General features: G+C 43.8%; 3 protein-coding genes across 4 annotated transcripts; 2 read left to right on the top strand and 1 right to left on the bottom strand.

Moving 5' to 3' along the window:
• Positions 1-5510: 5510 nt before the first annotated feature.
• On the top strand, positions 5511-13520 carry dld (deltaD). The gene is made up of 12 exons (XM_069522405.1): positions 5511-5992; positions 6138-6440; positions 7219-7279; positions 8038-8295; positions 9645-9705; positions 9848-9978; positions 10088-10257; positions 10370-10586; positions 10710-10883; positions 11000-11729; positions 11917-12340; positions 12457-13520. Exons 1-12 carry the CDS (start codon positions 5939-5941, stop codon positions 12460-12462), a joined length of 2589 nt encoding a protein of 862 aa, XP_069378506.1. The 5' UTR covers positions 5511-5938; the 3' UTR covers positions 12463-13520.
• A 15251-nt stretch (positions 13521-28771) lies between these two features.
• mis12 (MIS12 kinetochore complex component) lies at positions 28772-31941 on the bottom strand. Its single transcript, XM_020080332.2, has 2 exons — positions 31473-31941; positions 28772-30510 (listed from the first exon to the last, which is right to left on the bottom strand). The coding sequence occupies exons 1-2, from the start codon at positions 31869-31871 to the stop codon at positions 30241-30243; spliced, it is 669 nt and encodes a 222-aa protein (XP_019935891.2). The 5' UTR covers positions 31872-31941; the 3' UTR covers positions 28772-30240.
• Positions 31942-33214: 1273 nt separating this feature from the next.
• Positions 33215-42051, top strand: ppm1g (protein phosphatase, Mg2+/Mn2+ dependent, 1G). Of its 2 annotated transcripts, none has more exons than XM_020080157.2 (14): positions 33215-33377; positions 33676-33812; positions 35119-35188; positions 35477-35562; positions 35864-35993; positions 36200-36308; positions 36881-37083; positions 37296-37474; positions 37560-37691; positions 38205-38307; positions 38812-38943; positions 39142-39271; positions 39667-39766; positions 39993-42051. In XM_020080157.2, the coding sequence occupies exons 1-14, from the start codon at positions 33230-33232 to the stop codon at positions 40179-40181; spliced, it is 1848 nt and encodes a 615-aa protein (XP_019935716.2). In that variant the 5' UTR covers positions 33215-33229; the 3' UTR covers positions 40182-42051. The 2 variants fall into 2 exon arrangements, with proteins under 2 accessions (XP_019935716.2, XP_019935717.2); XM_020080158.2 differs by having other exon boundaries at positions 37299-37474.
• The last annotated feature ends 29492 nt before the right edge of the window (positions 42052-71543 follow it).

Genomic DNA, 71543 nt, shown 5'->3' on the forward strand with positions numbered 1-71543 from the left:
GTGCAAATCTCCTTCTTGCTTATTGTTTCTAAAAATATAATTTACATAGAGTGAATGGGGAATTGGGAAGTGCTGATCTAATTGTTAAATTGGCATTAAGGCAATATTTTTTATAAAGCACTTTGCAACCTTGTTTATATAAGTGCTGGCCAATGGAGTTTGAGTTTTATTATTATTACGCAGTCAGAAATAGGATACCTGAGGACAGGGCTGGACTGGGAGAACAAAACGGCCCGGGCATTTTTTGGCTCAGACCGGCCCGCATAATTAGCGGAGCACATCTGCCATTAAATTGACGCAACTTATGTCTTCTAAATGTACAAACGTTCTGGCCTAGTGAAAAAGGTGCACAATTTAACTAAAAAAACTCTCTTTCAGGTACCAAAAAAACACCAGGAAATGTGCAGTGACTTCACACTCAATTGTTTATTTAAAATGAATCCATAAATTTGCCATGATAGCTGGCAGAAAACCTGGACGTTGAGAGAAGACAGCCCCTGGCAGCTGCCGATGAACTGGCCTTATCTGCTCTCTTCAGTCCAATCAGCTCCTTGGACAGAGAGAGGGGGGGGGGGCACATACCCACTCTGATGTTAGGCACATACAACATCAGATTTTTAATGCTTTTATGTCGTGGTAATGTGGATATGTTTATATGTTTACTCACTTGGTGCATAGCCTTGTCTGTCTACACCGACTACAGTCCATCAAACACTCATGAAACCCACAGATAGACACACACACACACACACACACACACACACACACACACACACACACACACACACACACAGAGATAGAGAAGATCTGGTTTTTAAAAAATCTGGTTTGCAACAAGTTAATTATGTTCTGGTGAGGTGTAAATGTTTACTCACTTGGTGAATAGCTGACTTCACCGGAACCAACGCTCACAAACCCCGTCAATCCAGTAAGAACTATGTACATGTGAAGCCCTAGAGGGACAGGATTTCATAAAGAGGAAGACACAGAGAAGTGAGACTTGAATACATTACATGTGTGTGTGTGTGTGTGTGTGTGTGTGTGTGTGCTTGTGTGCGTTTGTGTTTGAATCAGATTGATTTCTTCTCACTTACCCAGAAACCAAACGTCTGTCCATCTCCAAAAACAATCCTCACAATCCAATCTCACAATCCTGAAATGGAACCCTAAAACCAGTAAATAACAGAAAAGGATGTAATGCATGTTAAAGGGGGGGAAAGGGAAAAAGTTTTAATTTCAAGCCAAACAATTACATTCATTTCCATAACTATAATACTTACTTTGTGAAAGCAAGTCGTCGCCACAACCTGAGACAGAGGCTTCCTAAAAGGAAAAAGAAGACAATCAACAATGAAAGTGTTATGCCTTTATTCCTTACTATCAAGTTTAGGTAATTTTGAAGAGAAACAAAACTAAACTAATATTAAAAATATTGTCTTACTTTAGTAGAGTAGGAGCTTCCGAAGCAGTTGACTTTTTTCGGCCACTCTGTCTATGACACTGTCTGTGTCCAATCCCATGAGGATGTCCTTTTCTGTGGACATCAGCATGAAGGCCTCCAATTTACCAGCAGATAAGCTGCTCCTCAGCCTGCTCTTGATGAATTTCAAAGTTGAAAATGATCTTTCACAGGCTACCTGTGTCACTGAGAGTGTCAGCAGATATTTGTAGGACAGAGCAAGAAGAGGGTATGCGTCTGTGAGCAGGTTGAATCTGAGGAGAATCTGGTAGCAACACAGGGGGCAGTTTTTACATGAGGCACAGGCTTTGCTGACAATTTTCATCTCCTCTGGGTCTCCACCAGGTCCTTCCTCCACAGTACGGGATGTGTACTCATCTAGTGGTGGACGTTTCAGCATGTCCCACTGGCTTGCCAAGCTTTCAAGTTCAGATTGTAAATTTGATATGGTTGCCGAATTGTTAAATTTGATGAGACATCTGCTTAGGTCTTTCAGTGCAGACTCAGGAAGACCACTGGTTTTGATATCTGGGAAGTTTTGGGGGTCCAGAATTGAGAGGTCCGCATACAGATTGCCGTTATCGAGGAATCGTCTTTGCATGGCCTCAATAACCGTGTCCATAATTTGGTTATGGACTTTAACCTCATACGTCTTGCTTGGGTCATTGGAAGTTTCATCCTGGGCCATCTCTCCTGGCATGGACTTCTTCTTCTTTTGCCTCCTCTGCGGTAGTGAAACCTCCACCTCCATGCCCATCTCCTCATCCTGCTCCTCCAGCTTGTCATTTGCCCACTTCACAAAACTCTCTGTTGCATCCTTGACTGTCTGGAAATCTCTTCCCATCTCCTTAAGGGCCTCTTGTGTGGACATCACCATCCTGTGGGCAGAGAGGATGTCCATCCCGCCTGTTTGGAGGTATTTGGATAGTGGGGTGGTCTTCTCAAATATCCGCAAGAATAATTGCGCGGTCAGGATGGTCTCGTGTCTGAGAAGGCCATCTTTGTATCCCCTTGCTTTGGATCTTACATTTGACTTCACTGTCGTCTGGTCTTGAATGGCTGAAAGGGTGCACAGAACATCAATGTAGAGACAGTCCTGCGGTTTCCCAAATGAGCCAAACGCTTTCTTTAAGGCATCATGCTTTGCCCACCAGCGTGTCTCTCCAATGGGTGCTATGCGCTTGTGCCTGCTGCTGTGGCTTTCCTTCTCCCATACGTTCATTCTCTGATGAGATTCTCGGATGAACACAGCGATGTCATTCAGGAGATGAAAAAGAGATCCACTCTCTATCACAATTTCAGTGGTGTCAGAAAGAACGAGATTGAGCACATGAGAGTAGCACCACACATGGACATGGTGAGGAGATTGTGATGACAAGAGTGAAGAGAAGCCTCTGTATCTTCCCTGCATGTTGGCAGCTCCATCTGTGGCATTTCCGATGCAGAGGCTTTTGTCTAAGTTCAGACCATCAAGCACATCACTCAACAACTGAACAAAGGCCTCTCCTGTGGATGAACTGCACCTTACCACAGCAACAAGCCTCTCGTGTACAGTATCAGTGACGTACCGAAGCACAACTGAGCACTGGTCTTGTGCTGTGATATCCTGTGTTGTGTCCAGTTGTATGGTAAACATGCCGGCTTTTTGAATTTCCGTGCCGATGTTTTTTTTGATCATCTTAAGGATTGTGTCAATCACTGAGTTGACAGTCGATTTAGACAGCAGAGTGACAAGGGAACCCCTGCCTCTTGAGCCTGATGCAGATTCATGGAGCTTTTTGCTTTTATGAATTATGTCACTGAGATGTTCTTTCAATGCCACATCATATTTCCCCAGCAAAAGTATCATCTCCAAAAAGTTGCCATGATCAAGGCTGCTGTCCTCTAGAGTATAAGCAGCCTCATTGTCTTCGTGCCTGTAGCTTAGCCCCCTCTTTCCAATCACTCTGACCACTTCCACCACACGGTCTAACACCTGCCGTCTTTTCTTGATCTGCTCTCTATGAGCAGTTAGCTGTCTTCCTCTAAGCAGGCTGTTTATGTCAGATTTTGAGCAGTTTAGAAAATAAGCTTCAGCACAAGCTCGATGTGCCATGCTTTTTTCATGCTCTTCTGCTCTCTGGTGAGCATGTCTACAGTCAGACATTCCAGTAATGAATACACTGTTATCAGAGGGCTTGCTAAAGGCCAAGCATACAAAACAAAATAAAGCAGGACGTTGATCACAGTATGTCAGCCACTTCCTGCTTGTACCTTCTTTGTTTGTGAAGACCTTTCCTATTGGGTTTGGAGCATGTTGCTTTGGATGGTGGTTCAAAAAAGTTTGCAGTGTAGCACGGTCTGGACGGCAAAAGTAGTCAACATCTGCCTCAACAGTCTTGCTTGACTAGAAAAGAACAGAGGGATCAATTATTAATTACAAATAATACTTAAACTAAATATCCAAATGTATATTTATTTGTAGTAACATTAATGCTTAAATGTTATATTTTATTTGGAAATATCCAAATAAGTTATGCTGTATTCATCTCCATTAAGTCATTTTAATATCTTTAAATTACCCATATTAAGAACACTGTAGGATATCTCTAAAATATGCCAAGTTTTAAAAATGCAATTTTATAGACGTGTGTATCGTGGGGCTATGCTGTGTGCTTGCTTATCCGTCAGGCATGATAGTGTGCAGCATGACTATTCATCTAGCATTTTCATTAGCATATTAGCATAGCCGTTTGTCACAACTATTACGCATCATTTTCATATCGCTGCGGCTGGCTAAATTCAAATCCATCATCTAAACGTATTATCCTTATGTTAATAGCTGCTTACCTGGTGCACCGGCAGCGGCTCACTCAGTCCATGACCCTCGGGTTCGGACTCATCATCTCTTCCTCCCTGTTCATGGCTAGTACTAGCGTCACCCTCTTCCACCATCTGTGCCGCCTCCATTGGTGGATCGCTACAGCTAGCCCCCTCGCCCTGTCCAATGGTGCTGGTGGTGCTTGATTCACCTGAGGTGGAGGGGGCTCCCGAAACACCTCCACTGAACATGTCCGTTATTTTAGAACATTTTCCGGCGTCTGCGGCTAGATTTTTGAGCCTTTTGGCCCTGAGCTTTTCAGCTCCACCTTTGAGTTTACGCTTTGGTTTGTCCATTGCCGTCTTCCACTCACGCAAACTCGCGGCCGAGGGCCGTCAACATGACATCGTGGGCCGCCGGTCAGTTTTTTTTTTTTTTTTTTTTTTTTTTTTTGAAAAAAAAAAAAAAAAAAAAAAAACTGACCGGGGGCGGCCGTCGGCCCTCGAGGGAAGTCGGCCCACCGGGAAAATGCCCGGTATGCCAGATTGCCAGTCCAGCCCTGCCTGAGGAAGACAGCAGCTGTTTGGTGAGCGCGCACGTGGAGACGTATAGGACATGTATAGCCAATCATTAAAGATAAGATAATAAGAACAGATCGACTTGTTTGGGGGGTGTGAACATGCGAGGACCACTGCAGGGGTAACACCATAGGAATGCAGCGGAGCAGATGGTCGTTGTAACGCGGTTGGGACGGCTGGCTGGCTGGAGCAGGTCAGGGCATAGAGGCTCTACCATAACCCCAGATATGAGGAGTCATACCCTGGCACCCCGGCTGCCCCCCTATACATGTATAAATCACTTGATGGTGTGATGTGCAGGATTTCGTGCAGAGGTTGAAGAATTTATCGGAATGTAAATGCAAGTGTGGAGGAGGGAGGGGGGGGCGTCAGGGGAAGCGAGGGGTTGTTGCACATTTAACAGCTCAGTAGCCATTTGGTCTGTCCCCTTTGAGAGAAAGAGAGAGGAGTGGGGGCGGGTTTTAGAGTGTGTGTGTGTGTGTGTGTGTGTGTGTGTGTGTGTGTCCCCCCCCCCCCCCCCGCTCTTTCTTTGTGATTGCCCCGGGGCGGACTTGTGGTGGCGGTGGTGGTGGGATGGAGGGAGGGAAGAAGAGGAGCAGAGAGGCTCATTTGCATCTTATTACCCATCGCCTGCTGGCCCCGGTATAAAACCCTGTGCAGGGGCAGGAGAGCCATCAGACAAACACACTGTTAAACCGAGAGACACAGAGAAACTCGTTTTCTGCGTTTCAGGATCAGCATATCATTATGAAGCAAGTGGGAAAATAAACAAGGCCATCACCACATCGAGAGCTGCCTCTGGGTTGACTGGAATTAACTCTCTTATATTTCCAACGGAGATTTCATTCAACAAGAGGATCCTTCTTCTCCTTTTCTTTTGCTGAGGATTACTTTTTTACACTGTAAAACTTGTTCTGGCTCGTTGTGGGAACAGACGCGCAACAGGACAAACTTTCTCCTCATCCTCCCTCCCGTGCGTAAAGGCTTCACCTTGACTGTGAGTGCGCGGAGGAGCTTCTGAAAACTTTCTCCATGTGTGTTTGAGTTTGGCTGCTCGGACCCTTTGGAGCATTCACCGCTTGTTGGAGGGCTGTCAACACAATGGGACGCCTGTCTCTGCTCCTGGTTGTCACTCTGTCCCTGCTCACCTGCCAGGTAGGTCCAGAGGATGAATTATAAAACTCTATGTTATCTCTGCATTGATTTTCACATTTTAAATGCGTATATTTCCACACTCTGAACTCACCTGTGTGAAACGCACCGGGCTGACATGTGTGTTTGTGTGTGTGTTGCCACTTAGGTCTCATGTTCCGGAGTGTTTGAGCTGAAGCTGCAGGAGTTCCTCAACAAGAAAGGAATAACGGGGAACGCAAACTGCTGCGCCGGAGGCTCCGCGCATCCGCAGGGACACCAGCAGTGCGAGTGCAAGACTTTCTTTCGGATCTGTCTGAAGCACTACCAGGCCAACGTTTCCCCCGAGCCTCCCTGCACCTACGGCGGGGCTGTGACTCCCGTGCTCGGCTCCAACTCTTTCCAGGTGCCGGAAACCAATGCGGACAGCTTCACCAACCCGGTGCGCTTTCCCTTCGGCTTCACATGGCCGGTGAGTGTTTCAATGACAATAGACGAGGGGTGGCTTATAATTTATCACCCCATATTAATCTAACCTCCACAGCACTTCTTGATAATAAGTATTTTATAACTTTTTTTTGGCATTACTTTAAAGAAACCATCATCCCCTGGAAGATTCCATAATAACTCTATGTGCATTTAATTTAAACTAAACAGTAATATTTCTGTCATACAGGAAGACTGTATTATCATGAGTTCTGTCACATTTTGCAGTAGTAATGAAAAGCATGGGCAGACAGACAGTGGATTTATTATGGTCTTATTCCAGTGGGACACATTAGCTTTGAAGAGTGCAAAACGCAACAGATGCTCCCAAACTCAACACTTGTGAGGGTCTTTGTCAGCAGTGTGTGAGAGGGGCTATTGTAGTGTTCCTGTGCTCTTTGGTGGGAGGGGGGGAGTGTGTGTGTGGTGGGGGGAGTGGTGGGAGTGTTTTCACCAAACGCTCCCTCTCCTCCGACCACGCATGCAGGCGTGGTGGTAAATTTAACATCCTCTGAGTTGGCACATCATTGGCAGCGCAGCGTGAAATTCCGCCTCGTTTGGTTTTACGGCGGCGAGCGAGTGTGATAGTGGCAGGGTGTTAAAAGGGGAGCAGGTAGTGGCCCTTATTAGGCCCCTAATCAACACGGGAATTAGGCTGTGAAGTTTATTGGGAGGCCTCCTCTAATGGCCCTCTGCTGTGGGAGGGAGGGAGGCTTCCAGGCCAAGCAGCTGTTGACTCTCTCTGTGTCTCTGTCTCTCCTCAGGGGACGTTTTCACTGATCATTGAAGCCCTGCACACTGACTCCCTGGACGACCTGGCAACAGGTGGGTGGCAGCCAGAGAAGGCAGCACTGTAACTCAAAGACAGTGCCAGAAGGCTAATAGTGGCCTGGTTTCTCTCAGTAGCACGTTTTTTCACTTACTGCTCACTCATTGGTGATAAGTAGGACACACTAAATCTGACAAATGATGTAGTCTTGTTTTATTATTAGGCCTATTATGCTTATTAAACAATTATATGCTTACAATTTCTACATTTAAAAACAGGTGATAATATTTCAACATATTAAAGTATAATCTACATGATAATTCTGACAGAACATCTGTGAGATGCTTAAAAAAAGGAAAGCAAATATCTGCTTAGTGCACAATACCTGCTTATGTTGCAAATAATCATATTATGAGTCTGAGGGTCATGATGATAAGTAAATTATATCAAACACAGTCTCTATGTTTTAAAGCACCAGGTTTCTCTAACATCGCACTTGCAGGGAAAAGGCCACCCATAGTTTTTGCAGGTGTTTGTTGTGATTTGTTCCAGTGGTGAGATATTTGCTGCTGTTATCTTTTATCTACTGTGCTTATCACTGAACTAATGATGACTAACTAGCAGCACAGGACAGTGGGAGTATGGGTGGTGAAGGTGGAAATGTAAAATCCCTGTGGACACCTAAGTTTTAATAAGAGTGTACAGTTCACAAATGTAAGCATTATTTAGCAAATTAAAACAAGAAATATAACTCATAACTCATCTAACTGTATAAGATATGATCAATAACAAGCTGCATGCTTCTCTTCTGCAGACAACCCAGAGCATCTGATCAGCAGGATCACCACCCAGCGTCACCTCACCGTGGGAGAGGAGTGGTTCAAGGACATGCAGACAACTGGCGGGACGGAGCTACGTTACTCCTATCGCTTCCTGTGTGACGAGCACTACTACGGCGATGGCTGTTCTGTCTTCTGTCGGCCCCGAGACGATGCTTTTGGCCACTTCACCTGTGGCGAGCGTGGGGAGATCATATGCAACTCTGGCTGGAAGGGACAGTACTGCACTGAACGTAAGTGGGTTAAATTTTTTAAATCCAGCAGTAATATCTTTCAGGGGGTTTGTGCAACATGTTAAGGGGAAACAGCTGTGGTGTTGCTCAAGGTGATGTTGGAATTCACTAACAGATGCCAAGGGACAGATGAGCTTCAGGAGCAGCACAGTGATTGGTACTCAATGTTGTTTAAAAGAATCTCTGATCCCAAAATACCTCAGTGCATGAGGAATAATAACCGATTAAACTAAGACTGGACAATGAGGTTAGAAAAAAAATGTTCACCATCAAAACTGTACGGAGGCCTAAATCAACATTGATGAGGCAAAAACTTTGAGTGTTTTTTTAAATTCTACAAAGTTTCTAAAGCTACTTTTCAAAGTTAATTTCCCCCAACAGTCCCTTGCCAATCGTTATTGTTTAGGGACTTTTTCCACCTCCTAATGCGGGGCCCGTGTGCAACAGGCGTCAGTTAGTTATCCCATAGCACCAGAGGCCTCCATTCTAATGAGCCGCACTGGCTCCTCAGTAATTCACACGCCGCGTGCCTTCCATTAGACCACTGCGGCCTCCTTTGCCCCAAACCTCCTCCCCGATTGGCCAAGTGGGGGTCCTGCATTGTTGCGGCCTGGGCTGTTGATTGGCCAAGCGCGGTTGTGTATTGTTGTGGAGGGGGCAGCTGCTCGGTGAGAGGAGACAATGGAGCAGCTGTCTGGTGGTTAGCTCCACACAGACCAGCTGGCTCTGGGTGGGAGGAGGAGTGTGAGGAGAGACGGGAGGAGCAGAGGAGGGGAAGGAGAGCAAGAAGAGAGGAGGAGAAGAGAGGGGATAGGTGAATGGAAGAGGAAGAGAGAAGGATCAGAAGGAGGAGGGATGGGTGGGTGGGGTATTATGGGGGTGGCAAGGGTGAGAAAAGGGACTTCTGACCCACAGTCAAGGGGAGAAAGGAGGCTTTGTGTGCAATGCTTTTGTGTCGGAGAGCAACCATGTTAAAGAAGAGGGCTTGTTGGCTGGTTCCCCACTTTGGTGACCAAAGCTCTCGAAGCCCCCCGAGGGATGTTATAGTTGTGAGGCAATGTTTTCTACAAGTTTTTAAAATTTAAGAAACCAAAGTGTTTCAGCAGTGACCCGATGACCCAGTTTACCCACAAGATTTTATCGTGTCCAGATACAAAGTGACATGAACCACAAAACATGTTTTCATAAGACTCTGTTGCAGCCTAGAAGTAGATATATGAGCATGTAAACACACTGGATCAAACAGATCAGAAGGTTCGAGCAACCACCAGACAGGCACCAGTTTGAAAACGCAGATGGAGGGCATGTTTCCCATAATTCACTTGTCATCTTTTCTTTCCTCTCTGCAGCAATCTGTCTTCCTGGCTGTGATGAAGAACATGGCTTCTGTGAAAAACCAGGAGAGTGCAAGTAAGTGCAGAAACCATGGATGTTAATTTTTTTCAGAGTTGCTCAACTGGATCATAAATAAATTAAAAGTAGCATTGTACATGATCATCATTATCCTTTTTTCTGTTATGAGAAATACTAAGTGAATGTTGTGTGTTAACAGGTGTCGTGTGGGCTTCAGCGGACGTTACTGTGATGACTGTATCCGTTACCCAGGCTGCCTCCATGGCACCTGCCAACAGCCCTGGCAATGTAACTGCCAGGAGGGATGGGGTGGGCTCTTCTGCAACCAGGGTGAGTTCACTGAGAGATTTACCACTTTGTTAGAATCCCTCCATTTTTGTTACTTTTTCAAATTTACAATGTGTTGTTCATTAATGTTGTTTATTGTTGATGGTTCCAGATCTGAACTACTGTACGCACCATAAGCCTTGCCTTAATGGAGCCACCTGTACCAACACTGGCCAGGGAAGCTACACTTGCTCCTGTCTACCTGGATTTACGGGCGCCAGCTGTGAGATCCAGGTCAATGAATGTTCTGGAAACCCCTGTCGCAACGGAGGCAGCTGCACTGTGAGTATCATGAGAGGAAGAGTGTGAGAGAAGTGATGTGATGATGAAATAAACAATCATATTCAGACAACAAGCCTAAATGTAACCACTGTTTACATTCTTCCCAATGTAGGACAATGACAATGGCTACAAGTGCACATGTCCACCTGGTTTCTATGGCAACAACTGCGAGTTGAGTGCCAGTACCTGTGCAGATGGGCCTTGCTTCAATGATGGACATTGTGTCGACAACCCTGAGGGGGGCTACTTCTGCAAGTGCCCGTTGGGATACGCCGGCTTCAACTGCGAGAAGAAAATCGACCACTGCTCCTCCAACCCCTGTTTAAATGGTACTTTGACTTCTATGTTTTTACATTAATTATAATTAACCTACAATAAATCCTGCACCAGGAAGTAAAATGTCCAAAATGACTAACCTTCAGTCTTTGTCTCAATCTCTGTCCCCTCTGCAGGTGCAGAATGTGTAGATCTGGTGAACTCCTACCTCTGTCAGTGTCCTGATGGATTTTCTGGTCCTAACTGTGAGGACAGCGGCAGCATCTCTGGACACTGTCTATCTTTCCCCTGTCAGAACGGTGGGACGTGTCAAGAGGGAGTGAATGGCTACACCTGTACCTGCCCTCCAGGTATGGCAGCTCCAAACAGAACTCTCTTGATGGATTATGTTGATGGGCTTTTTCTTTTTTTATACAGTTTTTGATTAGTTTTGTTCTAGACTGATAATCTCTGATTTCGTCCGCAGGCTATACTGGCAAAAACTGCAGCTCCCCCATCTCCCGCTGCTCTCACAACCCCTGCCACAATGGAGCAACCTGCCACGAGCGCGGCGGCCGTTATGTGTGTGCTTGTGTGCCCGGCTATGGTGGTCACAACTGCCAGTTCCTCTTACCAGAGGTTCCCAAAGGTCAGCCGGTGGTGGACGGACCGGATCGGCGATATTCTTCACCGGAAAATGGAAATGTTGAAGAGGAGGAGGATGACGATAGCGGTTTCCCTTGGACGGCTGTGTGTGCTGGTGTCTTCCTCGTTCTCGTGATCCTGATTGGCTGCTCAGTGATGGTTGTTTACATTCGCGTCAAACTGCAAGAGCGGCAAAGTCACCACAGTGACAGTGTCCACAGTGACAGCCACGAGACCATGAACAACCTGACGACCACCAACAATTGTCTCCGAACTGACAAGGAAGTGGGTGCTATGATGGCGACGTCCATTAAAAACACCAACAAGAAGGTGGATTACCACTCAGACCTTGCTGGGTCTCTGGGTGGTCTGAGTGGAATCAGCGGACTCAATGGATCAGAGAAGAACGGCTTTAAGACTCGTTATCCCAGTGTGGAGTACAACCTGGTGCATGAGCTCCGGCCAGAGGAGCTGCTGCTGTGTAAAGAAGAGGAGCATGATGAGCTAGAGGACAAAAGTGAAATGCTGGATGAGTTTGACACAGAAGAAAGATACAGAAAGAGACAAAAAAGGTACGTAGCTGTCAAAATATACACTTATATAGGTACACTGCTTTGAATCGTGCATTCCTCAAACTAAGCTTGTTAAAAATGCAAGTATTAAAATGTACATCTTCCATTCAATGGCTTTAGCATTTGTTGTTTGGAGGGAGGCATCTCTGAATCTGTTTGTAAACTGTTATTGTTCCCTTTCCCACAGTGATGCATCAGAAAAGAAATATGAAGAAGAGTCAACAAGTTGCAGCGAAGCAAAGTATCAGTCCTCCAGTGATCTGAACTATCACGCAGCAAGTGATCTTAAATACCAGTCAACCAGTGACGTCAAATACCAGTCAACCAGTGATGTCAAGTACCAGTCAACCAGTGACGTCAAATACCAGTCAACCAGTGATGTCAAGTACCCATCAACCAGTGACGTCAAATACCAGTCAACCACTGACGTCAAGAACCCATCAACCAGTGACGTCATGTACCCATCAACCAGTGACGTCATGTACCCATCAACCAGTGATGCTGAATACCACTGTCCCAGTGACAGCAGGTACCAGTGTACCACTGACACCAAATACCAGTCTGTTTACGTCATGTCGGACCAGAAGGATGAATGTATCATCGCTACAGAGGTGAGGACACAGAAATCTATTTATCCTCCTGGCAAATGTATGAAATAAATGTAACCCCCCTCAACATGGTGTGCAAAAAGACACAAGACACTGATGTTTTCTTCTCTGTATTACAGGTATGATACCAGACCAGTTTCCTCTGGTTGTGGTTGGTCCACACACACCAGCCCTGAGCAGTAGAGCTCAGCTTGTCTCCAGGAGGTTCTACTCCTGCTGTTTGCTGCTGTTCCCTGGGATTTTTCCGGAGGACTTTTGAGCCACGGTGCTGCTGAGCCAGCAGAGTATTCATCAAGGCCTTAGTACTTTGTAGTGCTACGGGTGAATACAAGACAATTTTAAACCCTTGATGGATGCTGACGCAGTGCTATGGACAAAGAGCCGAAAGACAGTGCTAGCAGTTGTACAAACTTTGTACAGAAACAGTGCTGAACATGTAGTGATGCAGATTGAATGATTGCAGCTGGAGAACTGATGAAGAGCTTGGAGGATTTACTGCTCGTACCAGGATGAACTCCTCTCTGCTGGTCAACAGCGAAGTATTGATCTGGATGTTGACCAATAATATTGTAGTACTGTGGAGTACTGATTGAACAGTTTTGTACCTTTGGAGTACTCAGAACTTTTGAAGTACAGTTGTAGAACTGTTATGTGTTGTGGTTTTACAATGCAGTGTAAAAGCTGTCATGGATATTGAACAGTTCCTGTTCTGTGCAGTGCTGCAGAGTTGAGGGTGGAGTTGTAGCAACATTAGAAGTTTTCAAACTGCAGCTGCTAAGAATCCATTAATAAAAAAACTCAATTGGAACTTAAAAAAATTTAAAACAGCTGCACCAGCTTTACATCTTAACATAACTCTGCAGCACTGACAGAGACGATGTTGGCTGAGCTGGTTCTCAGCAGAAATGAGGGAACTGAAGATTCCAGTAGTGACTGCACATCGATCCAACATGGATCCTGTTGGGCCATACTGGCCTCTGACCCCTGAAGGTTTTAATACACAGGGCAATGTTTCGGGCAGAGTGACTGAGGAAACAATTTCAGTATTGGAGGACAAAAAAATGAATCAGGCAAAACAAACAAACAAAAATTCATTATGAATTTATTTGTTATTATGTTCTGCTACTAAAATTCCTGGATACGGTGAAAGTATTGTTTCACAACTCAAAATAAACTAATTTGTGATAACTGTCTTGACCTCTGATGATGCTGTCTTGTTTCCAAGTGAGCTATGATGGACTCGTCTTAACTGCCAAGACCTCATTGCACTATGGAGGTGTGTGTTTAAGAGTGTATGTGTACAGAGGCGGTGATGTCATTTGTGTGGTGTCAGAAGAGTACACTGCCCAATCCCGCTCCCCTCCCCTCCACTATTAGCCAATTGAAGGACACCATCACCCTGCCTGCCATTGGTTAGGATAATTTGTTTTTTTATTTTATTTGTTATCTAAAGAAAGACGTATTCTTTTAATTTAATGATGTAATTATTTGTGTTTCATTTTGTTGTGATGTTTTTTTGTTAAATCTCTTATAATTTAAGTTGGACTGTTTTTATTTGGCAGATAATGTATGTATGTAAGTTTGTATGTATGCATGTATGTGTTAGGCACTTGAGACCACTGTGACTGTGTTGTATTTAAGATAAAAGTCGTATGTACAGAGCCTGTCATTTTTATTACTGGAAAACAACGCAATATTTTTCCAAAATAAAAGAGGAATGAAATATAGAACATCTGCTGTTGACTTATTTGATATCATCATGTTTTTAATTAACATCTCATGCACATGAGAAGTAGAAAATTAAGTTGCTGCAATTTCCTTCTGTGCGGTGGCTTCATCTCACAGTAATGGCAGTTTCAGTAGCAAGGATTCCAACACAACAATGTGTAGTTTACAGGTTGTTAAGGAAGCGGGGGGAAGTGCAGGGAGAGTGCACTGATGACTGGGCGGAGGGAGAGTAAATTTGTGGGTTCCATCTCAGGCATCATTGTACCCAAGCTGATGACGGCCCCTAGGAGGCCCCTACAATGCAATGTGAGAGAGATATGCACCAAACTGAATAAGAAGAAATGAGGGAGAAGAAGATGAAGGAATGTGGGTAGAGATGAGGTAAGGGTTGACCGAGTATAGATCAGAGTGTGATGGTTGATCAAGTACATAGATTAGAGCGGGATGGGCTGATCGGGTATATTAGAGGTGGTTGAGGCATGACCCTGCTCCTGAACCAGTTAATTAACTTCATTTATATCTAGTGTGCACAACTATTGCTTTGGCTTTATTTAGGAATAACAGAGTGAGGTTTGCATCATCATGCATCATCTAAAAAGATGGCAAAGTAAAATAATCTTCATAGGGCCAGTTTTACATGTGCAGTTCCTCTAAAAGGCAATTTTACAAATTCAAAACGATTTGTTGTCGCTAAGTGATAGTGTTGGTATTTGCATATGTGCATGCATGTGTGTGAGTGTGTGTGTATGTGTGTGAGTGTGTGTGTAAGTTTGTCTGACACAGCAGAAGACTGTCTCCTTGTGGAACCACTAAATGAGACAAAGACACACCCCATAATCATAGACTGCTTAGCTAGCCTGCTCTGAGGCCAGACCCATCTCTTTGTGTGTGTGTGTTTGAGTGAGAGAAAGAGAGCGAGAGAGAGAGTTTCTGTATGTGTAAGGCTGCATACAAGTATATGACTGTGTCTTCTTTGATATGTTTTTTCTATTAACTTATTGTATCTTTCCCTCTCCCTCTCTCTCATTCTATCTTTGTGTGTGTGTGTGTGTGTGTGTGTGTGTGTGTGTGTGTGTGTGTGTGTGTATGAGTGTGTGTGTGTGTGTGTGTGTGTGTGATCTTGTTTTAAGCAGAGGGGTATTTATAGCTGGGGAGAGAAACCACCAGTCTGGATTTGGTCCCGGTTGCCCCTGCCTGACTACTCTGTATATGTGTGTGTGTGTGTGTGTGTGTGTGCATGTGTGTCATTTAGTGACCACTGGGAGTGTAAAAGTAGTCATCAAAGAAATTCATCTGGTTCACAATCTCTATAAACACACACAAGTTGGTGAGATTGGATGACGGATGATCAGAAATTAACAAGAATTACAGAGGAAAAAGCACATCAAGTGTCAAGTGGAGCACAGTAGCACACACATACACACACAAACAAATACACAGGTCATGCCACATGATCGAGGGGGAGGAAAAAGAAGTGAAGATGATAAATTCTTTAACATTTCTGGTGTGGATCTGGATCAATAAGAGTTTTTTTTTTCACTTGATATAACATTGTGAGTTGGGGCTTTGTTTATTTTGGAAACACTCACCAATTTTCCAACAAATAATTCATGAACAAATCCGGCATATTTATGGGACTGATATCTGTGAGTGTGTGGAGTTTGGTGCAGCTTGACTGAATTCAAGGAGGCCTTAAGCTCGGGCTGTGACGGTGGTATGTGCTCTATACTGAGTCTACAGGCACTCCAGTTCTTCTGCACACTGAGTCAGTGAAGTATCCTCCACATTACAACAGACTTCACAGAGCAACAGACCGTAGCTGTGACCTGATCGTTGGTTGTACTCACAGGAACGGTTGCCCTTTCAACGACTGCAACTGTGACTGCTCAGAAACTATTTGTTTGTATTACGCAAGCAGCGGGCAGTTGTTAGCGCATACCATGCTAAGCTTTTTAACTTAACTTTTTTTCAGGGCCACAATAGCTTTTCGCTGAGTTGGAAAATCACAGGAGACAGGCTTAAAGCTGGTCTTTTGTTGTTGTTAGGCTGTCCTCCAACCACTGAACAGTCGCTCACTCTCGCATCCTCCCTCTCTGCATCTCTCTGGTGTCAATAGTCAGACAAAGCCCTGGTCGCTGGCTGCCATATGCTGCCCTGTTGCACATAAGGAACAGCACTCTTTGAACTTCTGAGGGGGGGAATCAAACCTTCTTCATGGTAAAGTATACAGGGGAGTGTCCAAGATCAGCTTGACATTGCTGTTCCCTTTCATATGGAAGTATTCAACATTTTGTTTACTTTTCGAGTAACCACCATCCCCATTTACTAATAATACAGGTTCTGGAGGATTTCTATAGGGTAACACAAATAACAACAGATACAAACTAGAATGGCACCCAGCAGTTTGCATACCTCCACCAAACAAAATCTTGAACTGTTACGAAAAACATTCCTTCATCTGCCTCCTGATCTAGATCTGCACCCAGATTCTTCCCCGACACATATTGCATCCCTCCAGCAAGTTTCATCTAATATTTCAAAGTACTCAAAGTTCATATATAAATGTTGGATATACAATATAATGATGATATATTGTCCCTTTCACGCTCGCCCTCTCTCCTCACACACACGTTTTATTCTGACAGGGAGTAGGCAGGACCATATCTAATCCAGAGAACAGGCTGTTTAAGTGTGTCTCTGCTATAATCTGATTAATCTGTCCATTCACACCCTCCTCTCACTGATCTGTTTGAATGTATGTGTGAGTGTCAGCGTGATCATGTGCGTGAGCACGCATGTCAGTATCTGTGTGTGTGTGTGTGTGTGTGTGTGTGAGAAAGAGGCTGCTTGGAAAAGGAGAACAAGAGGGGAAGAAAGGAGCTCACACTTGGCCACTGACCCTTGTATTGTCCATACTATGGTCACCTGTCACACACACGCACGCACACACACACACACATGCACACATGCACACACATTCTTCTTTCCTATAGTTGTGAGGACTAACCTAATCCTAACCCTAAAACAAGTCTTAACGCTCAAAAGGCCATTTGAAGTTGTGTGGAGGGGCCATAAATTGGTCAAAACTGGACCTCATATCTATAGAGGGTCTTGCACGCACTCACACACAAAATCACATTCCCATAAGACACTTGGAAAGATTACATAGACTTGCATTAATTTCATGGAGATGTACCCTAACTCTAAAACTAACCTCTGCTTGCCAAACTATAACCTTTATCATGACCACTGATTTTTTCCTTTTGGGACACAGATGTTGCGTCAAACTGAATGTCCTGCACAAGCGAAGTACGGCCAAGGAAGACATCATTTTCCAGGATTAAAGTTGAAAGCACGTTTCTCTATAGACTGAGCAAACAGGGACGAACTTGTAACCCACAGGTTGACATGTTTGAGCCTAGAGGGGGCCTTTGCTGTACAATTGTCCCACTTAGTCACCAGTGTTTTTACAGTTCTGGACACTGTTGCATCTGGACCCACAGCAGTTGCATAATTAAAGTTGCAAGATTCACGCTGGGGAGGACTCTTCCTCAGCTGGAGTGACAACTGAAACAGCAGCTACTGCTAACAATGTCACATAATCAAATCAGTTTCGCTCACTTTGCCTCGGTATCCTACTTGATTTTTACATCGCACATACCTGTGATCACTGAAATCATCTCACACCATACATCTTGCCATACGTGCCATATATGTGTGCACTGATTTAATATAATCTGCAAAGGATGTTATAAATGTCTGTTGTGGTCACCTTCATTTTTGTTCTTTTTGTTTTGTGGCAGTTGGTAAACTATGAAGAGACTCACTTCCTTCATCCACTCACAGTATCTCTCAGCCAGTGCCCCCAGTCTGACATATTAAAGTAGCGGTGCATTTGCTATATACTCTTTCTATTGCTGGGAATCAAACGTTTTGTAAGAAATAATTTATTTTTTGTTGGTTTAAAAGATTCATAGTCCATCTTTAACTTTATTTGTCTGACCATATAAGCAACAGCATCTGTATCATGACATGTAACTCAATAAAAAGCACAAATGTGTTTGATTTCTCTTTATTTATCTGCCTCTTTTGTACTGAAAGGAACTTGATTCAGAACATCTAGACTGGTTTTAATGTTTCTGAATAACTGAATTAGATTCAATTTTATCAACCGAAGTTTAAACTGAATTTAAATGCCACTTGACAACGCATTATGTAAAACAAGTAGTTTATGTGATTACAGATGATACATTTGAACCCTTTATTGTCTCCATTTTTCTTCCTGTTGATTTTCAGTCAGGGCAAAACAAACAGCATCATAACGGAGACTGACTTTATTCTCTCCACTCTGTCCTTTTATTAGCATTTCAATTTGTCAGTGGGACTAATACCCACACACACAAACAGAGCATTAGTGACGAGTGAGTTTTTTGGGCTGAATCTTGTGGGAAATTACACGTTTCTCTCTCAGCCATCCTCCATTGTTGAGTCTGAACAAACGAGGTGACCACAGCAGCCCGAGTCGCACAATGACAGACAGCTTATTCAGCTACTTCATCTGTCGCAGCTCCCCAGGGACCAGGCTCAGATCTTTTCCCAGTGCTCCATCTCTTTCTTTCACTTACTCCTTCTCCCCCTTCTTGCTTCCTCTCTCCTTGATTGTCTCTCTTTTCTGACTCTATTAATATCAAAAACATGACTCTATACAGTTTTTGCCTCTTCTATGGATATTTCACACATACTTTTGAATGAAATCATCACCTCGGGGGATGGTGATGAGAGTCAAAGGTGTTACAACAAGCCATATTTCTCATTCCTCCTCGAGAGCATTGTTTTTGTTTTTATTTTGCTTTTTGTCATTTCTCCCTGGGGGTTATAGCACTTGCAAAGAGAGTCATTCCTTCAGAGACACCAGCTCCCATCAGTGCCTTCTGGTCATTACTGGTGCATGGTGGGAACAGCTTGGCGAGGACAATGATTGGCTAGAACAATGAAACTGGGGGGCTAACACAAAAGACACGCCCACCGCACGATGGGAAAGAGCGGCAGAGGAAGCAGATGTTGCCACAGAGGACAAGCGGGAGGGGAGGGAGAGAGAGAGAGAGGGTGACACAGAGATGGCAGATGTCTCTCTCTCTCTCTCTCTCTCTCTCTCTCTCTCTCTCTCTCTCTCTCTCTCTCTCCCTCTCTCTGTGAGTTGGATTTGTATTAAACTCTTTACCATCAGGTGAGAAGAGAAGACAGTTTTACCTGCTTCTGACAGAATGATGCTGCTGCTCTGTTCAGCAGACCACAGGAGCTTCGTCAAACTTTCTCACTCATCTACTGGTGTCGAGTCCCTGTTGAGGTCCTGCGTGATATTTCTCCAACCAAAGATCTGCATCACAATGTTTCGATCAATCCAGCCCAGATCTCTTCTTAACCCTCCCTCCTTTTGGTTTCCCATGCAGTTACATGTCCCAACCATGTTAACATGTCATATATTACAAACAGGTAGGTGGCAAGTTACATTACAAGAAAAGCCTAAAATATATTCGAGGAGAAACATAATAAAAGGTGATGCTTCCTTCCAAAGCACAAGATGTTTAGGTATGAAAATGGCAGGAGAATGCTGATCATCTCTCCAGTGACGAGCATTTCAAACCAACAGACTTACAGAGGTACAGAATGTATGGTGGTCTAACACCTTACGGCCAAACATTTATATTGTTTATTTACTTTATCTTGTTACCTTACTGCATGAAAGCTGCATCCCGTGTTTCTACATTTACCAAACTTTCAGGTTCTGTGTGATAAAACAACACTGGGGCAAAATACGGAGTTTGCAACGATGGATCCTGTTTGTGGTCAAGAGTATTTGTTGATTGTTTTAATGTGAAGATATGCTTTTTGATTTCTCACCTGCAATGACTCTGCATCAGTCAGTGAGCTTCCTCTGTAAGTGGAGCAGTCGTCTTCTAGGAGCAAGGCTTTTTTAATGTCAACTGATGTGAGAAACCGTAAAGAGCAGCTGAGGAAACTCGTGTTTACTCTTGTTACACAGAGTTAGACTTATGTTTTTATTACATAGTTTATATGGTTATTTTCTTTTGCTCTATATCCTCTTGTATCTGCATCACTCACTCACCATAACATAATGAATGATGACGAGGCCTTGATTTGAACTGGCCAATTTATTTTCCAATTTCATTTGTTTCCAATCCTGCAAAATGAGATAAAAAAATTGTTTTTATATATATATTACTCATAGTTCACTTAGCAGGTGAGTTTAAATGGATGCAATTAAAATGACCTCGGAAATTACATTACAGGTTGTATTTATTATTTTACTCATTAAAGATGTTTTTTTTGCTCACTTTTTTCTCAACAATTTATTCCCTTTGACTCTTTAGTGCCCTCTTCATTCATCCCACTACTCTTGTTCTTAGGTTATTCTGTAATGCACTAAATCTACACAGTTTTTTAATTGAATTCAGGGGCAGAGCAAATTTGTTCTTCCCAACATGAAGGCAATTAGGGATCAACCTCTCCGTCTGCGACAAGCTTTGCTGGTTGGCCTTTACACACCATTCACATTTATACAGGGTTGTCAGTTCATGGGAATACACTCCTCTCTTCAATATGCCCATTCACGACGGCCAGACAAATTAGACAGCAAATTCACACCATACTAATACTTGCCAATTCATCCCATGAAGACAAAAAAAGGGAACAGCTGATGGGAACACATCTCCTTGTGTTCTCTGACGCTGCCGCGAGGGAACAGTCATCATTTAAAATAAAAGGAAATAACAATTGAGACATCACTAGTCTGCCAGATCTGATAGACAAAAAATCTGGGTTGGGATCAGGTCTGATCCTCTGAGACAACAGGTGGGGTGGAGATCTTGTAAAGTGTGCTGTGGGATGTTGCTGTGGTTAGGCACTGTGTCTGTGTGTATGCTCTTTGTTTTCATCTGTGTGGCGTGGATGTGTGGGAATGGACCTCGGTCTGACTTGTTGATTAATGGCCAGTGTGTGTATGTGTGAAACCGCTCCGGGTCCTGTTTCCATGCTAATGAGTACCAGCAGATGGGAGAGAGGAGGCAGGAGCAACAATGAACAAACACACCAGCAGCCACACAACCTAAAAAGACCAAACGCAACCTCCTGTATTGGGTGTGTTTCCTCACACACACACACACACTCTTTGTTGGATCATGTAAATATAATATGATCCTGGCATGTTGGGATAAGAGAAGATACAATTATGAAATACAATAAGAATAGGCACTAAAAAGTCATATATCAATGTGTACATAGAATACACCTTTAAGACGGGATGTTATGGGTAGAGACAAATACTTGACTAAAGTGCAGCAGCACCAGATGATTGCATGAGGATATAATCTGTGCATTATGTATAAAATGGTACATAATGGTATCCCAGTGCTCTGAGACTGGAAGTCAGGGAGTTCATCAGAGAGGGGAAACACACACAGGAAAATGTCAGTGTTGACAGTCTTTAAGAAAATATTTATGATCTGTTAACATTCAATCATTCTCCTGTCTTGGTTTGTGCAGACTGTTCCACTTGATAAACACAGCTTAATTTCCTCATTTAAATTAATGCTTCTTCTTTCCTGCATGTAACGAACAATAGTTTGGCTCAGTCCCATATTCACACAACGTTTCTCCTCCAGGGTTTGGTGCTGTTTGGATTCATGGTTATCCAACAAAAAACTAAACTTGTGTACAGTGTATGATGTAGAAGACCCACATTTTCTGGCTTCACCTCTGTTCAACAATGTGCATCTTTGTTTTTTCTTTGTTTTCCGTTATTTTTCATTGACCTAAATATATATTTTAAAAATAATAGGCAAGAACATGTTACCTGGTATTGTTTGAAATTTCGATTCCCAGGCAAAGGTTTGAATAAAACATCACAGTTTAGCCAATGTCTTTACATATATGTGCAAAGACACCAGAAATCACAAGACATCTTGTGTCAGCAAACTTTAGGAAGTAGAATTATTTACATTTTTAAGTGATTTGATGGTGGACAATGGATGGATGGAATTTAAAGAATTTACGGTTAATGTGTATTTCTGTACACAAAAACATCAGATATGAGATGATATTACGTCAATGTTTTATTGTATCTGGAGGGGAACTTTACTAAAAAATACATTATGAATGACCGGGACAAACACATGAGTTACAGTACAGGACTGCTGACAACAAGAACCTCTGCCAACACACACACTAATGACCCTGAGTCGAAAGAAAACACACTCACAAAGTGAGCTATGAGCCAAACAATTCATGACTCACAAAGTGCATGTTCATTCTGTGTGTGTGTGTGTGTGTGTGTGTTTGTGATATAGAGAAAGTCCTGAAGAATTCTCTAAGTGGTATAGTAGCTCTGAACAGGAAATGGATTCCCAGAGACAGGAAGTAACTTCGTGGAGAGAGGAAGTGTTTGCCAGCATCCGCCCTCTGTCTGCTGGATGGGGAAGGAAGGAGAGAGAAGGGAGTGTGCGTGTGTGCATGTGTGTGTGTGCGTGTGTGTGTGTGTGGGTTTCAATCACAGTTGTTTTAGGAAGAAGGGAGCACCAGAGTGTGTTAGTGTGAGGAAGTTTCGAATGACCCATTCTAAATGAACAACAGATCTCAACTCTTTTTATCAACAGGAGCATTGCTTCCTCTGCTACTGTTGCTCTACCAACTAGTGAAGAAGGTTTGCTGTTATGTACTTTAGAAGATCTAATGATTTCTTTTGTGTGTTTGTTGTGATTGACAGAAAATAAGCAAAATAGTCAAGAAACTGATTATAGATATATATATAACAGACATATGAGGTCCCGTGACTTTGACCTTTAACCACCCAAAACAAAGTATTTAATCTTTGAGACTAAGTGAACATTTGTGCCAAGTTTGAAAGGATTCTCTCAAGGTGTACTTAAGATAATGCTTTCAGAATCCCAAAGACTTGTTTTGTAAGGTTTGACCAAATTCTAATCAGATCATATTTGAGTCCAAGTCCAAATAATTTGCTTGGTCGGTCAATAGCTGCTGTCGGCACGGATGCATAACAAAGGTAAATAATCACAATAAGTGGACCTGACCTCAAACCCATCCAACACCTTAAAGAGGATTTGTCAGACTGTGAGTTTGTGATCGACTTCACTAATCTTCTTGTGGCTGAACGGGAGCAAACTTTCCCTGCAACCACTTCAGAAACATCCTGCAAAGACTGAAAACAAGAGACATTTAAACTTGACAAGGTGAAAACGAGGAGACATGAAAGTGCCTGTGTTGAGGCATGCTGTTGTGAAGGATGAAACTTTATGTAGTGTGTGTGTGTGTGTGTGTGTGTGTGTGTGTGTGTGTGTGTGTGTGTGTGTGTGTGTGTGGAGATAGCACTGGATGGACAGATGGTCCTTTGTGATTCCTGACACCTGCCAGCTGCTGCTCTGCTCCTCTTCACCTCTTTTCCTCTCCTTCTCTCTTCTTTTCTCACCTCATCTTTCCTTTTCTTTCTCCTCTCATTCCTTCTTTCTCCACTCTGTTCATCCTGACCTTCTTTTCATTTTGTCTCTTTACATATAGCCGTTATCCTCTGAAAGGATCAAGGAGTTGGAGCAGGAGGGAAGAGGCGCTGGATTCAGAACATCTGAAGGTCAGAGAGGGTTTTTAGGTGTCCGATGACAAATTCACATTTACATTTTTTCTTTATCTTCGGCATTGTTGAAAAAGTTTGCTTAATTTAATGAAGTCTTAAAACTTGAAATGAGGGTATACTGTATATTTGGCCTTTTGCCTTTTTTTGATAGAGAGAGTGAAGGAGAGACAGGAAACAGGGTGAGAGAGTTGGGAAATGACACGCAGGCCGGCCGAGAGTAGCCTGGGACCTGCTGCTCAAAACTTAGTCCCTCACCATTGAGCCATCCCCTCACCTGAGTTATAACTTATTTTACTACCTTGATACTAAAGGCTGCTGCATCTACAGGCAGAATCATTGCTCAGCATACAATCTGAGCACCAGTCAGACAGGCCACTTCCACACTAATGTGCTTACATCAGAAATGTTGAAAAGACGACTGTTTTATCTGTTTTTATGTTCTCATTAAAATCTGTTTTCAACCACCAAACATTTTTTTGTCTTCAAAGCAGATGAACTTGAAAACTATGTCTGTAGCTTCATTGTGGTGAGGGGGAAAAAAAGAGGCAGTACAAAAATGCTGAGGTTTGATGATCATGTGATCGTTTGATCCGTTTCTGGAGAATCTTGACTCACTTGCACGGCCAGTTCTTATTTTTTCATGTTTGGTCTGTAAACAAGCAACAATACCACCAAAACCCACAGAAAGCTGCTTCACTGGAATCACACAGAGCTGTTGGCTAGTGTGTCATGCTGCACATGCCCACATACCCGAACCCTCTCTGTGACTGGCAGGTCGCAAAATGATGCATTTTAAAGTAGAAGCAATCTTAACTGTGGCTCATTTGGAGGCAACAGACTGGGTGGTTGTGATCAACAATAGACACATCAACTAAGAGAAAAACCTGAAGGAACTGAAAAGGTCGTCAGATTAACAAGAACAACGGCAAAAAATCTCATGGTGACAGAGCTTTAACAAGGGAGTGTCCGACAAATCGCACGTTTGATGACTTTTAAATGGGAATTAGCAGGTGTTTTTTTCTATATGTGTATTTGTATACTGGTGTCTGTATTTGTTATTTGTACTGCATCAGTCATATTTAATTTTTACCAGCCTAGGGTCAACGGATATAAATCAGCATTTACACATTTACATTCTGTATTTTAAACTAATGTTCATAAATGCACTCTATCAAATATACCAATAAATAAATCATTAGATTGTCAGTAGAGTGCACAGGCCCAACAGTCTCCTCATGAAATCACATTTAAATTCACTAGATCCAGATTATCAGTCTTCTAAACATGATTTATTCTTTTTTCATGGAGAACGTGAATTATGCTCTGAGAAATCAATGAAAATGTTGATAAACACTATTTCACAATGTTAAAGAAAGTGGAGAAATGTAGGTTCTTCCCTGACCCTTACCACATCCTTCTACCAAGTTTCATGGTAATCCATCCAGTAGTTTTTGCCTAATCTTACTGACAAACAAACTAAGAAACAAACAGATATACTATTTTTCCACACACACAAAATGATCAGAAACACATATTCAAGGAATTGGCACAACAAATAAAATGTTGTGTTGTCACACACTCAGGAACAAACTCACATCAGGGCAGCTGGAAACCTTTGGTACGTGTGTTGTATACTGCAGACAGAAGGACATTAACTGACCAGAACAAACTCATACATGTCAGGAGTCCACTTTGAGACTTCAGCAAGAGAAAACAAGAGGAGCTCTGGAGTGTGTTCTCACTGTAAGTTCAAACCCTCACAGCTGTTCAAGGTGAGGACATGCTGTCGCTTCCTAAGTCCTGGCGTCACAGGGATCTGCAGTTGGAAGAAATGTCAGAAAGGGAAAGGACAGTGTGCTGATGCTGCTGCTGTGTGTGTTGGTTTCCCTGCTGAGTAACACGTGGGTTTAAAAAAGTCAGAGCAAATTCCAGCCTGAGAAAACAATCCTGTCTGTCTGCCCCACTGTCACTCTCACCTCCTCTCTGTCTCTGTGTGGGACAGTCAGTCGCTCAGGACAGCTGGCTGGCTGAGCGTGGATGTATATCTGCGTACTTGTGTAACTGGGTTCATGTGTGTGTGTGTGTGTCTCTCTCTCTCTTTGTGTGTGTGTGTGTGATCCTAAGAGGTCACAGGTCAAGCTGTGTTTCACAGAGAGCCACGTTGTTCCCCTCCCAACAGGAAGGGAGGGCACTGTCCATATGCTGTCTTCACTCACACACACACACACACACACACGTATAGATTCACATGCTCACACACTATACTGATTGGTCACAAATTCCAATAGGTACACACATGAACTTACACAACACATACACAATGAGTATACTCACGATTCTACACTATATATCCACGGATCCTTAGACATACACTTTAGTTAATTTATAAATAAAGACACAGTGTTATAAAATAATAAATACTAATAAATATATATAGCACCATTAAAAACAGAGTCTACAACTTTGTAAAGAAAAAGGCAAATACAATAGAAAGAAATAAAGCAACATAAACATCAACACTAGATGAAATCAGAAAACCTTTGCTCTCTAATTTGGATCAACGCTCACAGTCCACATGAAGCCAAAGTTACCACTATACACTGGAAATGAATGGAACATGATCATTTACAACTAATGTTTCAAACAAACTTTACAGAACAGTGTACCCACAGATAGCATTTCATTTTAAGTGGATCAAAGTTGACTTAAGATCCAGATGTAGATCACATCTCACAAACTCCATCTACTGAGAAACGTCATGAAAAGTGTGCAATAGTTCTGCATGTGTTGTTTCGTCAGAAGCAGTTTGATTGAATCAATCTGAGGCCTCACGTCTGATCTGTTTCATTCAAGCAAAGAAGAAAACTTCCCGCTGTGATCACTCATTTTAAATGTCAGTAGAGCACAAGTAATGATCTGATTATTGAAGTTTACTGCTGTAGCTAATGATATATTTCCATGATTAGTGATCATCTCTACTTGTTTTTTATATTAACAGTCTGTCAATATAAATGAACATCAAGATAAATATATATTTAGTGCTACAAAGCTCAGATAACTATTTCAGCTTTTGTTTTATATTTTGCTTGATAATTGGCTTTACTGATTGACTGCTAGTGAAAATAGCTGCAGATTCATTTTCTCTTGATCAATAAATTGATTAAACAATTATACTGACAGTGTCATCTCCACACTGGCTGGTTAAGAGGAAGCATTAAATTCCCCATATAATCCTCCTTATGTTCACTTAGTCGTTTGATTAGAGAAACTGACAAATATATGAATAAGACCAATTTAAACAAAACTAAAAGGGAGAAATAGGAAGATATTTAGATATACTCCTTTCATGATGCTGTTTTACTGTGGACAGAGCGTGTGGACACATGTTGGTTTCACGTGTCAATAGCAGTTTTAGATCAGCAGCTGTGTGTGGACGCAGCCTCAGTGCTAAAGCTGTTTAGGGCAGCAGCGTGAAACTTAGAGACTCTGCTGTAAAACGAAGACACTTATCCTCCACAACCTTCTGTCTGTATTTTGACTCTCCTCCCTTCAAATACAAACATTTTCACTCTCTTCAAACACACTCGCTGTCACCTGTTTGACTCTCTCCTCACTCCCTTCACATCATTCTATTTTTGCCTCCTGACAGCAAACATGCAGTCACAGTGTGTGCGGCCAGCTTCACACAGCTGTGCTCGTGGTGTTTGAGAACATCTTTTTTAGGCTTTAGACGATATCACACACACAAATTAGGAGGGCAGTGTTTATTTGTTGTCCAGGCCAACACTCAGGAGAGCTGTGTTCACACTGACACACACGTATGTGGGTCTGAGCAGAAAATGACAACATGTTAAGACATTTTTTTAAAGTCAAGGTGCCAAATATCTACAGTGAGAGAATTCTCTCACCAGAGAAACTGCTGCTGTTCTGCAGTTCTGGCTCTTGTCCTTGTCGCATCAGATTACAAGCAGTTGACAAAGATGTCTGATGCTGGTCGAACCAACAGTGAAAGTTCTGAGGACAAACAGATCTAACTGAATACATATCAATGCTACCCCCCCCACCACCACACACACACACACCAATCTTCTTTATAAGAGATGGAGTTGACTACAAATGACTCCACAGTGTTCATGGTTGTATATTATACAGCGGATATTACACAGCATGTTTGCCTCTATTTATTTATTGTCGTTTTTATTTTTTTTTAACTTCTGTTTTCAATTTGCGGCAAGTTATAAATGCAGATTGACACAAAAGTGTCGTGATATAAAGCCTGCTTCATGTTTTATATTCAGACCTCACCATGTTGAAGTCTACTATTAAAAACAGCTCTGTCATGGAAACCACAGCAGAGTACTTCAGGATTAGGGTTTCGAATAATAGTGCCAAGGCAGAAAGAAAAATAAGAAAAAGGATAGCTTTGCCTCATTGTTCACATTAGAATAAATTGTGTTTTTGTCCTTTTTGCTTTTTCAAACAGCTAAAGGCAAAACCTGTCCTCTTTGAAACTAAAATCAACATTGATTTGATGAGATTTTTAAATACCTCAAATTTCTTTTGTTTGTATATAGTGTTTGAATTGATTTGTGTGCTTTCTTTTATCTTGTTTGTTGTCTGACTTTTTGAATTTGTTAAGTGTTCCTGGTGTCTTGAGGGGTGTTTATAAATAAAATGTATGACTATTAGAACATTACAAAGAAATTAGTACACGCAAAAATGCAGCCGCAGCCTGTGAGATCATCTATTTTCCAGTGAAGTCATTCTGGACTAATCACCACATTAAAAAACACACAAACAGAAACAATGACTTGTTCTCACGCCTCTCCATCTGGACTGACCATTCCTCCAGTCTATCACAACAGGCAGGTGGCGCACACACACACACAGAGGAATGTTAAAACAAATGTTGATTATTTACACTGGACCTGTTGTTGTTGTTTATGCAGTTTCTCCCCGATTGCAATTGTTTTTTGTGGCTTGGAATCTAACTTCACCAATATGAATCACTGCTCCAGCTACAGAACCACAGACCAACGTGATGGCAGTTTTCACCTTTAATTAAATTATAATGATGGCAGCTTTACTTCAGACACAGTTACAGCCCCTCGACCTTTGAATCCACATCAGTAAAATTCATTTCTCTCCTAAGTGTTTTGACCAGCCTGATTATAGATCTGAGCTTTACAGAGATATCCACAGATCAACCATATTACCGCACCCATTGTGACTCTACTGTAGTTCCTGAGCAGCATTCACTTCCAAATGTGTTGGGATAATGTTTTCAAATGCATCACATGGCAGATAAATGTTCATTCTAAAGAGCAGTCGTGGGCAAAGTCTGATCCGTGTAATGGTGAAACACATGTATTCTTTTTATGGTGTAAAAAGACGTAACAGTAAAGAAATATAAACTATTATGAATCCAAATGTTACGTTAAATTACAATATGCATTTGCTGCCCCCTACTGGTTCATGTACATGTTCACTTTTTACATAGCATAGAATAAATTGAAAATGATAAACATGAATAATTTTTTAATAATTGGTATCTGCTGATGCATATAAAATTTAACATGGGTTTCTTATAAGACTACAAATAAGAATTATTTCCATTTTTGATAAATATGTCATTTACTTAAATTAAAAATGAGTAGTTTTTGCTCTAAAAATGTCATGAAACAGGATCAAATGCTGGTAGTAGTAGTAGAAGTAGTATCCCACTGCCTACGTCAACGTCCTGTCTTGTGCAACAGTGTAAAATGCAAAGAAAAGCATCACATAAGCTGCGACAACAGTACGGAAATACTACAAAACAGTGCTTATGATTACATCTATGAATAATTTTCTTCTACTGAACATAAAAACCCAAATTGACCTTCTGCAGTGTAGGGGCTTGTTTGTGTAGTGAAGTACTCAAAATATTTAAACAACTTTTACCAACTTGACATACTAATTTCAATAATCCAGAATTCTAAATGCACAATTAAACCAATGTCGCCTACTTTACATTTTACAACTACAATGTTTTTGTCAGATATTGATCATGAAGCCTCATCACTTCAGCATGGGTGGATTTGACTGGCTGAGGTAACATGTCAAGAGCGCCCTCTGCTGTCCATCACTGCTGTTCAGTTTGGTAGAAACAATGTCAACAACCTAATGCAATCCAGAACAATTAAATTAAACCTTACAGTTACAAATAAAGTTAAGCAAATACATTTTGCTAAGAAGGTAGAGTTGAATATTTGAGGCTGAACTTTGTGCTGAACTGAATTAGTTGACAATATTATGTCTTGTTTTTAAGGGAGCAGCGATGAGAATAAGAGGAGGTACATGACAAAAGTACTTGACTTTAAGGACAACAATCTGCTAAACTGGCACAAATACATCCATGGGTTATATTATTTACATTGCACTGCTGTTGTTTAAAAAAAAGAGAATGAAAAACAACAATATTAAAGTTCTGGAGGAATGTCACTTACAAGATTAAAAACAAAATGAGTTCAGTTCAGTGAGGCGCTTTCTTGTAGACCTCTGCGACGGCCTCCTGCAGGTTCTTTACCGACTCCATCACCAGTCGGAAACTTTCACCAAAGTTGCCGTTACCTTCCTTCACCCAGGCTGCCTGCAGCTCTCTGACCCAAGTCAGGATCCCATCCAGCTGCTTCTGCACCTCCTTCTGCTCCTCCAGCTCGGCCAGCAGCGCTTGTCTGGCACAAACCTCTGCTTCATAGGCTCTCTGCATGTCTGTCAGGGACGACTCCAGCCTCAGCACGTCCTGGAATGAGAAGGACCACAGCCAAATCACAGCCTGTCCACTCCGCTCTGCATCGGCCAATCAGCTTGCTGCTCCCTCAATGCGAGGGACACCTAGCCACTCAACAAAATCATGACTGTCCTGGCTCCTAAATGGTGGAATGAGCTCCTCATTGACATCAGGACAGCAGAAAGTCTACACATCTTCCGCTGCATCTCTTCTGACTACACCTTGGCTGAGGAGATGGTCAAAGTCAAGTTGCACTTAAATGCAACGCTTTGTAGTTTGGCTTTGGCGAACTAATGTACATGATTCTTGCTGTTTTAGTTTTGTACCCTCATGGTTGAATGCACTTATTGGAAGTTGCTCTGCATAAAAGCATCAGCTAAATGATATGAAATGTGATGTAACATTTAGTCTAAAAACATGATGTGAATGACCTTATTTAAAGTCAAATTTGAATGTGGGGCTTACTGACACTTGGATGGGTTTTTTTTTTTATGTTCGAAGAATTGGTCACCATTTACTTCAATTGTATTGGACTTGGCTGTAACACTGTTTACCCCTGATACTGCAAAAGTGTTTTGTGGACTCAAACACTTCACCCACCCCTCTATCGGCATAGTGGTGAGCAGAAAATGAGTTCATTTTTGGGTGAACTATCCCTTTACATGTTGAGTGTGTGAGATTTAGGTGAAGGGGATCTATTGGCAGGAATATAATATAATACAATCCTAGTGTTGTTATCACTGCTGTCTAATCATCTAAATGTATAGATTGTTGTTTTCTTTAGCTTTAGATTAAAACTATTGATATTTACATCAGGAGCGGGGCCTCTCTACGGAGGCCGCCATGTTTTTTATAAAGATTTCTGGAGACTAGCACAGGTTCTCCTCAGTGAACCTTTAAGATAAGGTGTGACTGTGTTGAACTTTAACAGTGAACACTTGCATGGATCAGTTTCCCCTCCAGCCCCCACCCACCTGCAGCTCTTGGGGGTATTTGTTGTGGGCCTGGTCTTCGGGCAGCAGCACGTTGGGCGGTACGGAGAAGCAGCGGTTCACCAGCAGCGCCTCCATCCGCTCCAACAGCTGCTTGAAGCGCTCCTCCAGGAACTGCTGCAGTTTGCGGCTGCACTCCCGAGCCCGGGTCCGGAGCAGCTCCTCCGCCGCGTCCGACTCGCCTTTACTCAGCTGCCTCACACACACCTTCTCCACCACGGGTAAGATGTCGTACATGCAGTCCTGGAAGACGCTGTACACCCGCAGCATGCAGGTCTGCGGGGTGAAGCCGAAAAACTGCGCCTCGTACAGTTTTAAAGTGGACGGAGAGAGGCTGTCTGCTTCTGCACCGACCTCCATGTTGCTGTCTTCCCGCGCCATGTCAAACTATTCTTCTTCTACCGACGACTTCCTGTGTCGTTCGTAGGACAACACGGTGCATTACCGCCACCAGCCGGCATGGAGGTTAACTCTGGACTAAATACTGATTAATAAATACTGTTGATCCAATAAATAATCATTAATAAAACAAGAATAATAAAGACCACAACACTCTCACCTCTACTTGATCATACTGGGCTTTTAAACATCTGATCACAAAAACATCAACTTCAACATTTTACAATAAACCATAATGATAACATTATTACTATGATTATCATTATTTTTATTTATGTTGTTTGTTGTCAGTTGTGAAAGAAATATATGTATTAAATTTAATCAAACATGAAAGAAGATATATAGCAATATTAATTGACATTTATAAGCAAGTACTGGTTGGTCCCTCTAAATTATATATTACTAATATATATGACCATATGAGATTATTGATGGTGGAGTGGGTAAGCAGCATGTGACTGTTGCAGCTCATCGAGGTGTTTGAACAACTTACAGCTTTGTGTATAGGAACATGGGATACATCTAATAACGAGGAGTGAAGGGACAAAAACCCAAGTCATTTTTGTGCTTTTTGAGTTTTTTGCTTTTTCCCCTTGTGGAGTGGGAATATAAAGTAGAATTTGGGCAGTATTCAGGTATATTACAAATATTTCAAAGTTGTTCCTAATGTAAGTAAATAAAGGTAGTTCATTTACACCAATGGGGACTGTACATCTTTTTAAAATGCTTTATTCAACATTGAGTACCTTACAAACAGGCCAAATATAAACTTTAAGCATCACAACATAGGAAATGTGGACAGTTTATTGTGTTCTATAATATATTAATACAATAAAAACATAGTTAAATAATTAAATACATTATAATAGAAATATAATAACTTTACAAAGAGGTAGGAAATGAGTTAACTCTAAACGACTGAAAGTATAGACGAGACCTTGAGAACTTGTATCTATGGATGTGGAATTTACGAAATAAATGTCAGTTGGTTGTACACCAACAACCTTTCTGATTTTTATTAGCATAATCTAATAAAACATCTCTAGCTTCAAGTTTGATGGAGAAGTTGGTTTTTTGGCAAGAGGATCTACACATTCCCAAAGAGTTGCTGAGCACTGACATTCATAAAACAACTTAGATCGTTTCATCGTCAGTCTTTGATCAATCTTTATAAAACTGGATAGCATTTTATTTTATGTTTCATTAATATTGAGAACTATTTTGTGATTTCGTTGAGAATAATAGATTTATAATGACTGAACTGTACTGTTTTCAAATCGTTCGCTCATGACGTCAGGACGCACGTCTCGGACACGCCCCCTAGCTGGGAGGAAAGGGACATGCGCGGGCGCGCTGCTTCCTGCTCGGCTGCTTCTCCTCGGTCTGTCTGTGTTGATAGCGGCTCCTGCTCCCACACGTGCGGTGCTTCATATGTGAATCTCTCTCCTCTGAACCCGGCCACAGATTCATCCTGCTCCGTCACATCAGGTAAACCAGCCGCTGACTGTTTGGAGTTCGTGCCTCTGCGCAGCCGCTTCTCCCGGCGGGGGCAGAGGCTACGGTCCCTGGAAGTTTAGCCGGGTTGGCTGCTGCTAGCTTCGCGATGTTAGCTAGCTGCTGCCGATGCGTCTACTTTTTGTTGTGGTGTCGCTAACTGTAGCTAGCTAGCGACTATAGCTAGCCTGCTTACCAAACGCAGCCGAAGTGCGACACACGCTCTGTGTGATATGTGTTTCTTTGCACGTGAAGCAAACATGTGATGTTTCCATTGTGTCGTCCTCTCCAGGTGCAAAGCCATTCAATCCAATAACCATGGGGGCTTATCTGTCGCAGCCTAACACGGCCAAGACCTCTTCCGATGGCGGCAACAGCAACATGAGCTACGGCTACTCTGCTATGCAGGGCTGGCGTGTCTCCATGGAGGTAAGGCGGACAAAAGAGGGACCGCATCAAAAGACAACCATGTTGCTGCCTTGTGTCCTGAGGAGAGGATCAGTGTGCAAATGTAAATGGCGGGATGAATGCATGTGAGGCTGTTCTCTGCGTAGCTTCGGTTTGGAAGCAGCTGGTTGGTGTCTCTCCAGAGTTCACACTCCTCAACCAGCTCCTCTCTCCCCATCCACTGCAGTGATGATTAAAATCCACAATTCATCCTCGGGGTGTTTTTAGCTGAGTTACATTACAATCGCTCCGACAGTATCCAACAGTGTGTAGCTGCTGTTAGCTCAGTGACTCACTTGTGATGAAAGACCCTGTGTCTTTGTTTGTTCATCACACACATGTTTAATCATGTATGAGCCATTTGTATGTACATGCATCGACTATCAACTTAATAAAGTAGGGTGAAAAATTCTAAGTACATTCATGTACGTAAATAAGTCCAAAGACACGTATGAACATGACTAACTGAAGATTGCACTCGAGCACATTGGAATTGTAACCCCTGCTTAGAAGCTATTGGGTAAAATGTTCATCTTAAATTATACTAAAGCTGTCTAACAACTGTAGAGGAGTAGAAAGTACTTTTCCCCTGTGAAACGTAGTTAGGTAAGTGGAAATATCCAAGTTAATTGCAAGTACTGCAAAACTACTTGAGTAAATTAAGTCAGTTACTTTCCACCACTGGGGAATGCACACGTTTTCTAGTGGGGTTTAACAGGATCTTAAAAAGTCTAAAGCTGAACAATCTGTACTTTGGACCTTAGATTGTCTTCCATTGCATTTCAAAATTAGTGTTTTATTAAGTAAAAATTGTTGGCTTAGTATGTAGCTCTCAACGATACAGATATTAGTATTTGTAATAAAAATAATACCAGTGTGATAACTGACAAACACCCTAGTCATTGACTACGGAAACCTGCTGTTTCTGTCTGTAGTTTAAGAGATAACCTGGCACTTTGAGGGTTATTCTCTACTAATCTACTTTTATTTTTCAATTATGACAAAGTGTAACTAATTCTGTGACTCTGATAGTCCTTCATATGCGTCATACTTCACACAGGTAAAAAAAAAATAGGTACATGTTAATTCATTATGGCTGTGAAGGCGTTCCATCTCTCATTACACTGGAACATAGAATGCATGTCTCAGACACCCCCCCTTTTAGGGATGAATGGAACATCTACTTTTTGTCGTCTTATCCCCTCTCACCCACTTCCAAAATGTACAAGTTGCTTCCTTGATCACAAGGGGAATTTTGGTTTCCATTTTTGTCTTTGTTGTGTCACAGGATGCTCACAACTGTATTCCAGAGTTTGATGAGGAGACCGCCATGTTCGCAGTATATGACGGACACGGAGGTAAGATAATTATACTATTTATAGTATTTTGTAGAAAATGTTTACCCTTTTATAGCATTTATTTGCTAAACATCAACACTTGCCCTTTTCATAACATTGGTAGTGCACGATACACAAAACTGTTTCCATAACAAACTCCTGTCAGAGATAAGGATGTCCTTTTTGATTTTTTTTTTTTCTTTAGTGTTCAATTAGTTTCTCTTCATTGTTTGTTTGACACACCCCTCTGAGTATGGTGTGCAAACACACCTACTCTGAGAATTTATACAACCTGCTGTTCCCATTTAGGTGAAGAGGTGGCTCTCTACTGTTCAAAGTACCTTCCTGACATCATCAAGGAGCAGAAGACTTACAAAGATGGCAAACTGCAAAAGGTGAGATCCTGTAGAAGCCCTAGATTCTCATGACCAGAGGTGTGCTACTCTACTCTGCCATAGATATGGTTCACATGCATTAGAAACAGTGTATCTCGAGAGTGTGGTCATCTTTATTTTTTGGATTTACAGTCCAGACACATTCACAGCAGCCTCTGAATAGATCTGCAACATGAATCAGAGTCAGTTTTTCAATTACCTGACCCGGGGCAGGATTCTGATATGAATCTCATTTATCTTAACCCCAATGTTGCACTGTGCTACTTGACATTGACCGACAAATACTTCTGCTTGTTTCCAGGCACTGGAAGACGCCTTCCTGGCTATCGACAGCAGAATAACCACAGAGGAAGTTGTCAAGGAGCTGATCCAGATCGCTGGACGACCCACACAGGAGCCGCCCGCTGAAAAGGTGTCAGAGGAGGATGATTGTGAGTAAACCATTTATAACATTTATGTGGTATTGTTTGGTGGGGATGTCAGTTGTAAGGTATAAACTTGGGAATGTCCAGTATAATAAAATAGGAAAGAAAAATGCCATGACAAAGATGTAAAATGAAACATAACAAACCTTAGTTGTACACACAGATTGGAATGATAACTCCTGAGTCAGTCCATGTTTCCACTTTGCTTTCAGTGGACACAGAGGAGGCAGCCTTGCTTCACGAGGAGGCTACAATGACCATAGAGGAGCTGCTGGTTCGCTACGGCCAGAACCGCAACGCTGTCAAACATGCTGCCCTCAGGTAGACCAACAAACTTTTTTACGCAGGACTTTGTGGCAATTATGTACTGTGGCTTCAACATTCATTCAGTTACGTCAATGGAGTCCTCATGCAAGTCCACACAATCACTATAAAGTTTTTATCACCTCCTGTGCATTTAACTGACCCTGTTGTTAACATAAAAACACAATGACAGCATCTGACAACACCTCTTTGGACAGAGGATGTTTGTATATAATCTATAAGTTTTAATGATAGTGATCCATATCAGGCTTTCTATTTGTAGTTGAGACGCCATGTTGAATGTTGTGGTAAACTGCTGCTGATTTTTTTTGACAACTTCGACATGAAAATTAAAAATGGGAGAGCCCCAATATATTAATCTAGTAAGGCACCTGGATCGTCCAGCTGGAGAGATGCCGATTCTGATACCTCTGCTATTAACTCTTTATGTGGTGTGAATAGATTCTCTACCAGAATATCCTGGATGTTGTAACTTAGTTCACTGTTATCTTAGTAGTTGAGTAATACAACAGTTTAGATTTTAAGAGTCATGTTGCTTACCCCTCTTTCCTCTTGGTGTTTTGTTCTAGTGCGGCTGCTAAGAAGGCGTCCTGCCCACAGCCCGAGGCCTCTGGAGACAAAGTGGTAGGTGGGGAAGGACCAAAGAAAGAGGGGCTTAACGGACAATTGGAGGAGGAGAGCAACGGGAAAGTGAAGCAAGGGGAAGGAGCAGCCTGTGCGTCCAAGCTGCGGGCCTGTCGGAGAACAGGGGCGGGAGAAGGCAGTGGTGCAGGTACAGGATGATGGCATGAGATGACAAAATATGTTTTGTTTATATCGTAACAAAAAAGCTTCAATATGTAAATTAGTAGGTGAGAGTAGAAAACAATGTCAGCCCTTAAACAAGTATTCAATTTGAGCACTTATTACACGCCCTCTCCTTTTTACCATTCAGTATTGCTCTCCTGTCAAACATCTTGTGTAACCATTTCTTCACCACACCAGCAGCTGACAGTGGAGAGTCTGGGAGCTCCAATGGAGAAGAAAAGGCCGGTAAGGCAGAAGGAGACGCAGGTCCTTCCTGCTCCTCTCTGCCCTCCAAGGCTGGAGGAGACTCCAAGTCCAGGTTCTTTGATGACAGTGAGGAGTCTGAGGAGGGAGAGGAAGAGGGCAGTGACGAAGAGGTGAGAGCAGGAGACCAGAATAGATTGTTGCTCTCCTGTAAGAACTCACTTAAGTTGAAAAGCATTCTTAAACTTTTTTTTTTAGGATGGTAGTGAAGAGGAAGAAGGTGACAGCAGCGAGATGGAAGAAGAGGAAGATACAGAGGAGGGCGAGGAAGACTCTGAGGAGGAAGAAGAGGAGGAAATGTGTCTACCTGGAATGGATGGCAAGGAGGAGGTGTGTACAACTGCTCTATCAGCAGTATGACTGCGGCCAACTTCATACACACAGGACATAAAGTCTTAATTATTAACGTAATGGTTGTTGTCACACAGTCTATTTTCAAGGGTGTTAATTTGCTGTTGCTGTGTGAGCTCTATAAATACCTCCCTTATACAACATACAATATGATCACAAAAATATTAGGACCACTTCCCACTGATTTTACCACTTTTAACAAGTCTTAACATTTTATGAAAGTGTTGTTTTGCATCGACAAGATAAACCTGTAACTGGTTTGAATTTTGGGTCTGATCTGAAATGTTCACTCATCATATTGGAATCTTTGTATGCAACTCTTTCTAGATGGTTTTAAAATAAACAACTCATTTGAAGCAAGAGCAATCTCTTCACCCCTGTGAATAAAGGCTATGAAACCAACAAACTTACTCTCTAATAAGTTTGGGGCATATGCAGTTGCAGATGCCAAATTTATTATAATGAGATTTTAACAGTGTCACATTTTCACAGCCTGGATCAGACAGCGGCACCACAGCCGTCGTGGCTTTGATCCGAGGGAAGCAGCTGATCGTGGCCAACGCTGGGGACTCACGCTGTGTGGTGTCTGAACGGGGTAAGTCCAAACCATTTGGAGCCAGTTTACATCAATGAAGTGCAATATATTTTAAATATATCAAAAATATCAAACTTCAGCTGAGTGTCCATTTGCCCATTACAAATACATTAAGTATTATTCTGTCTCTTATTGCTGCACCATTTTATTTTGTGACCTAATCACTTTTATGTATAATGATCCATAAAGTTAAACAAATTTGATGGCAAGAATATTCAGCGATTCCCTCTCCGTTATGATGCATTTCCACATTAAAGCTTATAGTATCAGCACAGCAGAAAAAAGTGTCTGCTCTCAAGAGACGGTGCAGCCTCCAACCCTAAAAAGAAATGTTATGTACATACCATAAGAATCTTAAAATCAGTTAATTTACTTATTCTTATCAGTTGATCCAGTGATGTTACTGGACTACAGCCGATCTGATATGCGTGGTAGATCTTTGAGTTTAAGGCTTTGCTGTTATCTTGTATGTAACATAAACACTCCGTTCCTACGGTGCTGTAGGAAAAGCTGTCGACATGTCTTATGACCACAAACCAGAGGATGAGTTGGAACTGGCTCGCATCAAAAATGCTGGAGGGAAAGTGACCATGGATGGACGCGTCAACGGAGGATTGAACTTGTCCAGAGCTATCGGTACGGCTGAGTTGGTGTTTTACTCTCTGACTACTCACATGAGGAGCAATAGAATTAAACTCAGTCCTCTTTGTCAATACAGTTACCTCCTGTTTTAAGTTCAAAGCACAATGTCATCTTTTCCTCCTTTGATATGATCACGTTCATTAGCACACTGAGATTCATGTTATATATATTTATCTGGACTCTGGTTCTCAGGTGACCACTTCTACAAGAGGAACAAGACTCTGTCTCCAGAGGAGCAGATGATTTCTTCGATGCCGGACGTCAAAGTTCTGACCCTTAACGAGGAGCACGACTTCATGGTCATCGCCTGCGACGGCATCTGGTGAGTAGCAGTGGTGGCATAAGTGAGGCCCAGTACTAAAAAGAAGTGATTTCTAGGAAAAGAGAATTGCAGTTCTGTCTGGGTGAAACTACTTTACTGTTAAGACGTAACGGTTCATAGATTTGCTTTCTCGCTGGTGTCACGCTCTGCCTTTTCGACGGTATCAGAGGCATTTCTGGTGCTGGTATCAGCACATCTACAACTAGAAGTTATTCCCTAACCACGTCCCTGCCTGCACACTCGTGTGAGGCTGATATTTGTTCCAAAGTCTTGATTTTATAAGGTCATTAGGCACAATGAAAGAGTTTTTGTAGCTGATAATTACTTAACATGCTTGAGGCTTTTTTTCCTTTTGATTTGTCACTCACCTGTTAATGCGCTTCGTTTGTGTGCAGGAATGTGTTGAGCAGTCAGGAGGTGGTGGACTTCATCAGTGAGAGGATCAAACTGGACCAGAGTGGCAAGGCCAGACCACTCTCATCTATTGTGGAAGAGGTGAAAAAGTTTCCCTTACACACTTGTATATAAATCATATCTGTAGCTTGCCTCAGAGCCCAGCAATCAAAGTAATAGACATGGAAACAGACATGGGTGTTTACATGGCTAAAATTTGCTGAAATTCTACCAATCACTAATATTTAATCTACAACTAATATGTAGTCATTGTACTATCTAGCTGATAGCTTAAATTGACTCTAAATACCATGTGTCCTCCTGACAGCTGGTGGACCACTGTTTGGCCCCAGACACATCTGGAGACGGGACAGGATGTGACAACATGACTTGCATCCTCATCACCTTCCTGCCACACCCATCAGATGACACAAAGAAGAGGAAGCACCCGGAAGAGGCAGAAGGGACCGAGCCCGAGGAGAACGGAAATGACAGCAAAAAGGCTAAAAGTGAATAGAGGAAAAAAGAAACTGTCGACAGGAGAGCAGCTGGTCCCAGACTACCCCAGATACACCAGAGACACATTCTGTTTAAAATTAAATCCTTACCTCACAAACAAAGAATTTGCCCCAAGACAGAAATCCCAACTTCTATATGTTTGCTCAAAGAACAGCTGAACAACGATCATCAGTATAGTTCTTATCATCTGTTTTAGGTGGATTCTCACTTTCACACCCCTCCAGTCGTTCCTTTTGTTTGGTTTTGGTGGAAAGAAGCTGGACACAGTTAAACCCCTTAAATCTAGAACAGTCGGACTGAATACTGCATCACTCACCATGAATTTATTACTGTCTAACTTGGCTTCATGCAAAGGTAACATTAGAAAAATGGTCGATTCAGAGGATTTTACTGTCCTTTGTCGCCCAGATTAAAGCTTCATGATGCCATGGGACTGTGAATGTGAGTCTAGTGTTGCACTGAATGTGTTGACCTCCTCCGTTCCATGCTACATCCAAACTAGTATGTTTTTTTCCTATTTTGAATTTTCAAGCCCCTAAATAGAAACTTTTGTAAACTGTACGCCCAAAATATATTTAACTCCATTGCATTTAAAAACGTAGACTTAAAAAAATGATGGCACAGATGTTAGCACGCTCGCTTACTGATTGGATGTTATCATTCACAAAGTATCCTCCCCTGAGTCATCACGCTCTTATCACGTAACCTTTTTCCTGAACAAAACAAACTGCAACAGCCTCGATCACCAGTGGCGTGTGCAACTTGGATGTTTAATACCTGCAACAGTTCCACCTCGTCAGTTCAAGTGAAGAGATCACTTGTCAAACTCAGACGATGTGCTTCCTGTCTGCACTGGTACACGCATGCTCAGTGTACGGGACTGGTCATGTGATTTTCAGGCGTGTATGTATGGACTGAGATCATTTTGGTTTTGAGTTGAAAACATATTATCATGGATGTACACCAGGCTCATCTCTGATAGTTATCTCACAGAGAAGAACTTAACGATGTTTAGGTTCTGGTCCAGTTTCTTTACTTCAACATTTATACATTTTTCTTTCCATTAGCACACATTGGTTTTTTTGTCTCGCTGGTCACATAATCTCCCAGAACTTCACCATTATCCTGCCTTTCTTTTGATTCCTGCTTTGTGTCTTGTCTTGATCAAAAATCTGTAAATTTTCAGACGGCGAAAAGATGTCATGGTTTTGGGAACGAGTGTATTTTCATCTATAAGAGATGATAGCATGGAAACGGAGGCAAGCCTTAGGTGTCTCTCCAGAGAGAGGTGTTGATAGAAGCCAAGAACGAGCCCTCAACACGCAGCTCGTCTCCAGGACTCTACCTTCCTCCACCCAGTCACTCTCTCTGTCCCGTTTCCCTTCTTACACCTTTTAAAGACTATCTCTTGAACATGTGTTTTATTTAAACCGTATTTCCACTCAAATGTTCATATATTTCATTTTGGATGAATTAGTCCTTTGGCAGTTTTTAAAAATAATCCTTTTTGTGAGCACACTCTTGAAATGTCTTGACCCTGGACTGCGGAGAGAATGTACAAGGTTCATTTTTTGAGTGGAAATACAATTTGAATTTCTGAGCACCAAGACAGTGTAACTGTTAAAAGAAATTTCTTTATTTTCAGAAGCCTCATTTACAACCATGTCATGTGACTGTAAGTTTGTTTCTAGTGTTCTATCTCGTCACCATGCCCTTTTTTCTGTACATAGTTTTTTCAATACTTGTAATTGGAGAAAAAGAAAATGCTTTTTCTTTGTAATTGTGAGTCAATGTGACATTTTGGTGCATACTCTTTTGACACCAGTATGTAAGTACATACAAATACATTTTTTTAAATAATGCGACAACTGTGGTCCTTTGTTATTTCTTTAACAGCAACAACCGGTGTCTTTTAAAAAAAAAATTTCAGCCACATTTTTATTTGTGAATCAGTTTTTGTAAATGTGATTAATGCTAAAGTAACATTTTTCACACGCAATTTGTTGCTTAAATTCTGTAATAACATAATTTAGACCCCACATAAGATGAATAAAACAGACACATATCTGCAACACAAATCAATGAATACATATGAAGGTAACTTGGGCTCAGGAGCAGGCCCACACTTTATCCACACGTCATCGCCTGTCAAGTCTACATTTAGCTGGTCAACCCATCACACGTTCAGATTTCACTACCCAACCTTCCACTTCTTTCGTGCGCCCTTTTAACTCGTCAATTCCTCAACCCCTACTTGCATCCCTTCATCCTCCTTCCCTCATCCCTACCCACTTAGTTGGGTCAGATTGTTGAAGCCACTGTAACCTGTGAAATATGTTGATCTACCAAGAATGGATAGAGATGGCTGTTCATTTGGAGTGGATAATCCAGTAATCGTCACATATGTGAACCTCATGGTGGAGCTGTGTGGCACTACAGGGCTGTTTTGACAAACTGCTGATGTAGGACAACAGACCATCCTGTAGATAGCAGCAAAGGCATTGTATCTGTCACCCTGGTGCTTTCATACATTGAATCACAATTCCATATGGAGAGAGTTGTAACCATGTGCCATTAAAGTCAGTAAAAAGTCAGGTGAGTTTCACCCCAACCAGAGAGAAGAGCTGATCTCATTGGGCTCTCACACACACGCATAATCTATTCCCTAGCCCCCCACACAACTGAATGCCTAACGAATTGTTAACCGCTAAAACAACCCTTTGAATTTGCAGCAACCAGACAAATCGCCTTCATAAAGTCAAACTGTCCTCACTTTGATGGTATTGAACCACAGTTGGCCCTGAATACTATAGATTCATAATCAATGTAAGTCAATGTATTGTCCTAAAGTCATGGAGACACAACTGTGTGTGTTAGGGTTAGGGTTGCAGCCAGGGTTAGGGTTAGGGTTGGGGATGAAAACCCATTGGAGATCAAGATATTCTTGAATAACTTTTGTTCTGAAGGTCATAGAGACTTGGAAGTTGGTTTCATCTGAACTAATGTGGGGATGCCCGATCCATTGGTACCCTCCCCGAGCTTCTCCGACCTCCGGAAGGGGTCAAACCACCAAATCTCAACAAAAAAGTACACAATATTTTTGAATAACTTTTTCTCTGAACGTCGTAGAGACTTGGGCATTTCACAGATAGTAAAGGGGAGACAGCCACGCACCCACACCAAATTTCAGCACGTTTCGAGCAAGCAGCGCAGAGTTATTCACCCTATGACGAATAGGGTTAGGGCTGAAATGAGGGTTAGGGTTGCAATTAGGGTTAGGGTTGCAGCCAGGGTTAGGGTTAGGGTTGGGGATGAAAACCCATTGGAGATCAAGATATTCTTGAATAACTTTTGTTCTGAAGGTCATAGAGACTTGGAAGTTGGTTCCATCTGAACTAATGTGGGGATGCCCGATCCATTGGTACAATCCCCGAGCTTCTCCGACCTCCGGAAGGGGTCAAACCACCAAATCTCAACAAAAAAGTACACAATATTTTTGAATAACTTTTTCTCTGAACGTCGTAGAGACTTGGGCATTTCACAGATAGTAAAGGGGAGACAGCCACGCACCCACACCAAATTTCAGCACGTTTCGAGCAAGCAGCGCAGAGTTATTCACCCTATGGCGAATAGGGTTAGGGCTGAAATGAGGGTTAGGGTTGGGGTTAGGGTTGCAATTAGGGTTAGGGTTAGGGTTGGGGATGAAAACCCATTGGAGATCAAGATATTCTTGAATAACTTTTGTTCTGAAGGTCATAGAGACTTGGAAGTTGGTTCCATCTGAACTAATGTGGGGATGCCCGATCCATTGGTACCATCCCCGAGCTTCTCCGACCTCCGGAAGGGGTCAAACCACCAAATCTCAACAAAAAAGTACACGATATTTTTGAATAACTTTTTCTCTGAACGTCGTAGAGACTTGGGCATTTCACAGATAGTAAAGGGGAGACAGCCACGCACCCACACCAAATTTCAGCATGTTTCGAGCAAGCAGCGCAGAGTTATTCACCCTATGGCGAATAGGGTTAGGGCTGAAATGAGGGTTAGGGTTAGGGTTGCAATTAGGGTTAGGGTTGCAGCCAGGGTTAGGGTTAGGGTTGGGGATGAAAACCCATTGGAGATCAAGATATTCTTGAATAACTTTTGTTCTGAAGGTCATAGAGACTTGGAAGTTGGTTCCATCTGAACTAATGTGGGGATGCCCGATCCATTGGTACCATCCCCGAGCTTCTCCGACCTCCGGAAGGGGTCAAACCACCAAATCTCAACAAAAAAGTACACGATATTTTTGAATAACTTTTTCTCTGAACGTCGTCGAGACTTGGGCATTTCACAGATAGTAAAGGGGAGACAGCCACGCACCCACACCAAATTTCAGCACGTTTCGAGCAAGCAGCGCAGAGTTATTCACCCTATGGTGAATAGGGTTAGGGCTGAAATGAGGGTTTGGGTTAGGGTTAGGGTTGCAATTAGGGTTAGGGTTGTAGCCAGGGTTAGGGTTAGGGTTGGGGATGAAAACCCATTGGAGATCAAGATATTCTTGAATAACTTTTGTTCTGAAGGTCATAGAGACTTGGAAGTTGGTTCCATCTGAACTAATGTGGGGATGCCCGATCCATTGGTACAATCCCCGAGCTTCTCCGACCTCCGGAAGGGGTCAAACCACCAAATCTCAACAAAAAAGTACACGATATTTTTGAATAACTTTTTCTCTGAACGTCGTAGAGACTTGGGCATTTCACAGATAGTAAAGGGGAGACAGCCACGCACCCACACCAAATTTCAGCACGTTTCGAGCAAGCAGCGCAGAGTTATTCACCCTATGGCAAATAGGGTTAGGGCTGAAATGAGGGTTAGGGTTAGGGTTAGGGTTGCAATTAGGGTTAGGGTTGCAGCCAGGGTTAGGGTTAGGGTTGGGGATGAAAACCCATTGGAGATCAAGATATTCTTGAATAACTTTTGTTCTGAAGGTCATAGAGACTTGGAAGTTGGTTTCATCTGAACTAATGTGGGGATGCCCGATCCATTGGTACCCTCCCCGAGCTTCTCCGACCTCCGGAAGGGGTCAAACCACCAAATCTCAACAAAAAAGTACACAATATTTTTGAATAACTTTTTCTCTGAACGTCGTAGAGACTTGGGCATTTCACAGATAGTAAAGGGGAGACAGCCACGCACCCACACCAAATTTCAGCACGTTTCGAGCAAGCAGCGCAGAGTTATTCACCCTATGACGAATAGGGTTAGGGCTGAAATGAGGGTTAGGGTTGCAATTAGGGTTAGGGTTGCAGCCAGGGTTAGGGTTAGGGTTGGGGATGAAAACCCATTGGAGATCAAGATATTCTTGAATAACTTTTGTTCTGAAGGTCATAGAGACTTGGAAGTTGGTTCCATCTGAACTAATGTGGGGATGCCCGATCCATTGGTACAATCCCCGAGCTTCTCCGACCTCCGGAAGGGGTCAAACCACCAAATCTCAACAAAAAAGTACACAATATTTTTGAATAACTTTTTCTCTGAACGTCGTAGAGACTTGGGCATTTCACAGATAGTAAAGGGGAGACAGCCACGCACCCACACCAAATTTCAGCACGTTTCGAGCAAGCAGCGCAGAGTTATTCACCCTATGGCGAATAGGGTTAGGGCTGAAATGAGGGTTAGGGTTGGGGTTAGGGTTGCAATTAGGGTTAGGGTTAGGGTTGGGGATGAAAACCCATTGGAGATCAAGATATTCTTGAATAACTTTTGTTCTGAAGGTCATAGAGACTTGGAAGTTGGTTCCATCTGAACTAATGTGGGGATGCCCGATCCATTGGTACCATCCCCGAGCTTCTCCGACCTCCGGAAGGGGTCAAACCACCAAATCTCAACAAAAAAGTACACGATATTTTTGAATAACTTTTTCTCTGAACGTCGTAGAGACTTGGGCATTTCACAGATAGTAAAGGGGAGACAGCCACGCACCCACACCAAATTTCAGCATGTTTCGAGCAAGCAGCGCAGAGTTATTCACCCTATGGCGAATAGGGTTAGGGCTGAAATGAGGGTTAGGGTTAGGGTTGCAATTAGGGTTAGGGTTGCAGCCAGGGTTAGGGTTAGGGTTGGGGATGAAAACCCATTGGAGATCAAGATATTCTTGAATAACTTTTGTTCTGAAGGTCATAGAGACTTGGAAGTTGGTTCCATCTGAACTAATGTGGGGATGCCCGATCCATTGGTACCATCCCCGAGCTTCTCCGACCTCCGGAAGGGGTCAAACCACCAAATCTCAACAAAAAAGTACACGATATTTTTGAATAACTTTTTCTCTGAACGTCGTCGAGACTTGGGCATTTCACAGATAGTAAAGGGGAGACAGCCACGCACCCACACCAAATTTCAGCACGTTTCGAGCAAGCAGCGCAGAGTTATTCACCCTATGGTGAATAGGGTTAGGGCTGAAATGAGGGTTTGGGTTAGGGTTAGGGTTGCAATTAGGGTTAGGGTTGCAGCCAGGGTTAGGGTTAGGGTTGGGGATGAAAACCCATTGGAGATCAAGATATTCTTGAATAACTTTTGTTCTGAAGGTCATAGAGACTTGGAAGTTGGTTCCATCTGAACTAATGTGGGGATGCCCGATCCATTGGTACAATCCCCGAGCTTCTCCGACCTCCGGAAGGGGTCAAACCACCAAATCTCAACAAAAAAGTACACGATATTTTTGAATAACTTTTTCTCTGAACGTCGTAGAGACTTGGGCATTTCACAGATAGTAAAGGGGAGACAGCCACGCACCCACACCAAATTTCAGCACGTTTCGAGCAAGCAGCGCAGAGTTATTCACCCTATGGCAAATAGGGTTAGGGCTGAAATGAGGGTTAGGGTTAGGGTTAGGGTTGCAATTAGGGTTAGGGTTGCAGCCAGGGTTAGGGTTAGGGTTGGGGATGAAAACCCATTGGAGATCAAGATATTCTTGAATAACTTTTGTTCTGAAGGTCATAGAGACTTGGAAGTTGGTTCCATCTGAACTAATGTGGGGATGCCCGATCCATTGGTACAATCCCCGAGCTTCTCCGACCTCCGGAAGGGGTCAAACCACCAAATCTCAACAAAAAAGTACACGATATTTTTGAATAACTTTTTCTCTGAACGTCGTAGAGACTTGGGCATTTCACAGATAGTAAAGGGGAGACAGCCACGCACCCACACCAAATTTCAGCACGTTTCGAGCAAGCAGCGCAGAGTTATTCACCCTATGGCGAATAGGGTTAGGGCTGAAATGAGGGTTAGGGTTGGGGTTAGGGTTGCAATTAGGGTTAGGGTTGCAGCCAGGGTTAGGGTTAGGGTTGGGGATGAAAACCCATTGGAGATCAAGATATTCTTGAATAACTTTTGTTCTGAAGGTCATAGAGACTTGGAAGTTGGTTCCATCTGAACTAATGTGGGGATGCCCGATCCATTGGTACAATCCCCGAGCTTCTCCGACCTCCGGAAGGGGTCAAACCACCAAATCTCAACAAAAAAGTACACGATATTTTTGAATAACTTTTTCTCTGAACGTCGTAGAGACTTGGGCATTTCACAGATAGTAAAGGGGAGACAGCCACGCACCCACACCAAATTTCAGCATGTTTCGAGCAAGCAGCGCAGAGCAGAGTTATTCACCCTATGGCAAATAGGGTTAGGGCTGAAATGAGGGTTAGGGTTAGGGTTAGGGTTGCAATTAGGGTTAGGGTTGCAGCCAGGGTTAGGGTTAGGGTTGGGGATGAAAACCCATTGGAGATCAAGATATTCTTGAATAACTTTTGTTCTGAAGGTCATAGAGACTTGGAAGTTGGTTCCATCTGAACTAATGTGGGGATGCCCGATCCATTGGTACCATCCCCGAGCTTCTCCGACCTCCGGAAGGGGTCAAACCACCAAATCTCAACAAAAAAGTACACGATATTTTTGAATAACTTTTTCTCTGAACGTCGTCGAGACTTGGGCATTTCACAGATAGTAAAGGGGAGACAGCCACGCACCCACACCAAATTTCAGCACGTTTCGAGCAAGCAGCGCAGAGTTATTCACCCTATGGCGAATAGGGTTAGGGCTGAAATGAGGGTTAGGGTTAGGGTTAGGGTTGCAATTAGGGTTAGGGTTGCAGCCAGGGTTAGGGTTAGGGTTGGGGATGAAAACCCATTGGAGATCAAGATATTCTTGAATAACTTTTGTTCTGAAGGTCATAGAGACTTGGAAGTTGGTTCCATCTGAACTAATGTGGGGATGCCCGATCCATTGGTACAATCCCCGAGCTTCTCCGACCTCCGGAAGGGGTCAAACCACCAAATCTCAACAAAAAAGTACACGATATTTTTGAATAACTTTTTCTCTGAACGTCGTAGAGACTTGGGCATTTCACAGATAGTAAAGGGGAGACAGCCACGCACCCACACCAAATTTCAGCACGTTTCGAGCAAGCAGCGCAGAGTTATTCACCCTATGGCGAATAGGGTTAGGGTTAGGGTTGCAATTAGGGTTAGGGTTGCAGCCAGGGTTAGGGTTAGGGTTGGGGATGAAAACCCATTGGAGATCAAGATATTCTTGAATAACTTTTGTTCTGAAGGTCATAGAGACTTGGAAGTTGGTTCCATCTGAACTAATGTGGGGATGCCCGATCCATTGGTACAATCCCCGAGCTTCTCCAACCTCCGGAAGGGGTCAAACCACCAAATCTCAACAAAAAAGTACACAATATTTTTGAATAACTTTTTCTCTGAACGTTGTAGAGACTTGGGCATTTCACAGATAGTAAAGGGGAGACAGCCACGCACCCACACCAAATTTCAGCACGTTTCGAGCAAGCAGCGCAGAGTTATTCACCCTATGACGAATAGGGTTAGGGCTGAAATGAGGGTTAGGGTTGCAATTAGGGTTAGGGTTGCAGCCAGGGTTAGGGTTAGGGTTGGGGATGAAAACCCATTGGAGATCAAGATATTCTTGAATAACTTTTGTTCTGAAGGTCATAGAGACTTGGAAGTTGGTTCCATCTGAACTAATGTGGGGATGCCCGATCCATTGGTACAATCCCCGAGCTTCTCCGACCTCCGGAAGGGGTCAAACCACCAAATCTCAACAAAAAAGTACACGATATTTTTGAATAACTTTTTCTCTGAACGTCGTAGAGACTTGGGCATTTCACAGATAGTAAAGGGGAGACAGCCACGCACCCACACCAAATTTCAGCACGTTTCGAGCAAGCAGCGCAGAGTTATTCACCCTATGGCGAATAGGGTTAGGGCTGAAATGAGGGTTAGGGTTGGGGTTAGGGTTGCAATTAGGGTTAGGGTTGCAGCCAGGGTTAGGGTTAGGGTTGGGGATGAAAACCCATTGGAGATCAAGATATTCTTGAATAACTTTTGTTCTGAAGGTCATAGAGACTTGGAAGTTGGTTCCATCTGAACTAATGTGGGGATGCCCGATCCATTGGTACCATCCCCGAGCTTCTCCGACCTCCGGAAGGGGTCAAACCACCAAATCTCAACAAAAAAGTACACGATATTTTTGAATAACTTTTTCTCTGAACGTCGTCGAGACTTGGGCATTTCACAGATAGTAAAGGGGAGACAGCCACGCACCCACACCAAATTTCAGCACGTTTCGAGCAAGCAGCGCAGAGTTATTCACCCTATGGCGAATAGGGTTAGGGCTGAAATGAGGGTTAGGGTTAGGGTTAGGGTTGCAATTAGGGTTAGGGTTGCAGCCAGGGTTAGGGTTAGGGTTGGGGATGAAAACCCATTGGAGATCAAGATATTCTTGAATAACTTTTGTTCTGAAGGTCATAGAGACTTGGAAGTTGGTTCCATCTGAACTAATGTGGGGATGCCCGATCCATTGGTACAATCCCCGAGCTTCTCCGACCTCCGGAAGGGGTCAAACCACCAAATCTCAACAAAAAAGTACACGATATTTTTGAATAACTTTTTCTCTGAACGTCGTAGAGACTTGGGCATTTCACAGATAGTAAAGGGGAGACAGCCACGCACCCACACCAAATTTCAGCACGTTTCGAGCAAGTAGCGCAGAGTTATTCACCCTATGGCGAATAGGGTTAGGGCTGAAATGAGGGTTAGGGTTGGGGTTAGGGTTGCAATTAGGGTTAGGGTTGCAGCCAGGGTTAGGGTTAGGGTTGGGGATGAAAACCCATTGGAGATCAAGATATTCTTGAATAACTTTTGTTCTGAAGGTCATAGAGACTTGGAAGTTGGTTCCATCTGAACTAATGTGGGGATGCCCGATCCATTGGTACCATCCCCGAGCTTCTCCGACCTCCGGAAGGGGTCAAACCACCAAATCTCAACAAAAAAGTACACGATATTTTTGAATAACTTTTTCTCTGAACGTCGTAGAGACTTGGGCATTTCACAGATAGTAAAGGGGAGACAGCCACGCACCCACACCAAATTTCAGCACGTTTCGAGCAAGCAGCGCAGAGTTATTCACCCTATGGCGAATAGGGTTAGGGCTGAAATGAGGGTTAGGGTTAGGGTTAGGGTTGCAATTAGGGTTAGGGTTGCAGCCAGGGTTAGGGTTAGGGTTGGGGATGAAAACCCATTGGAGATCAAGATATTCTTGAATAACTTTTGTTCTGAAGGTCATAGAGACTTGGAAGTTGGTTCCATCTGAACTAATGTGGGGATGCCCGATCCATTGGTACAATCCCCGAGCTTCTCCGACCTCCGGAAGGGGTCAAACCACCAAATCTCAACAAAAAAGTACACGATATTTTTGAATAACTTTTTCTCTGAACGTCGTAGAGACTTGGGCATTTCACAGATAGTAAAGGGGAGACAGCCACGCACCCACACCAAATTTCAGCACGTTTCGAGCAAGTAGCGCAGAGTTATTCACCCTATGGCGAATAGGGTTAGGGCTGAAATGAGGGTTAGGGTTGGGGTTAGGGTTGCAATTAGGGTTAGGGTTGCAGCCAGGGTTAGGGTTAGGGTTGGGGATGAAAACCCATTGGAGATCAAGATATTCTTGAATAACTTTTGTTCTGAAGGTCATAGAGACTTGGAAGTTGGTTCCATCTGAACTAATGTGGGGATGCCCGATCCATTGGTACCATCCCCGAGCTTCTCCGACCTCCGGAAGGGGTCAAACCACCAAATCTCAACAAAAAAGTACACGATATTTTTGAATAACTTTTTCTCTGAACGTCGTCGAGACTTGGGCATTTCACAGATAGTAAAGGGGAGACAGCCACGCACCCACACCAAATTTCAGCACGTTTCGAGCAAGCAGCGCAGAGTTATTCACCCTATGGTGAATAGGGTTAGGGCTGAAATGAGGGTTTGGGTTAGGGTTAGGGTTGCAATTAGGGTTAGGGTTGTAGCCAGGGTTAGGGTTAGGGTTGGGGATGAAAACCCATTGGAGATCAAGATATTCTTGAATAACTTTTGTTCTGAAGGTCATAGAGACTTGGAAGTTGGTTCCATCTGAACTAATGTGGGGATGCCCGATCCATTGGTACAATCCCCGAGCTTCTCCGACCTCCGGAAGGGGTCAAACCACCAAATCTCAACAAAAAAGTACACGATATTTTTGAATAACTTTTTCTCTGAACGTCGTAGAGACTTGGGCATTTCACAGATAGTAAAGGGGAGACAGCCACGCACCCACACCAAATTTCAGCACGTTTCGAGCAAGCAGCGCAGAGTTATTCACCCTATGGCGAATAGGGTTAGGGCTGAAATGAGGGTTAGGGTTAGGGTTAGGGTTGCAATTAGGGTTAGGGTTGCAGCCAGGGTTAGGGTTAGGGTTGGGGATGAAAACCCATTGGAGATCAAGATATTCTTGAATAACTTTTGTTCTGAAGGTCATAGAGACTTGGAAGTTGGTTCCATCTGAACTAATGTGGGGATGCCCGATCCATTGGTACCATCCCCGAGCTTCTCCGACCTCCGGAAGGGGTCAAACCACCAAATCTCAACAAAAAAGTACACAATATTTTTGAATAACTTTTTCTCTGAACGTCGTAGAGACTTGGGCATTTCACAGATAGTAAAGGGGAGACAGCCACGCACCCACACCAAATTTCAGCACGTTTCGAGCAAGCAGCGCAGAGTTATTCACCCTATGGTGAATAGGGTTAGGGCTGAAATGAGGGTTTGGGTTAGGGTTAGGGTTGCAATTAGGGTTAGGGTTGTAGCCAGGGTTAGGGTTAGGGTTGGGGATGAAAACCCATTGGAGATCAAGATATTCTTGAATAACTTTTGTTCTGAAGGTCATAGAGACTTGGAAGTTGGTTCCATCTGAACTAATGTGGGGATGCCCGATCCATTGGTACAATCCCCGAGCTTCTCCGACCTCCGGAAGGGGTCAAACCACCAAATCTCAACAAAAAAGTACAAGATATTTTTGAATAACTTTTTCTCTGAACGTCGTAGAGACTTGGGCATTTCACAGATAGTAAAGGGGAGACAGCCACGCACCCACACCAAATTTCAGCACGTTTCGAGCAAGCAGCGCAGAGTTATTCACCCTATGGTGAATAGGGTTAGGGCTGAAATGAGGGTTTGGGTTAGGGTTAGGGTTGCAATTAGGGTTAGGGTTGTAGCCAGGGTTAGGGTTAGGGTTGGGGATGAAAACCCATTGGAGATCAAGATATTCTTGAATAACTTTTGTTCTGAAGGTCATAGAGACTTGGAAGTTGGTTCCATCTGAACTAATGTGGGGATGCCCGATCCATTGGTACAATCCCCGAGCTTCTCCGACCTCCGGAAGGGGTCAAACCACCAAATCTCAACAAAAAAGTACACGATATTTTTGAATAACTTTTTCTCTGAACGTCGTAGAGACTTGGGCATTTCACAGATAGTAAAGGGGAGACAGCCACGCACCCACACCAAATTTCAGCACGTTTCGAGCAAGCAGCGCAGAGTTATTCACCCTATGGCGAATAGGGTTAGGGCTGAAATGAGGGTTAGGGTTAGGGTTAGGGTTGCAATTAGGGTTAGGGTTGCAGCCAGGGTTAGGGTTAGGGTTGGGGATGAAAACCCATTGGAGATCAAGATATTCTTGAATAACTTTTGTTCTGAAGGTCATAGAGACTTGGAAGTTGGTTCCATCTGAACTAATGTGGGGATGCCCGATCCATTGGTACCATCCCCGAGCTTCTCCGACCTCCGGAAGGGGTCAAACCACCAAATCTCAACAAAAAAGTACACGATATTTTTGAATAACTTTTTCTCTGAACGTCGTAGAGACTTGGGCATTTCACAGATAGTAAAGGGGAGACAGCCACGCACCCACACCAAATTTCAGCACGTTTCGAGCAAGCAGCGCAGAGTTATTCACCCTATGGCGAATAGGGTTAGGGCTGAAATGAGGGTTAGGGTTGGGGTTAGGGTTGCAATTAGGGTTAGGGTTGCAGCCAGGGTTAGGGTTAGGGTTGGGGATGAAAACCCATTGGAGAGCAAGATATTCTTGAATAACTTTTGTTCTGAAGGTCATAGAGACTTGGAAGTTGGTTCCATCTGAACTAATGTGGGGATGCCCGATCCATTGGTACCATCTCCGAGCTTCTCCAACCTCCGGAAGGGGTCAAACCACCAAATCTCAACAAAAAAGTACACGATATTTTTGAATAACTTTTTCTCTGAACGTCGCAGAGACTTGGGCATTTCACAGATAGTAAAGGGGAGACAGCCACGCACCCACACCAAATTTCAGCACGTTTCGAGCAAGCAGCGCAGAGTTATTCACCCTATGGCAAATAGGGTTAGGGCTGAAATGAGGGTTAGGGTTAGGGTTAGGGTTGCAATTAGGGTTAGGGTTGCAGCCAGGGTTAGGGTTAGGGTTGGGGATGAAAACCCATTGGAGATCAAGATATTCTTGAATAACTTTTGTTCTGAAGGTCATAGAGACTTGGAAGTTGGTTCCATCTGAACTAATGTGGGGATGCCCGATCCATTGGTACAATCCCCGAGCTTCTCCGACCTCCGGAAGGGGTCAAACCACCAAATCTCAACAAAAAAGTACACGATATTTTTGAATAACTTTTTCTCTGAACGTCGTAGAGACTTGGGCATTTCACAGATAGTAAAGGGGAGACAGCCACCCACCCACACCAAATTTCAGCACGTTTTGAGCAAGCAGCGCAGAGTTATTCACCCTATGGCGAATAGGGTTAGGGCTGAAATGAGGGTTAGGGTTGGGGTTAGGGTTGCAATTAGGGTTAGGGTTGCAGCCAGGGTTAGGGTTAGGGTTGGGGATGAAAACCCATTGGAGATCAAGATATTCTTGAATAACTTTTGTTCTGAAGGTCATAGAGACTTGGAAGTTGGTTCCATCTGAACTAATGTGGGGATGCCCGATCCATTGGTACCATCCCCGAGCTTCTCCGACCTCCGGAAGGGGTCAAACCACCAAATCTCAACAAAAAAGTACACGATATTTTTGAATAACTTTTTCTCTGAACGTCGTAGAGACTTGGGCATTTCACAGATAGTAAAGGGGAGACAGCCATGCACCCACACCAAATTTCAGCACGTTTCGAGCAAGCAGCGCAGAGTTATTCACCCTATGGTGAATAGGGTTAGGGCTGAAATGAGGGTTAGGGTTAGGGTTAGGGTTGCAATTAGGGTTAGGGTTGCAGCCAGGGTTAGGGTTAGTGTTGGGGATGAAAACCCATTGGAGATCAAGATATTCTTGAATAACTTTTGTTCTGAAGGTCATAGAGACTTGGAAGTTGGTTCCATCTGAACTAATGTGGGGATGCCCGATCCATTGGTACAATCCCCGAGCTTCTCCGACCTCCGGAAGGGGTCAAACCACCAAATCTCAACAAAAAAGTACACGATATTTTTGAATAACTTTTTCTCTGAACGTCGTAGAGACTTGGGCATTTCACAGATAGTAAAGGGGAGACAGCCACGCACCCACACCAAATTTCAGCACGTTTCGAGCAAGCAGCGCAGAGTTATTCACCCTATGGCGAATAGAGTTAGGGCTGAAATGAGGGTTAGGGTTAGGGTTAGGGTTGCAATTAGGGTTAGGGTTGCAGCCAGGGTTAGGGTTAGGGTTGGGGATGAAAACCCATTGGAGATCAAGATATTCTTGAATAACTTTTGTTCTGAAGGTCATAGAGACTTGGAAGTTGGTTCCATCTGAACTAATGTGGGGATGCCCGATCCATTGGTACCATCCCCGAGCTTCTCCGACCTCCGGAAGGGGTCAAACCACCAAATCTCAACAAAAAAGTACACGATATTTTTGAATAACTTTTTCTCTGAACGTCGTAGAGACTTGGGCATTTCACAGATAGTAAAGGGGAGACAGCCACGCACCCACACCAAATTTCAGCACGTTTCGAGCAAGCAGCGCAGAGTTATTCACCCTATGGCGAATAGGGTTAGGGCTGAAATGAGGGTTAGGGTTAGGGTTAGGGTTGCAATTAGGGTTAGGGTTGCAGCCAGGGTTAGGGTTAGGGTTGGGGATGAAAACCCATTGGAGATCAAGATATTCTTGAATAACTTTTGTTCTGAAGGTCATAGAGACTTGGAAGTTGGTTCCATCTGAACTAATGTGGGGATGCCCGATCCATTGGTACCATCCCCGAGCTTCTCCGACCTCCGGAAGGGGTCAAACCACCAAATCTCAACAAAAAAGTACACGATATTTTTGAATAACTTTTTCTCTGAACGTCGTAGAGACTTGGGCATTTCACAGATAGTAAAGGGGAGACAGCCACGCACCCACACCAAATTTCAGCACGTTTCGAGCAAGCAGCGCAGAGTTATTCACCCTATGGCGAATAGGGTTAGGGCTGAAATGAGGGTTAGGGTTAGGGTTAGGGTTGCAATTAGGGTTAGGGTTGCAGCCAGGGTTAGGGTTAGGGTTGGGGATGAAAACCCATTGGAGATCAAGATATTCTTGAATAACTTTTGTTCTGAAGGTCATAGAGACTTGGAAGTTGGTTCCATCTGAACTAATGTGGGGATGCCCGATCCATTGGTACCATCCCCGAGCTTCTCCGACCTCCGGAAGGGGTCAAACCACCAAATCTCAACAAAAAAGTACACGATATTTTTGAATAACTTTTTCTCTGAACGTCGTAGAGACTTGGGCATTTCACAGATAGTAAAGGGGAGACAGCCACGCACCCACACCAAATTTCAGCACGTTTCGAGCAAGCAGCGCAGAGTTATTCACCCTATGGCGAATAGGGTTAGGGCTGAAATGAGGGTTAGGGTTGGGGTTAGGGTTGCAATTAGGGTTAGGGTTGCAGCCAGGGTTAGGGTTAGGGTTGGGGATGAAAACCCATTGGAGAGCAAGATATTCTTGAATAACTTTTGTTCTGAAGGTCATAGAGACTTGGAAGTTGGTTCCATCTGAACTAATGTGGGGATGCCCGATCCATTGGTACCATCCCCGAGCTTCTCCGACCTCCGGAAGGGGTCAAACCACCAAATCTCAACAAAAAAGTACACGATATTTTTGAATAACTTTTTCTCTGAACGTCGTAGAGACTTGGGCATTTCACAGATAGTAAAGTGGAGACAGCCACACACCCACACCAAATTTCAGCACGTTTCGAGCAAGCAGCGCAGAGTTATTCACCCTATGGCAAATAGGGTTAGGGCTGAAATGAGGGTTAGGGTTAGGGTTAGGGTTGCAATTAGGGTTAGGGTTGCAGCCAGGGTTAGGGTTAGGGTTGGGGATGAAAACCCATTGGAGATCAAGATATTCTTGAATAACTTTTGTTCTGAAGGTCATAGAGACTTGGAAGTTGGTTCCATCTGAACTAATGTGGGGATGCCCGATCCATTGGTACCATCCCCGAGCTTCTCCGACCTCCGGAAGGGGTCAAACCACCAAATCTCAACAAAAAAGTACACGATATTTTTGAATAACTTTTTCTCTGAACGTCGTAGAGACTTGGGCATTTCACAGATAGTAAAGGGGAGACAGCCACGCACCCACACCAAATTTCAGCACGTTTCGAGCAAGCAGCGCAGAGTTATTCACCCTATGGCGAATAGGGTTAGGGCTGAAATGAGGGTTTGGGTTAGGGTTAGGGTTGCAATTAGGGTTAGGGTTGTAGCCAGGGTTAGGGTTAGGGTTGGGGATGAAAACCCATTGGAGATCAAGATATTCTTGAATAACTTTTGTTCTGAAGGTCATAGAGACTTGGAAGTTGGTTCCATCTGAACTAATGTGGGGATGCCCGATCCATTGGTACAATCCCCGAGCTTCTCCGACCTCCGGAAGGGGTCAAACCACCAAATCTCAACAAAAAAGTACACGATATTTTTGAATAACTTTTTCTCTGAACGTCGTAGAGACTTGGGCATTTCACAGATAGTAAAGGGGAGACAGCCACGCACCCACACCAAATTTCAGCACGTTTCGAGCAAGCAGCGCAGAGTTATTCACCCTATGGCGAATAGGGTTAGGGCTGAAATGAGGGTTAGGGTTAGGGTTAGGGTTGCAATTAGGGTTAGGGTTGCAGCCAGGGTTAGGGTTAGGGTTGGGGATGAAAACCCATTGGAGATCAAGATATTCTTGAATAACTTTTGTTCTGAAGGTCATAGAGACTTGGAAGTTGGTTCCATCTGAACTAATGTGGGGATGCCCGATCCATTGGTACCATCCCCGAGCTTCTCCGACCTCCGGAAGGGGTCAAACCACCAAATCTCAACAAAAAAGTACACGATATTTTTGAATAACTTTTTCTCTGAACGTCGTAGAGACTTGGGCATTTCACAGATAGTAAAGGGGAGACAGCCACGCACCCACACCAAATTTCAGCACGTTTCGAGCAAGCAGCGCAGAGTTATTCACCCTATGGCGAATAGGGTTAGGGCTGAAATGAGGGTTAGGGTTAGGGTTAGGGTTGCAATTAGGGTTAGGGTTGCAGCCAGGGTTAGGGTTAGGGTTGGGGATGAAAACCCATTGGAGATCAAGATATTCTTGAATAACTTTTGTTCTGAAGGTCATAGAGACTTGGAAGTTGGTTCCATCTGAACTAATGTGGGGATGCCCGATCCATTGGTACCATCCCCGAGCTTCTCCGACCTCCGGAAGGGGTCAAACCACCAAATCTCAACAAAAAAGTACACGATATTTTTGAATAACTTTTTCTCTGAACGTCGTAGAGACTTGGGCATTTCACAGATAGTAAAGGGGAGACAGCCACGCACCCACACCAAATTTCAGCACGTTTCGAGCAAGCAGCGCAGAGTTATTCACCCTATGGCGAATAGGGTTAGGGCTGAAATGAGGGTTAGGGTTAGGGTTAGGGTTGCAATTAGGGTTAGGGTTGCAGCCAGGGTTAGGGTTAGGGTTGGGGATGAAAACCCATTGGAGATCAAGATATTCTTGAATAACTTTTGTTCTGAAGGTCATAGAGACTTGGAAGTTGGTTCCATCTGAACTAATGTGGGGATGCCCGATCCATTGGTACCATCCCCGAGCTTCTCCGACCTCCGGAAGGGGTCAAACCACCAAATCTCAACAAAAAAGTACACGATATTTTTGAATAACTTTTTCTCTGAACGTCGTAGAGACTTGGGCATTTCACAGATAGTAAAGGGGAGACAGCCACGCACCCACACCAAATTTCAGCACGTTTCGAGCAAGCAGCGCAGAGTTATTCACCCTATGGCGAATAGGGTTAGGGCTGAAATGAGGGTTTGGGTTAGGGTTAGGGTTGCAATTAGGGTTAGGGTTGTAGCCAGGGTTAGGGTTAGGGTTGGGGATGAAAACCCATTGGAGATCAAGATATTCTTGAATAACTTTTGTTCTGAAGGTCATAGAGACTTGGAAGTTGGTTCCATCTGAACTAATGTGGGGATGCCCGATCCATTGGTACAATCCCCGAGCTTCTCCGACCTCCGGAAGGGGTCAAACCACCAAATCTCAACAAAAAAGTACACGATATTTTTGAATAACTTTTTCTCTGAACGTCGTAGAGACTTGGGCATTTCACAGATAGTAAAGGGGAGACAGCCACGCACCCACACCAAATTTCAGCACGTTTCGAGCAAGCAGCGCAGAGTTATTCACCCTATGGCGAATAGGGTTAGGGCTGAAATGAGGGTTAGGGTTAGGGTTAGGGTTGCAATTAGGGTTAGGGTTGCAGCCAGGGTTAGGGTTAGGGTTGGGGATGAAAACCCATTGGAGATCAAGATATTCTTGAATAACTTTTGTTCTGAAGGTCATAGAGACTTGGAAGTTGGTTCCATCTGAACTAATGTGGGGATGCCCGATCCATTGGTACCATCCCCGAGCTTCTCCGACCTCCGGAAGGGGTCAAACCACCAAATCTCAACAAAAAAGTACACGATATTTTTGAATAACTTTTTCTCTGAACGTCGTAGAGACTTGGGCATTTCACAGATAGTAAAGGGGAGACAGCCACGCACCCACACCAAATTTCAGCACGTTTCGAGCAAGCAGCGCAGAGTTATTCACCCTATGGCGAATAGGGTTAGGGCTGAAATGAGGGTTAGGGTTAGGGTTAGGGTTGCAATTAGGGTTAGGGTTGCAGCCAGGGTTAGGGTTAGGGTTGGGGATGAAAACCCATTGGAGATCAAGATATTCTTGAATAACTTTTGTTCTGAAGGTCATAGAGACTTGGAAGTTGGTTCCATCTGAACTAATGTGGGGATGCCCGATCCATTGGTACCATCCCCGAGCTTCTCCGACCTCCGGAAGGGGTCAAACCACCAAATCTCAACAAAAAAGTACACGATATTTTTGAATAACTTTTTCTCTGAACGTCGTAGAGACTTGGGCATTTCACAGATAGTAAAGGGGAGACAGCCACGCACCCACACCAAATTTCAGCACGTTTCGAGCAAGCAGCGCAGAGTTATTCACCCTATGGCGAATAGGGTTAGGGCTGAAATGAGGGTTAGGGTTAGGGTTAGGGTTGCAATTAGGGTTAGGGTTGCAGCCAGGGTTAGGGTTAGGGTTGGGGATGAAAACCCATTGGAGATCAAGATATTCTTGAATAACTTTTGTTCTGAAGGTCATAGAGACTTGGAAGTTGGTTCCATCTGAACTAATGTGGGGATGCCCGATCCATTGGTACCATCCCCGAGCTTCTCCGACCTCCGGAAGGGGTCAAACCACCAAATCTCAACAAAAAAGTACACGATATTTTTGAATAACTTTTTCTCTGAACGTCGTAGAGACTTGGGCATTTCACAGATAGTAAAGGGGAGACAGCCACGCACCCACACCAAATTTCAGCACGTTTCGAGCAAGCAGCGCAGAGTTATTCACCCTATGGCGAATAGGGTTAGGGCTGAAATGAGGGTTAGGGTTGGGGTTAGGGTTGCAATTAGGGTTAGGGTTGCAGCCAGGGTTAGGGTTAGGGTTGGGGATGAAAACCCATTGGAGATCAAGATATTCTTGAATAACTTTTGTTCTGAAGGTCATAGAGACTTGGAAGTTGGTTCCATCTGAACTAATGTGGGGATGCCCGATCCATTGGTACAATCCCCGAGCTTCTCCGACCTCCGGAAGGGGTCAAACCACCAAATCTCAACAAAAAAGTACACGATATTTTTGAATAACTTTTTCTCTGAACGTCGTAGAGACTTGGGCATTTCACAGATAGTAAAGGGGAGACAGCCACGCACCCACACCAAATTTCAGCATGTTTCGAGCAAGCAGCGCAGAGCAGAGTTATTCACCCTATGGCAAATAGGGTTAGGGCTGAAATGAGGGTTAGGGTTAGGGTTAGGGTTGCAATTAGGGTTAGGGTTGCAGCCAGGGTTAGGGTTAGGGTTGGGGATGAAAACCCATTGGAGATCAAGATATTCTTGAATAACTTTTGTTCTGAAGGTCATAGAGACTTGGAAGTTGGTTCCATCTGAACTAATGTGGGGATGCCCGATCCATTGGTACCATCCCCGAGCTTCTCCGACCTCCGGAAGGGGTCAAACCACCAAATCTCAACAAAAAAGTACACGATATTTTTGAATAACTTTTTCTCTGAACGTCGTCGAGACTTGGGCATTTCACAGATAGTAAAGGGGAGACAGCCACGCACCCACACCAAATTTCAGCACGTTTCGAGCAAGCAGCGCAGAGTTATTCACCCTATGGCGAATAGGGTTAGGGCTGAAATGAGGGTTAGGGTTAGGGTTAGGGTTGCAATTAGGGTTAGGGTTGCAGCCAGGGTTAGGGTTAGGGTTGGGGATGAAAACCCATTGGAGATCAAGATATTCTTGAATAACTTTTGTTCTGAAGGTCATAGAGACTTGGAAGTTGGTTCCATCTGAACTAATGTGGGGATGCCCGATCCATTGGTACAATCCCCGAGCTTCTCCGACCTCCGGAAGGGGTCAAACCACCAAATCTCAACAAAAAAGTACACGATATTTTTGAATAACTTTTTCTCTGAACGTCGTAGAGACTTGGGCATTTCACAGATAGTAAAGGGGAGACAGCCACGCACCCACACCAAATTTCAGCACGTTTCGAGCAAGCAGCGCAGAGTTATTCACCCTATGGCGAATAGGGTTAGGGTTAGGGTTGCAATTAGGGTTAGGGTTGCAGCCAGGGTTAGGGTTAGGGTTGGGGATGAAAACCCATTGGAGATCAAGATATTCTTGAATAACTTTTGTTCTGAAGGTCATAGAGACTTGGAAGTTGGTTCCATCTGAACTAATGTGGGGATGCCCGATCCATTGGTACAATCCCCGAGCTTCTCCAACCTCCGGAAGGGGTCAAACCACCAAATCTCAACAAAAAAGTACACAATATTTTTGAATAACTTTTTCTCTGAACGTTGTAGAGACTTGGGCATTTCACAGATAGTAAAGGGGAGACAGCCACGCACCCACACCAAATTTCAGCACGTTTCGAGCAAGCAGCGCAGAGTTATTCACCCTATGACGAATAGGGTTAGGGCTGAAATGAGGGTTAGGGTTGCAATTAGGGTTAGGGTTGCAGCCAGGGTTAGGGTTAGGGTTGGGGATGAAAACCCATTGGAGATCAAGATATTCTTGAATAACTTTTGTTCTGAAGGTCATAGAGACTTGGAAGTTGGTTCCATCTGAACTAATGTGGGGATGCCCGATCCATTGGTACAATCCCCGAGCTTCTCCGACCTCCGGAAGGGGTCAAACCACCAAATCTCAACAAAAAAGTACACGATATTTTTGAATAACTTTTTCTCTGAACGTCGTAGAGACTTGGGCATTTCACAGATAGTAAAGGGGAGACAGCCACGCACCCACACCAAATTTCAGCACGTTTCGAGCAAGCAGCGCAGAGTTATTCACCCTATGGCGAATAGGGTTAGGGCTGAAATGAGGGTTAGGGTTGGGGTTAGGGTTGCAATTAGGGTTAGGGTTGCAGCCAGGGTTAGGGTTAGGGTTGGGGATGAAAACCCATTGGAGATCAAGATATTCTTGAATAACTTTTGTTCTGAAGGTCATAGAGACTTGGAAGTTGGTTCCATCTGAACTAATGTGGGGATGCCCGATCCATTGGTACCATCCCCGAGCTTCTCCGACCTCCGGAAGGGGTCAAACCACCAAATCTCAACAAAAAAGTACACGATATTTTTGAATAACTTTTTCTCTGAACGTCGTCGAGACTTGGGCATTTCACAGATAGTAAAGGGGAGACAGCCACGCACCCACACCAAATTTCAGCACGTTTCGAGCAAGCAGCGCAGAGTTATTCACCCTATGGCGAATAGGGTTAGGGCTGAAATGAGGGTTAGGGTTAGGGTTAGGGTTGCAATTAGGGTTAGGGTTGCAGCCAGGGTTAGGGTTAGGGTTGGGGATGAAAACCCATTGGAGATCAAGATATTCTTGAATAACTTTTGTTCTGAAGGTCATAGAGACTTGGAAGTTGGTTCCATCTGAACTAATGTGGGGATGCCCGATCCATTGGTACAATCCCCGAGCTTCTCCGACCTCCGGAAGGGGTCAAACCACCAAATCTCAACAAAAAAGTACACGATATTTTTGAATAACTTTTTCTCTGAACGTCGTAGAGACTTGGGCATTTCACAGATAGTAAAGGGGAGACAGCCACGCACCCACACCAAATTTCAGCACGTTTCGAGCAAGTAGCGCAGAGTTATTCACCCTATGGCGAATAGGGTTAGGGCTGAAATGAGGGTTAGGGTTGGGGTTAGGGTTGCAATTAGGGTTAGGGTTGCAGCCAGGGTTAGGGTTAGGGTTGGGGATGAAAACCCATTGGAGATCAAGATATTCTTGAATAACTTTTGTTCTGAAGGTCATAGAGACTTGGAAGTTGGTTCCATCTGAACTAATGTGGGGATGCCCGATCCATTGGTACCATCCCCGAGCTTCTCCGACCTCCGGAAGGGGTCAAACCACCAAATCTCAACAAAAAAGTACACGATATTTTTGAATAACTTTTTCTCTGAACGTCGTAGAGACTTGGGCATTTCACAGATAGTAAAGGGGAGACAGCCACGCACCCACACCAAATTTCAGCACGTTTCGAGCAAGCAGCGCAGAGTTATTCACCCTATGGCGAATAGGGTTAGGGCTGAAATGAGGGTTAGGGTTAGGGTTAGGGTTGCAATTAGGGTTAGGGTTGCAGCCAGGGTTAGGGTTAGGGTTGGGGATGAAAACCCATTGGAGATCAAGATATTCTTGAATAACTTTTGTTCTGAAGGTCATAGAGACTTGGAAGTTGGTTCCATCTGAACTAATGTGGGGATGCCCGATCCATTGGTACCATCCCCGAGCTTCTCCGACCTCCGGAAGGGGTCAAACCACCAAATCTCAACAAAAAAGTACACGATATTTTTGAATAACTTTTTCTCTGAACGTCGTAGAGACTTGGGCATTTCACAGATAGTAAAGGGGAGACAGCCACGCACCCACACCAAATTTCAGCACGTTTCGAGCAAGCAGCGCAGAGTTATTCACCCTATGGCGAATAGGGTTAGGGCTGAAATGAGGGTTAGGGTTGGGGTTAGGGTTGCAATTAGGGTTAGGGTTGCAGCCAGGGTTAGGGTTAGGGTTGGGGATGAAAACCCATTGGAGAGCAAGATATTCTTGAATAACTTTTGTTCTGAAGGTCATAGAGACTTGGAAGTTGGTTCCATCTGAACTAATGTGGGGATGCCCGATCCATTGGTACCATCTCCGAGCTTCTCCAACCTCCGGAAGGGGTCAAACCACCAAATCTCAACAAAAAAGTACACGATATTTTTGAATAACTTTTTCTCTGAACGTCGCAGAGACTTGGGCATTTCACAGATAGTAAAGGGGAGACAGCCACGCACCCACACCAAATTTCAGCACGTTTCGAGCAAGCAGCGCAGAGTTATTCACCCTATGGCAAATAGGGTTAGGGCTGAAATGAGGGTTAGGGTTAGGGTTAGGGTTGCAATTAGGGTTAGGGTTGCAGCCAGGGTTAGGGTTAGGGTTGGGGATGAAAACCCATTGGAGATCAAGATATTCTTGAATAACTTTTGTTCTGAAGGTCATAGAGACTTGGAAGTTGGTTCCATCTGAACTAATGTGGGGATGCCCGATCCATTGGTACAATCCCCGAGCTTCTCCGACCTCCGGAAGGGGTCAAACCACCAAATCTCAACAAAAAAGTACACGATATTTTTGAATAACTTTTTCTCTGAACGTCGTAGAGACTTGGGCATTTCACAGATAGTAAAGGGGAGACAGCCACCCACCCACACCAAATTTCAGCACGTTTTGAGCAAGCAGCGCAGAGTTATTCACCCTATGGCGAATAGGGTTAGGGCTGAAATGAGGGTTAGGGTTGGGGTTAGGGTTGCAATTAGGGTTAGGGTTGCAGCCAGGGTTAGGGTTAGGGTTGGGGATGAAAACCCATTGGAGATCAAGATATTCTTGAATAACTTTTGTTCTGAAGGTCATAGAGACTTGGAAGTTGGTTCCATCTGAACTAATGTGGGGATGCCCGATCCATTGGTACCATCCCCGAGCTTCTCCGACCTCCGGAAGGGGTCAAACCACCAAATCTCAACAAAAAAGTACACGATATTTTTGAATAACTTTTTCTCTGAACGTCGTAGAGACTTGGGCATTTCACAGATAGTAAAGGGGAGACAGCCACGCACCCACACCAAATTTCAGCACGTTTCGAGCAAGCAGCGCAGAGTTATTCACCCTATGGTGAATAGGGTTAGGGCTGAAATGAGGGTTAGGGTTAGGGTTAGGGTTGCAATTAGGGTTAGGGTTGCAGCCAGGGTTAGGGTTAGTGTTGGGGATGAAAACCCATTGGAGATCAAGATATTCTTGAATAACTTTTGTTCTGAAGGTCATAGAGACTTGGAAGTTGGTTCCATCTGAACTAATGTGGGGATGCCCGATCCATTGGTACAATCCCCGAGCTTCTCCGACCTCCGGAAGGGGTCAAACCACCAAATCTCAACAAAAAAGTACACGATATTTTTGAATAACTTTTTCTCTGAACGTCGTAGAGACTTGGGCATTTCACAGATAGTAAAGGGGAGACAGCCACGCACCCACACCAAATTTCAGCACGTTTCGAGCAAGCAGCGCAGAGTTATTCACCCTATGGCGAATAGAGTTAGGGCTGAAATGAGGGTTAGGGTTAGGGTTAGGGTTGCAATTAGGGTTAGGGTTGCAGCCAGGGTTAGGGTTAGGGTTGGGGATGAAAACCCATTGGAGATCAAGATATTCTTGAATAACTTTTGTTCTGAAGGTCATAGAGACTTGGAAGTTGGTTCCATCTGAACTAATGTGGGGATGCCCGATCCATTGGTACCATCCCCGAGCTTCTCCGACCTCCGGAAGGGGTCAAACCACCAAATCTCAACAAAAAAGTACACGATATTTTTGAATAACTTTTTCTCTGAACGTCGTAGAGACTTGGGCATTTCACAGATAGTAAAGGGGAGACAGCCACGCACCCACACCAAATTTCAGCACGTTTCGAGCAAGCAGCGCAGAGTTATTCACCCTATGGCGAATAGGGTTAGGGCTGAAATGAGGGTTAGGGTTAGGGTTAGGGTTGCAATTAGGGTTAGGGTTGCAGCCAGGGTTAGGGTTAGGGTTGGGGATGAAAACCCATTGGAGATCAAGATATTCTTGAATAACTTTTGTTCTGAAGGTCATAGAGACTTGGAAGTTGGTTCCATCTGAACTAATGTGGGGATGCCCGATCCATTGGTACCATCCCCGAGCTTCTCCGACCTCCGGAAGGGGTCAAACCACCAAATCTCAACAAAAAAGTACACGATATTTTTGAATAACTTTTTCTCTGAACGTCGTAGAGACTTGGGCATTTCACAGATAGTAAAGGGGAGACAGCCACGCACCCACACCAAATTTCAGCACGTTTCGAGCAAGCAGCGCAGAGTTATTCACCCTATGGCGAATAGGGTTAGGGCTGAAATGAGGGTTAGGGTTAGGGTTAGGGTTGCAATTAGGGTTAGGGTTGCAGCCAGGGTTAGGGTTAGGGTTGGGGATGAAAACCCATTGGAGATCAAGATATTCTTGAATAACTTTTGTTCTGAAGGTCATAGAGACTTGGAAGTTGGTTCCATCTGAACTAATGTGGGGATGCCCGATCCATTGGTACCATCCCCGAGCTTCTCCGACCTCCGGAAGGGGTCAAACCACCAAATCTCAACAAAAAAGTACACGATATTTTTGAATAACTTTTTCTCTGAACGTCGTAGAGACTTGGGCATTTCACAGATAGTAAAGGGGAGACAGCCACGCACCCACACCAAATTTCAGCACGTTTCGAGCAAGCAGCGCAGAGTTATTCACCCTATGGCGAATAGGGTTAGGGCTGAAATGAGGGTTAGGGTTGGGGTTAGGGTTGCAATTAGGGTTAGGGTTGCAGCCAGGGTTAGGGTTAGGGTTGGGGATGAAAACCCATTGGAGAGCAAGATATTCTTGAATAACTTTTGTTCTGAAGGTCATAGAGACTTGGAAGTTGGTTCCATCTGAACTAATGTGGGGATGCCCGATCCATTGGTACCATCCCCGAGCTTCTCCGACCTCCGGAAGGGGTCAAACCACCAAATCTCAACAAAAAAGTACACGATATTTTTGAATAACTTTTTCTCTGAACGTCGTAGAGACTTGGGCATTTCACAGATAGTAAAGTGGAGACAGCCACACACCCACACCAAATTTCAGCACGTTTCGAGCAAGCAGCGCAGAGTTATTCACCCTATGGCAAATAGGGTTAGGGCTGAAATGAGGGTTAGGGTTAGGGTTAGGGTTGCAATTAGGGTTAGGGTTGCAGCCAGGGTTAGGGTTAGGGTTGGGGATGAAAACCCATTGGAGATCAAGATATTCTTGAATAACTTTTGTTCTGAAGGTCATAGAGACTTGGAAGTTGGTTCCATCTGAACTAATGTGGGGATGCCCGATCCATTGGTACCATCCCCGAGCTTCTCCGACCTCCGGAAGGGGTCAAACCACCAAATCTCAACAAAAAAGTACACGATATTTTTGAATAACTTTTTCTCTGAACGTCGTAGAGACTTGGGCATTTCACAGATAGTAAAGGGGAGACAGCCACGCACCCACACCAAATTTCAGCACGTTTCGAGCAAGCAGCGCAGAGTTATTCACCCTATGGCGAATAGGGTTAGGGCTGAAATGAGGGTTTGGGTTAGGGTTAGGGTTGCAATTAGGGTTAGGGTTGTAGCCAGGGTTAGGGTTAGGGTTGGGGATGAAAACCCATTGGAGATCAAGATATTCTTGAATAACTTTTGTTCTGAAGGTCATAGAGACTTGGAAGTTGGTTCCATCTGAACTAATGTGGGGATGCCCGATCCATTGGTACAATCCCCGAGCTTCTCCGACCTCCGGAAGGGGTCAAACCACCAAATCTCAACAAAAAAGTACACGATATTTTTGAATAACTTTTTCTCTGAACGTCGTAGAGACTTGGGCATTTCACAGATAGTAAAGGGGAGACAGCCACGCACCCACACCAAATTTCAGCACGTTTCGAGCAAGCAGCGCAGAGTTATTCACCCTATGGCGAATAGGGTTAGGGCTGAAATGAGGGTTAGGGTTAGGGTTAGGGTTGCAATTAGGGTTAGGGTTGCAGCCAGGGTTAGGGTTAGGGTTGGGGATGAAAACCCATTGGAGATCAAGATATTCTTGAATAACTTTTGTTCTGAAGGTCATAGAGACTTGGAAGTTGGTTCCATCTGAACTAATGTGGGGATGCCCGATCCATTGGTACCATCCCCGAGCTTCTCCGACCTCCGGAAGGGGTCAAACCACCAAATCTCAACAAAAAAGTACACGATATTTTTGAATAACTTTTTCTCTGAACGTCGTAGAGACTTGGGCATTTCACAGATAGTAAAGGGGAGACAGCCACGCACCCACACCAAATTTCAGCACGTTTCGAGCAAGCAGCGCAGAGTTATTCACCCTATGGCGAATAGGGTTAGGGCTGAAATGAGGGTTAGGGTTAGGGTTAGGGTTGCAATTAGGGTTAGGGTTGCAGCCAGGGTTAGGGTTAGGGTTGGGGATGAAAACCCATTGGAGATCAAGATATTCTTGAATAACTTTTGTTCTGAAGGTCATAGAGACTTGGAAGTTGGTTCCATCTGAACTAATGTGGGGATGCCCGATCCATTGGTACCATCCCCGAGCTTCTCCGACCTCCGGAAGGGGTCAAACCACCAAATCTCAACAAAAAAGTACACGATATTTTTGAATAACTTTTTCTCTGAACGTCGTAGAGACTTGGGCATTTCACAGATAGTAAAGGGGAGACAGCCACGCACCCACACCAAATTTCAGCACGTTTCGAGCAAGCAGCGCAGAGTTATTCACCCTATGGCGAATAGGGTTAGGGCTGAAATGAGGGTTAGGGTTAGGGTTAGGGTTGCAATTAGGGTTAGGGTTGCAGCCAGGGTTAGGGTTAGGGTTGGGGATGAAAACCCATTGGAGATCAAGATATTCTTGAATAACTTTTGTTCTGAAGGTCATAGAGACTTGGAAGTTGGTTCCATCTGAACTAATGTGGGGATGCCCGATCCATTGGTACCATCCCCGAGCTTCTCCGACCTCCGGAAGGGGTCAAACCACCAAATCTCAACAAAAAAGTACACGATATTTTTGAATAACTTTTTCTCTGAACGTCGTAGAGACTTGGGCATTTCACAGATAGTAAAGGGGAGACAGCCACGCACCCACACCAAATTTCAGCACGTTTCGAGCAAGCAGCGCAGAGTTATTCACCCTATGGCGAATAGGGTTAGGGCTGAAATGAGGGTTTGGGTTAGGGTTAGGGTTGCAATTAGGGTTAGGGTTGTAACCAGGGTTAGGGTTAGGGTTGGGGATGAAAACCCATTGGAGATCAAGATATTCTTGAATAACTTTTGTTCTGAAGGTCATAGAGACTTGGAAGTTGGTTCCATCTGAACTAATGTGGGGATGCCCGATCCATTGGTACAATCCCCGAGCTTCTCCGACCTCCGGAAGGGGTCAAACCACCAAATCTCAACAAAAAAGTACACGATATTTTTGAATAACTTTTTCTCTGAACGTCGTAGAGACTTGGGCATTTCACAGATAGTAAAGGGGAGACAGCCACGCACCCACACCAAATTTCAGCACGTTTCGAGCAAGCAGCGCAGAGTTATTCACCCTATGGCGAATAGGGTTAGGGCTGAAATGAGGGTTAGGGTTAGGGTTAGGGTTGCAATTAGGGTTAGGGTTGCAGCCAGGGTTAGGGTTAGGGTTGGGGATGAAAACCCATTGGAGATCAAGATATTCTTGAATAACTTTTGTTCTGAAGGTCATAGAGACTTGGAAGTTGGTTCCATCTGAACTAATGTGGGGATGCCCGATCCATTGGTACCATCCCCGAGCTTCTCCGACCTCCGGAAGGGGTCAAACCACCAAATCTCAACAAAAAAGTACACGATATTTTTGAATAACTTTTTCTCTGAACGTCGTAGAGACTTGGGCATTTCACAGATAGTAAAGGGGAGACAGCCACGCACCCACACCAAATTTCAGCACGTTTCGAGCAAGCAGCGCAGAGTTATTCACCCTATGGCGAATAGGGTTAGGGCTGAAATGAGGGTTAGGGTTAGGGTTAGGGTTGCAATTAGGGTTAGGGTTGCAGCCAGGGTTAGGGTTAGGGTTGGGGATGAAAACCCATTGGAGATCAAGATATTCTTGAATAACTTTTGTTCTGAAGGTCATAGAGACTTGGAAGTTGGTTCCATCTGAACTAATGTGGGGATGCCCGATCCATTGGTACCATCCCCGAGCTTCTCCGACCTCCGGAAGGGGTCAAACCACCAAATCTCAACAAAAAAGTACACGATATTTTTGAATAACTTTTTCTCTGAACGTCGTAGAGACTTGGGCATTTCACAGATAGTAAAGGGGAGACAGCCACGCACCCACACCAAATTTCAGCACGTTTCGAGCAAGCAGCGCAGAGTTATTCACCCTATGGCGAATAGGGTTAGGGCTGAAATGAGGGTTAGGGTTAGGGTTAGGGTTGCAATTAGGGTTAGGGTTGCAGCCAGGGTTAGGGTTAGGGTTGGGGATGAAAACCCATTGGAGATCAAGATATTCTTGAATAACTTTTGTTCTGAAGGTCATAGAGACTTGGAAGTTGGTTCCATCTGAACTAATGTGGGGATGCCCGATCCATTGGTACCATCCCCGAGCTTCTCCGACCTCCGGAAGGGGTCAAACCACCAAATCTCAACAAAAAAGTACACGATATTTTTGAATAACTTTTTCTCTGAACGTCGTAGAGACTTGGGCATTTCACAGATAGTAAAGGGGAGACAGCCACACACCCACACCAAATTTCAGCACGTTTCGAGCAAGCAGCGCAGAGTTATTCACCCTATGGCAAATAGGGTTAGGGCTGAAATGAGGGTTAGGGTTAGGGTTAGGGTTGCAATTAGGGTTAGGGTTGCAGCCAGGGTTAGGGTTAGGGTTGGGGATGAAAACCCATTGGAGATCAAGATATTCTTGAATAACTTTTGTTCTGAAGGTCATAGAGACTTGGAAGTTGGTTCCATCTGAACTAATGTGGGGATGCCCGATCCATTGGTACCATCCCCGAGCTTCTCCGACCTCCGGAAGGGGTCAAACCACCAAATCTCAACAAAAAAGTACACAATATTTTTGAATAACTTTTTCTCTGAACGTCGTAGAGACTTGGGCATTTCACAGATAGTAAAGGGGAGACAGCCACGCACCCACACCAAATTTCAGCACGTTTCGAGCAAGCAGCGCAGAGTTATTCACCCTATGGCGAATAGGGTTAGGGCTGAAATGAGGGTTAGGGTTAGGGTTAGGGTTGCAATTAGGGTTAGGGTTGCAGCCAGGGTTAGGGTTAGGGTTGGGGATGAAAACCCATTGGAGAT

Source organism: Paralichthys olivaceus, chromosome 1, assembly GCF_024713975.1.
Source record: "Paralichthys olivaceus isolate ysfri-2021 chromosome 1, ASM2471397v2, whole genome shotgun sequence".
Classification (NCBI taxonomy): Eukaryota; Metazoa; Chordata; class Actinopteri; order Pleuronectiformes; family Paralichthyidae; genus Paralichthys; species Paralichthys olivaceus.

Bases quoted from the DNA above. Each gene is read 5' to 3' on its own strand.
- dld (XM_069522405.1), top strand. From the start codon at position 5,939: ATGGGACGCCTGTCTCTGCTCCTGGTTGTCACTCTGTCCCTGCTCACC. The intron at 7,280-8,037 runs GTGGGTGGCAGC...TCTCTTCTGCAG, and splicing joins CCTGGACGACCTGGCAACAG to ACAACCCAGAGCATCTGATC. The intron at 9,979-10,087 runs GTGAGTTCACTG...TGATGGTTCCAG, and splicing joins TGGGCTCTTCTGCAACCAGG to ATCTGAACTACTGTACGCAC.
- mis12 (XM_020080332.2), bottom strand. From the start codon at position 31,871: ATGGCGCGGGAAGACAGCAACATGGAGGTCGGTGCAGAAGCAGACAGC. The intron at 30,511-31,472 runs GTGGGTGGGGGC...TTCTCATTCCAG, and splicing joins AATACCCCCAAGAGCTGCAG to GACGTGCTGAGGCTGGAGTC.
- ppm1g (XM_020080157.2), top strand. From the start codon at position 33,230: ATGCGCGGGCGCGCTGCTTCCTGCTCGGCTGCTTCTCCTCGGTCTGTC. The intron at 33,378-33,675 runs GTAAACCAGCCG...CGTCCTCTCCAG, and splicing joins ATCCTGCTCCGTCACATCAG to GTGCAAAGCCATTCAATCCA. The intron at 35,189-35,476 runs GTAAGATAATTA...GTTCCCATTTAG, and splicing joins AGTATATGACGGACACGGAG to GTGAAGAGGTGGCTCTCTAC.